This window comes from Electrophorus electricus, chromosome 2, assembly GCF_041902795.1.
Source record: "Electrophorus electricus isolate QZ-2024a chromosome 2, ASM4190279v1, whole genome shotgun sequence".
In the NCBI taxonomy this organism is placed as follows: Eukaryota; Metazoa; Chordata; class Actinopteri; order Gymnotiformes; family Gymnotidae; genus Electrophorus; species Electrophorus electricus.
In genome coordinates, this window is record NC_137498.1 from 10,449,339 (window position 1) to 10,521,427 (window position 72,089).

At 39.1% G+C, this 72,089-nt stretch overlaps 2 protein-coding genes across 2 annotated transcripts in view; one reads left to right on the top strand and one right to left on the bottom strand.

Moving 5' to 3' along the window:
• Positions 1 to 402, bottom strand: part of LOC145647619 (cell adhesion molecule CEACAM3-like) — a 13,312-nt gene extending 12,910 nt beyond the window's left edge. The window contains exon 1 of the mRNA XM_081695472.1: positions 183 to 402. The gene's annotated coding sequence lies outside the window, so the exon portion shown is untranslated. The remainder of the gene's footprint in view (positions 1 to 182) is intronic.
• A 24,983-nt stretch (positions 403 to 25,385) lies between these two features.
• On the top strand, positions 25,386 to 38,065 carry LOC118241876 (cell adhesion molecule CEACAM3-like). Its single transcript, XM_081695474.1, has 6 exons — positions 25,386 to 25,478; positions 29,449 to 29,766; positions 32,744 to 33,061; positions 33,960 to 34,262; positions 36,155 to 36,253; positions 36,384 to 38,065. Exons 1-6 carry the CDS (start codon positions 25,433 to 25,435, stop codon positions 36,446 to 36,448), a joined length of 1,149 nt encoding a protein of 382 aa, XP_081551600.1. The 5' UTR covers positions 25,386 to 25,432; the 3' UTR covers positions 36,449 to 38,065.
• The last annotated feature ends 34,024 nt before the right edge of the window (positions 38,066 to 72,089 follow it).

Genomic DNA, 72,089 nt, shown 5'->3' on the forward strand with positions numbered 1-72,089 from the left:
TCAGTGAGGACGGTCTCATTCTTAGTTAAGTGGCTCCGTCCTTTGTCACAGAGAAACGATGTAGAAGCTCAGGGGGTGAGACCCAACATAAGCTCCCTCACTGCTGTTTGGTGATTTCATTTCACTACGACACCCAAAGTACTTCAAAGGCTTATTAATGAAAATAGTGTAACGCTTCCTACCTGGAGTGAGGAACAGGTGCTACAGGGTAACCACGATGCGTGGAGTTAACATGGAGTGACACACACACTGGTGTGCGTAATACGAAAGACTTTTATTCTCTCCTGGACCACATCAAGCCAGGTCACACGGCTATCATCATTCTACTTATATGTAAAGGAAACAGTAAAAAGCACCGTACAGCGTTACCAAAGAAAAAGGAGTGTTGAGAGGGTGAGCAGAAAGGTGACGGTTCTCGTGTTCTCTCTCTCTCTCTCTCTCTCTCTCTCTCTCTCTCTCTCTCTCTCTGTTACTCAATCTACATAATAATAAAGCTCCCTCTTAAAGGCGCAGTACAACTGTGTCTGTTACAACAGCATGTGGAATTACAGCAGCCACAAAACTGGCTACCTGAGACTTTCAAAAAGTTTGAACAGATATTTAAAGGAGCATTTAATTTCAGAGCATTATTTTTACCCACAATGCAGTGCATGAAACATAAGTCAGGTTGAATTTTAATTGCACATTTTCATCTTGGTTCAGTTTCAAATTTGATGTGGAATTTGTTTGCAGAAGTAACGTGTTTGTTGGCCAAAAAACTGGTCCTCACTCTGTAAGAATGTCACTCCACCACTAGAGATGTGAACTCTACACACACCACAAATGTACTGTTGCTTTCAGCTTCTGCGTGTGGGTTTTATATATATATATATATATATATCCACCTGATAAAAAGAACTGCCAAATCTTTATCGAATTTATCAACTTTTACAATACATTTTCAGATCATATCTAAAGCTGCACTATGTAGAATGTATGTTGTCCACTACACTATCTGACAGAAACCTTGGCCTCACCATTAAGAAACAATGTCATTGTGAGGACTTACTGTGCCCTGGGCCTATGAGGCACTGTGTTTACCGTCCCCTCTGCCCTGGTGGCACAATGTTTACCATGCCCTGGGCCCTGGGTGGTGCTGTGTTAATGTGCACAAACTCAGGCATCTGAATGGTAATAAAGGTTTTCAGTGAGACCTGAATGGGTCTTCATTTGTTTTGACAAAACAATCATAGCAGTCTCTAACACATCAATCAGGGGCAGGGGAGTTATAATATCAGGGGTGTTGGTGATATTTGTCATTGTTTCATACACATATTACTTAAGTCATGGAAAATATGTAATTCTAAAACAGACATGGCAATGTGACAAATATACATTAACCTCCAAACTCTCTGACTGACCTGTGACTCATTTATAAATCAATTTGGAGTTCTTTCAAATCAAAGTTTATTTATATAATGCTTTTTTACAACAGATGCTGTCACAAAACAGCTTTACAAATGTCCAAGTCCAAGCTACCAGTGAGCAAGCGAAGGGCAACAATTGCTAGACAAATCTCCCAAGAGGAAGAAGTAAGAGGAAGAAACTTTGAGATGAACCAAGACTCAAAAGGGGGGCCCATCCTCCTTTGGCTGACAATGGTCACCACAATAATAACAATTTAAAAAGAAAAATGAATTTAATAAGTGAAAAAATAAGCAATTAATGTCTAGTCCAACTTTCTAGAGGTCCTGTTCTTGTCCCGATGTGTTGTCTTGTATGTTGATTCACTATGATGATCTGATCACAGCAGTTGGTGCAACATCCAGGCCCCTCTGAGTCTGTCAGGGTTCAAAATCAGATTTATCACCTCTGGTTTGGTGTCAGATAAAGTAATAAGAATTACAGTAACACTGCTTCTAAGGCAGTAACTAGAGGAGCCATAATTGTAAAAATACGTATACAGTTCTGCTTTGTCCGTTTGAGCAGTGACTGAGTCAGAAATCAGACTTCAGAATGCTATAGTGATATTTGTCATTGTTTCATACACATATTACTTAAGTCATGAGAACTATGTAATTCTAAAACAGACATGGCAATGTGACAAATGTACATTAACCTCCATACTCTCTGACTGACCTGTGACTCCATTTAAAGAATGTACAATGTATGGTAGCTAGGTCTGACATTGAGGATTTTAGAGGGGATCTAATGTTTTTTAATGTTGGTGCATTAGAGAGTAAGAATTTTAGTTCTTTTTTCAAATGTATTTGATCTTATATGACAATGTCTGTACTGGATCTGAAAATCCCCTTGTCCTGTAACAGATAACTTTATTATATATCTCTAGGATTAGGTAAAACCATGCATATTAAAAGTAATATGTTTTAAACCATTTTATTCTTAGATTTAGTGCTTAGATTTTTACCAAGGCCCAATCCCCTCTCATTTTTCCTCCTACTCCTTGTTTTCAAGTGTCATCTTGCCCCTTGGGACTGAGTTACAAAGGGTAGTGGTTGAAATCTTCCCCCTTGCTTCTGCATCCATTTATCAATGATTCACAAGGGATTCTGAGAAATTTCTCATAACACTCAATTTTGAGTGAGACTCTGAATCCCTCAGTTTGGAGGGCCATTTAGCCCTAAGACCTCACCCTAGCCCTCTATCAGACACCCAACCCCTACTCATGAACACCGCATATGGAGGGCCAGTGCTAAGTGGTAGGGTCAAGGGGTGAAATGTGATTGGGCCCAAGTGAAGGTGTATGAGGCTGTAAAGGAAATGCTACATGCTTCGGTGATTCACATACACACATACAATCAGTAGTATCATGTTCTCCAGGAAAAAATGCTAGAGGCACAGGAACATGGGAAATAATTATGTTTCTGTGGACCACAATGACTGGATTTAGAACCTCTGTGCTAGGTGAGCTGTTTTTTAAAAAGAAACAAGTGATCTGAGCGAGCTGTTAGTTGTGGTTTTGGTCCTTGTGGTTTTAACCAGCAATTTTTAGTATTAAGTGTAACGGCTCATAGCAAAGGCAGAGTCTAATTATAACTGATCACCCAGGCTCTGTTTAACTGGCTTGTCAAATATCTTTCAAATACATAATAAATAGAATAATACAAATATTTACACTTTATTACACTTTATATTTACACTTTATATTTACACTCTGTTGCTGATTTTATGTATTTATGCTGTGTGATGTTTGCTGTATTTATGTATTTTATGTTTATAAAGTGTCATGGCTACACTATAAGTAGCGTATGCAGATTTTGTCCATCAGTAGACTGGCTGTGTTACATGGCTGCTTTAACGGTAAGTTGTCAACAAGGAGGCTTTTTGAGCCTTCTGGTGGTTTCTCAAGCCTCCTCTTTCTTCCCCCCACACTGAAACCACAACATGCATGTCTAGTTCACAGAGGCCCTGTGGGCTCTGTGAAACTACACAATGAAAAAACAGACTTCAGGTGTACTCAGGACTCACAAGACACCACATTACTGTAGTGAAGTCCTTGTGGACTTCAGTGAAGTACTGCTGAGAGAATTATGGACTGATCTCTGGAGTCAGTGTGTGTCCACATTGGTAGTGGAGTTCTGGGTGTAGAGTTGTCAGTGTGTGCTGGTGTTTCCATAGTGACAATTGTGCTGAGTTTGTGTCTTCTCTTCACTGAAGGTGAGTGTGAAATTCTCTTTTAATGCTGAATTGCATGAAATTGTACATTTATTTGTTAATATAAAAATGTTATTTAAGCAAGCTGACTTTTTTCGGGTAGAACTGGAAAAATGTTTTACATAAATAATTATTAAATATTTCTGCATATCTTATGATTCCATCTTATGAAGTCTGTGTACTTTTTAATATAGTTAAAATATAATTGTCCTATATTTCCAGGTATACGTTTCTATAGGCTACACTGTAGTAAAGAGTAGAAGACAATTACATGTTATTGCTTTAGTACGTCTTTGTCTCCATGTGCTTTTGTATGTTTTAGTTTGCAGCTCCTCCCCTGCTCTGCCCCTTGACATGTGTCTCATGTGAGTTTTGTCTCTTACCCCTCCCAGTAATTGTTCCCAGATATTCCCTGTTTGTCTCCTGCTGTATAAATACACTAATGCTAATGTCTGCAGTCATGGTAGTGTATGACCCTACTTTCATGTAAATACTTGTGTCATGAAATAACTCAGCTCAGTGAATACATCAAATATAACATACAGGCTCCACTTTTACAGCAGTGTTCTTAATCTATTAGTGGTGTGAGAAAAATATGGTTTGTGGTAGAAAAGTATTAGATATGTGTATGCATTTTAATGTGGTCTGAGAGCTCAGGATGTCTGACGTCTGCTGCGGTTTCATTTCTCACAGTTCCAAGCAGTGGGCAGTGGGTACCAGATCAGAGTCTAAAGCCCATTTTAGACCAGAAGTGACAACCGTGTTGCTTCTGCCCCTCTGCAGCTGAACTGTGGTCACACACTCACAAGCTCAGTTTCCTTCTAGTCTATTTCTTGCCTTATGCCATGACAGGCTTATCAGTGGTTTCTAGCTAGAAATAGTACAAAATACTACTTTTATTCGGTAAAGTGTAGTTTAATAATCAAAACAGCACAACTCTGACTGCTGGGTCTATTCTAATGTGAAATTGGGATAAAGGATGATGTTTTAAACACAGACTAAAACTATAACTAGGCTCCAGTGTGTTCTCAATGGCAGGTCTAGTTTGAATTTAATTTAGTACAAAACAGGTTTAGTATGAGTAGGACTGGTATGGTTACTGATAATTTGGGTAATATTGTGTACTGTGAGGAGAGATGTCAGTAGTTCACTGAGAAAAGGGACTGCTCATATACTACCCAAACCATGTCCATGTTCAAAGGCTGATTAATAGAGTTTATCAAAGTTCAAATAGCTTCTTATTGTGAGTAATGCAGGTTTTTGTTGTTTATTTTTGACTCATTCAGTAAATCCAGAAATGCATATTACTCACAAAAAATCTTAAAGAACTTTTTTGCATAAGCAATGGTCCACAACAAATTATTGTGATGTGGAAACTGAAAAAGCAAACAAAAAGCAGGTCCTCTCACTATCTAGAAATTCTTGAATGTGTGTGTGTGTGTGTGTGTGTGTGTGTGTGTGTGTGTGTGTTTGCATGCTTATAGTCTCTGGAGACATAAAGCAGACAGCATTCTGTAGTGACAGTGCATAATAGTTCAAAGTATATTTACCAATAAAACAAATTTGATACAATGAATAAAATATTAAGTACACAGGACATCATAAGACAGTGCAAACCTAAAATATATCAAGCCCTGAAAAAATAATGCAAAAATTTGTATGAGCGCAAGCTTTGAGGTGATTAACTCTATAAACTGCATTTTAAAACTATAAACTTAGAAGGAGGAGTTTGAGAATAAGAGTGAGGGGATAATATGTCTGATAATATGTTTCTCTCCTCTACATCAGACTCCACCCCCTTTGCTTTATAATGAGCATGTGTGTCTCCTATATGGTTTCACAGATGCAGCATCCTGGTCAGTGTGGGGTTGTGGGATACATCACAAAGGAAGAAACAACCAGAGTCCTCACAGGTCAAAGGACATGATGGCACTGTGTGTGGGTTTGTATATCTCCGTAAAGCTGGTGATGTGAACTTGAAAAGAAACATAAGAGCTCTGGTCAAGTTCATTTGTTCCCAGTTCCTCTCTGCTGGGTGGACATTAGGGTCTGGAGTACTGAAGTAATGCTGTGAGAGTTCTGGAGTCAGTGTGTGTCCACAGTGGTAGTGGAGATCTGGGGTTAGAGTTGTCAGTGTGTGCTGGGAAGTCAGTGGTGTTTCCATAGAGACAAGGATGCTCAGTTTGTGTTTTCTCTTTACTGTACTTCCTCTCACTAAAGGTGAGTGACATGAAACTGTACATATATGTGCTAATCTAAAAATGTTATTAAAGTGAGTTGAATCATTCAAGATTTATTTGGCCAAATTAGAATCATAACCTGGCTGGTCTTAGAATGAAAAATATGATTAAAAGGTCCAGAATGCAAACAGACTATATCTTTGCATGAAGTAAAGTTTATTAATCAAAAATAAATCAAAAAGTCAAAAGATGTTATTTCAGAAAATGAAAAGACAGGTTGGGGAAATTGAAGGGAAAAAAGAAATACAAAATAAATTGGTAAAAAGAGCTGGGAAAAGTTAAAGGGTAGGGCTAATTTTGTTGGAGCGCCTGGCACATGACAAGGTGCTTTTTATAGCCTGCCATGCTCATCTGAAGAAGATGCGTACTCTCTTCAACTTCTTGCATTCTGAGCCTTTATATTTGAAATAAAAGTAGAATTTTTAAACTGGTGTCCATGGAATGAATGTATGTAAACACTGATTATTGATGTGGTGCTTTGATGCTACTCACCAGCTGGGGTGTTCTCCACTTTGACTGCCTCTGTAATAGATTCTGCTACTCCACCCAGATCCTCTCTTACATCTACAGATGTTTTTTTTTTTTTCCCAACAATCAATACAAATGCAATTACATAATAAAGTACAGGCACATATTTAAAGTGAACAAAGATCATATCCTACTGTGTGTTCTTAATGGAAAGCTAGATTTATGCAAGAAAGTACATCTGCACCTTCTACATGGGTGCTGTGGTCCAAAGAGCAAATCTCTCCCGTTGACTCTGTGATCGTAAAGTGTTCAGCAGTTCTGCTCCGGATGGTACGAACCTCCTTACAGTCCTCCCGTTTCTTGGGTGAGAAATGAGAAATAATCAGTGATGAATTGTAAAGGAAATGAATCATCCATTGACCCCACCTGGGCAGTGGAAACTCCACTAATGGACAGCATATTTTGGATTGCTATCTGTACAAGTCAGGAAAGTGTGAAGGCTAAATAAATAAAACTGTGGATACAGTCTATATAAATCATTAAAATTATAGTATAAAATGATCTAGACACTTACACTTTCTCCCAGAGTGGCCGAGTAATGCTGCTTAAACCCAGCAATGGTAGCAGGGTCTTTATGACTCTTGTATCTTCTGGTAATGATATTAGTAATGAAGTTGTCCCTTGGCATCTAGAAAGGACAGAAGAAAGCTCTATTGTATTGAACGATAATAAAGCCATTTTATTTCTTTTAAAAAGTGAACAGTTTGTATGTGTTTTTTGACAACTAAAAAAAAAAATTAAAATTAAAGATTTATTCCTAAGAAGTAATTGAATTTGAACTGAAAATTAGGCTTTGATTACATCACAATTTTCTATAAAACGACTTATTTTACATGCATTTGTGCACAGGATTACTTTTGTAGCCTAGTTTCATAACTCTGTGGAAAGGAGAAATCAAAGCCTATAGATTGTATTGTTTTATATAGTTATATAACAGAACAAATGGCCAACCTTAGCTCAATTTCTTCTACAAATGTTAAAAATGTGAATCAAAGTTTGCCTGTTGTCCAACAGTGCATAATGGCCACACTCGTGGTCTTACAGAGGCTTTTCTAAAACAAGCGCAGAAGTCACTTTCCCTTGTCTCAGTCAACGCATTTCATCTAATGGAGTTCAGTTACGCGAATATTTTCAGCTACTTCCCCTTTTATCCATCAACGTTTCCTTTTAGTTAGTTCATTCTTTACTCACTTATGCCGCATTTTAAAATATTTGTGCGGTCCGTTAAATTAAACAGCTGTGAGGGCCCGAGTGCCGCAGGTCCCACAAACTCGCTTGACGTAGACAGACGTTTATTAGACGAACACGAATAACGAACACAGTGGCGCTCACACGAAACAGGCAAGATGAACATGAGCAACGTTGAACACAGCTTACAAACATAAAGTGGACCACGTACGTGAACATTAGCGAACACAGACCGACAGGGATACACACACCAACCGGGGTTTAAACACACACAGACATTAGGAGAATAACCCGGTGCAGGTGTGCGTGACTACATAGTCGTGGTTTCACACAAGACCATGAACTCCCACTGCAGGCGGCGGGCCGTACCACGTGACTAGTGGGGCGGGGAGCTCACTATCAGCCCACTAATTAGTTCTCTATCATTAAAATTTATGTTCTCATTTTAAATTCGTATATTGGCTACTTGTTTATAATACGATTCCGTTATCAAATATTTAGTATCTACCTTTGTAGATAAAATTAAATTCTACGTACGTTTCGTTTTCGTTCCTCAGTACCTCTTATGCGTGAAGAATTGTTTGTAGTCTCTGTTGATGTTTTGTCTAAAATGATCGTCATCGGCAAATCCACTCAATAAACTGATCTGGGGTCAGAAATAGAATGACACACATTATGACATAATGGAGCGCTAAATTCTGTTCAGTGGCTGTTTAGAACAATGGCAGAAGTGCAGCTGAAATGACATTATAGTCTCATATTATAAATCACATTTTAAAATCATTTCTTTCTCTTTACGCTATCATTTTGTTACCAGGCTCAGATTAAAAAATCTAAATAAATAAAGTAAATATAACCTATACATGTAAACTATATATTAATTAATTAGTAATCATTCCACATAGGTACAATTCACTCGCTCTGTATTCGTTATAATCCAAAGTCATTTGAACACTCATTAAGGATCAAAATGCAACCTAAACAACAAGAACAACAATAATATATTCTTAAGAAATTATACAATTTTAACTGAAAATTAGGCTAATTGATCACAATACAATGTTCAACAAAACAAGGCTTATCTTTACTTGGGTGTTTCAGTACCAAGGCTACGCAGTTATGCAAACACTTTCTTGCATAATATATGCTTATATTATGAAATTGAGCAACTAGACAAACAGAATTAAATGCTCCGTTCATTACTGATTCAAATGGTTTATTATTTTTAAAAAATATATTTTTTAAAAGTGCAGGATGGTAGCCCCAAAATAACCTGCACATGGTTTTACAGGGGCTATTCCAACATGTGCTTTATCACACAACGTTTTGATCACATCTTCACAAAGGTTAATTACTGCTGAAAAGAAATAAGGTTAGCATACATTTTTTTATTTTCTTATAGCCTATAAAGAACACCCAACCAAACAACCTAGCTACAAAGAGACAAGGATAAAAACGTCATTACATGTATTATATAGGCATACAGATTTGAAATTAATGTGGTAAATGCAGACATACATAGACAAACATAATTAAATGTCCATTCATTACCGCTTCAAATGGTTTATTATTTTTTAAAAGTGCAGGATTGTAGCCCCAAAATATATCCTATATGAAGTGACCTGCATTAAGAAATTAATTGTTGATGTCACTAACTAGGTCCGGGGATTAGGCTGGCCACTCCGTAACTTTAATTTTGTTGGTCTGGCACCAAGATGCTGCTCGCTTACTGGTGTGTTTGGGGTCATTCTCTTGTTGAAACATCCATTTCAAGGGCATTTCCTCTTCAGCATAAGGCAACATGACCTCTTCAAGTATTTTGATATATGCAAACTGATCCATGATCCCTGGTATGCGATAAATAGGCCCGACACCATAATAAGAGAAACATCCCCATATCATGATGCGTGCACCACCATGCTTCACTGTCTTCAGAGTGTACTGTGGCTTGAATTCAGTGTTTGGGGGTCATCTGACAAACTGTCTGTGGCTCTTGGATCTAAAAAAAACAATCTTACTTTCATCAGTCCACAAAACGTTTCTTCATTTCTCTTTAGGCTAGTCCATGTGTTCTTTGGCAAATTGTAACCTCTTCAGCACATGTCTTTTTTTTAACAATGGGACTTTGTGGGGGCTTCTTGCTGATAGATTAGCTTCACACAGGCATCTTCTAATTGTCACAGTACTTACAGGTAACTTCAGACTGTCTTTGATCACCCTGGAGCTGATCATTGGCTGAATCTTTGACATTCTGGCTATTCTTCAATCCAATGGTAGTCTTCCGTTTTCTTCCACATCTCTCTGGTTTTGTTTTCTATTTTAAAGCATTGGGGATCATTTTAGCTGAGCAGCTTATCATTTTCTGCACTTCTTTATACGTTTTCCCCTCTCCAATAAAAGTTTTAATCAAAGTACACAGTTCTTCTGAACAATGTCTGGAACAACCCATTTTTCTCAGATTTTCAGAGAGAAATGCATGTACAACATGTGTTGGCTTCATCTTTAAATAAAGGCCACCTGATTGACATCTGTTTTTTCACAGAAGGAACAACCTCACTAATTGAACTCCACACTGTTATTATTTTGAACACGCCCGTTTCAATTAATTATTCAATTACACAAACTCAGGAGCATGCATATCATGAATGTTGGGTCTGATGGTTTTCTATGACTCTTATATACCATGCAGTAATATAATTTATATAAAAACAGTGATTGATCTGATTAGTCATGTTGGACTGCTATTATTTTGAACACAACTGTGTATATATATATATATATATATATATATATATATATATATATATATATATATATATATATATATATATATATATATATAATACCAAGTGTTGCTTGTTGACATTTATTTTGAATTTGTCTTATTTTCTGTTAAGTTGCCGTGTACTCATTTATAGTTTTATTAAAACTCCTCAGGAACTGCAGTGTCTCATTTATAGCTTTACAATGTAATATAACTGAATTTTAATTGAACCTAAATAAAAATTAATTGAACAGTTGTTCATCTATACAGTGCAGGCTATACAACTCTAGGTAGGAGGCTAGGCAGGACGCATGAACAAGCCGACAAAAGTTACGTTTATTAACACCAGACAACGTAGCACATAGGCTAATACATGGTCAATCACCGACAACATCCACTACTAAACAGGAAAGTTATATACAAGAGCAGGTGTGAAACATGGGGATGGCATGGCCATATGAATGAACACACACGCACACACACACACACACACACACACACACATGTCTGGGAGGAGGGGCCGTACTGTGAAAATTTACACATCATTTTTTATTTCATTAAAGCCAAAAGCACTACTACTAAATAAATTACATGCAAAAAAGCTAAGAATTCACAGAAGTATTCAAATTACCTTTCAGCAGATTAACCCCTAATGAGGCATTTACAGTGATGAAACAAATAAAATACTTGCTATTTACTGACTACCATACATGTTTTTGTATGTTTGTTTTTTGTCCATTTGCTTGATTGCATTTGTGTGTGTGTGTGTGTGTGTGTGTGTGTGTGTGTGTGCTTAACTTGAATTTAATTTGATGCTGGCATATTCTGTATAATCTGCATTATCCATTGGAGTGGACGCTGGTTTGGTTTTCTGACTGTGTACTACAGTGGAGTAAGTGACATCATCCTGTAGGAATAACACATTAACAATTGTTACATAACAAACATGTTTACAAAACACACATTCAGTATGATACACACCTGTTCTTTTGCTGTTTTGCATTTCAATTCTGGATTTACAGTTGCATATAGGACACTCGAATCTTCCTGTAGAAACACAAAAATGGAAAATTAGCAAACTTGTGTAAACACTAAAACACACTTTCACAAAAATACTGTATATAGGAGTCTATACATGCACACAAATGCACAAGTCAAATGCACCAAATACTTTTATGCACCTGTGACCATCATGCAAAAGGCAACAACAATATCCTATATATGGTCTGAAATCACTGGTACATGTCCAGAACATGTCTCCGTTTTCATATGAATGAAGTGATAAGAGCTGTGCTCCATAAGGACACAGGTGAAGTGAAACACAGGTAGAATTTAGTGGTAAATAATCCTTGTCCAAAGAAGGACAATATAACCAGCCTTAATACCTACAGGTCATAAGCTTTAACATCAGTAGTCATGAAATGCTTCAAGAAGTTGGTTCTATCTTACCTCTTACTTAAGTCTATCTTACTTAGACTTCAGCTCGGCTTTCAACACAATTGAGAGTGGAACCCTGTGTCTGTTCAGGGCATTTTCATCTACCTGTCAGATAGAAAGTAGCTTGTGTGCCTGGAACCTTATCTGTCAGAGCCCCTATCCATCAGCACTGGGGTTCCTCAAGGCTGGACACTCTCAGTCCTCCTCTTCTCCTGCTACACCAACAAGTGCATCTCCAGCTATCATCAAGCAAATGACCCTAACAGGACTCGTTAGCAACACTGACGGGACTGCTAGTGGAGTCAAGTGGCTCGTCTGGCTTTGTGGTGCACTGAAAACAACTTGGAGGTCAACATGCAAAAAGCAGTAGAGATGGAAGATTCATTTCTGAAATAAGACAACTGTCCATCTCCCTTTGTAACTCAGTACAATAAGTGATGTGGAGTCTGAGCTTTCTACACACCACCATCTCCACTGATTTCAAACTGGAGATCACAACAGCCATCATCAAAAACGTTCATCAGTGTATCAGGAGCTGCTTTGTATCAGAAACTCACCATGGACCCCACACAACTAGGGAACCCCACACACTATCTGTATAAAACCCCCTGCTCAGGTATTTGTTACTGCTTCAACAAAACTTGAATTTCAGAACCTGTGTTTTCCCAAAGATGGTTTTCCTTTAAAAAAACATGAAAATAGTGCTGTATATGATATATGTGATCCCTTATTTGAACTGTATTGTACTAATTGTATTATATCATCTGAACCCCCAGGATTCACATACAAAGTAGCACTCACTTGAACAGGTGAACAAAGCACAGCAGAACAATCCTGTAAAAACACACACACACACAGCATGGAAGATTTGACCTTGAAGGACATGTGCCAGTAATGATGTGGAGGTTGTTTTTCTTATGTTACAGTGGTGTGTGTGTGTGTATGTGTACCTTTGTATCTCCAGCACAAGACCCCCACGAGACCCAGCAGCAGGAGGAGGACAGCTCCCACAGCAGTAGTCATGAGGATATATAATAGATCACCAGCAGGGTTTTGGACATCTGAAGGCAAACGTTATACAAATGTTATGTGTATTTGTGTGCGTGTTAGTGTTTGTGTTTTTACACAGCATGCATTTTAATTGCTTTTTAAGATATTAGGAGACCATGTTGATATGCAGTAAATGCATGTTACCGTCAGTCAGAGTCTTTGCACTGTCAGTAGTGGAAGCGTCAGCTGGAGCCTTTGCATTTGTTTTGCCATCAAATCTTGATGTAAATTCTGTTGTTGAGATTCCTGGAGAGGAACATGTGTTTGTTAGCATAAGATGGTGTACTGCTTTAGTACTACTTGTGTTTGCAGGTTTGGCTACAGTACTGACCCATTATAAATGTGTATAGGAACATTCAGGGTGGTTTACATTCGTGACACTAGTAGACATGTGATTGTACCTGAGGGGGGGCAGGTGAACAAGCTCATCAGCGCATGTTTAAAAGTTTATTTAAAAACTAATTTTTATAATGAAGTGTTGACTTTCCAAGTAATGGTGTTATATTATAGAGTTAGCACTAATGCATTGGAATTATCCCTCTTGAGCGTTGTGATACGGCCACAAAACAAATCAAATTATGTCAAAATAAAATTCCCAATGAAGTATTAGAAGTATTTAAAATATATATTTTAAATTTGTTTTGTATGTTGACCAAAAAGCTGTCAATGTGGGTGTATAGCCTGTAATTAGACTTCTGTGGTTGGGAAATATAGTTTTGCACTGTCACTTTATTGACTGTCATAGTAAGGGCACATGAAGAAAAATGCCATTTTCAGGTAAAACATGTCTTTGGACAATTGGGAATACATCTAATTTTGGATGAGATGAGTCAAAAACAGATCACTTCTGTCATTTTGGATAAAGCCTTTAGTCAAACTACAAATATACATTTCATATTTACCCTGGACTTGTTTTAGCTGTCCTTTTGCAAACAAACACCTACCAAGTGTCACGTCGACCGAACTCCAAGCACACTACAACACCCAACATGCCATTTGTCGCAAGGTCAAGGACTCATCCAATCATACACATTCATTCAGATCCTCATCACCAGAATATTGACAGCACCTGTTTTCTACTTCCCACTTGTATATAAACCTCATTAGACCTCACCAGAATTCTGCGATATTGCCACTAGTTTCGACTGTGCATACCGAGAGTTATTTCCTTGATTGCTTTCCCGTGTTTCGATTGTGTTTTTTGTTCTCCAGACTACTGATTTTTTCCTACCCCTTTTGTATAGTTTGATTGGTTTGTTATTGCTCTTTGGTTGTTGGACTCGGACAGTTTACCTGTATGATTTGGATTACCCCTGCCTTGGCTTTCCTTGTTTTGACCCTGGCCTGTTCATCCATCAAAAGTTGAAACAAAATAAATCTCTCTCTACATCCGCGAGCATCTGGCCTTACCTGTCCCATCACACCAAGCCACATCAGTGAGAAAACACTACCCAAGTGACCTGTAGCATTCATACTATGTCCAGTATATCAGCCTTTGATGGTCTAAGAGTGCTCTTTAGGTGTAACAGGTGCTACAGGTATAATGTAACACTAGTTTGCTAAAGTTCAGTTTATTTATGAGATTATCAATGCACTAAGAATATGGATCTAAGTTACTTACCTTTAAAAGTGAGTTTGATGTATAGTTGTTCATATTCCTTATGTATACAATCGTAATCTCCCTCATCTTCAACTGTCAGGTGTAATATGAGTAGAGAGAGATTTCCTGGAGCGTGAGCAGTACCTAGCTGAACTCTGTTTCTGTACTGTTCACTCTCACTGGAGATCACATCCCATGTTCTTCTTTTTGGGTGGTATTTCTTCCAGGTGAAACTCTCAGGTTTGGCAAGCAAGTCTATGCAGCTGCAGGGTAGCAGTACTGAGTCTCCTGTGTGTGCAGTGATGTGTTTTGTCTCCCTGTTGTGTTCCAATACGCAACCTGTAGAAACACACCTTACTGTCAGACTCCTCCACATTTGCTTGTTAGATTAAATAAATATTTACTTTAAATATGATATGATTTTTAGCATTGTTCTAATGACATTCACTATCCTTATAACAATGATAGTTATAACTGAGCAATTTGGTTGCTCCATTTATGTAACAATTTGAGCTTTGTTTGTTAATGCAGTTCACTTCATATAGGATACTGTAAGGGTTGGCACCAGGCCAAGGCCCCTCCGGCCACCAGAGGGAGGCCTCAAGTCAACCACACCACTAATCAGGTTTAACACCCAACAGCTGGGTTAGACCTAATAAAAGCCCCATGACCCAGTCATTCAGAGCTGGTTGTTTGCTAAATATTTGAGCCAAGCTCCTAGCTGGTAACTTCCTGCTACACCTCACTTCTTATCTGTGAGGGTGTTTGTGTTTTTACACCTTCCCTCTCGAGTCTGTCTCTCTCCCAAGGCTTCCCTTAGCCATTCAAGTTGTTCCCTGTTTTCTGGTCTTGTTTGGGAAATTTTAGTTTGGTTTTCCTCAGTGCATCGGGGTTGCCATTTCTTCACGTTACGTCCTTTGTTCTCCCTTTTTCCATGCTCGGCATGGTGTTTAGTTTTTTTCCTTTTGTTTTACCTGATCCAAGATCTAACTGTTTTGGACAGGGGCTATCCCTTGTTAGAGGGTGGTTGCTCACCCAATAGGCTATTGGTGTCATCAGTTAGATGACCTGGGTTCAAGCCTGCCTTATATATATATATGTTCTTGAACTGTTTTACAGATAATCTTTCCTACAAAGGGCCATACTGATAGATACTTTGTTTCCCAGCATTCATATGTGACTCTACACTGGATCCTACTTTTCAAAGCCCTATTAATATGATCAGTTAATTATTCATGTTGTATTTATGACCTGATTATATATAATCTTGCATTCAGAATGTGATTGTGTTTATTTTTGATGAGGTGTGATGTTTGGTTGTTAGATTGTAGATTGTGTTGTGGTGTTTTTTCATGGTGCTTTTATTACCCAGTTTGATTTATTTATTTTTTTAACTACCCTTCAGGAATTTCTGCTCAAGCTTACTGTGGCCTGCACAGTGTTGTATTCCCAAAGCTTGAGGAGCTGAAGACAGACCTGGTAGCTGTGAAAGAAACACACCACCTAATGGTGGCAGGTTATGGTGAAACTGATGAAGACACTGAAGAGCCATATGAGGATGTCACCACAGATGCTTCAACATATGATGAATTCTAGACTCCATCCTGTCCACTGCATTTACCACATTAATTTCAAATCTGTATGCCTATATAATACATGTAATGACGTTTTTATCCTTGTCTCTTTGTAGCTAGGTTGTTTGGTTGGGTGTTCTTTATAGGCTATAAGAAAATAAAAAAATGTATGCTAACCTTATTTCTTTTCAGCAGTAATTAACCTTTGTGAAGATGTGATCAAAACATTGTGTGATAAAGCACATGCTGGAATAGCCCCTGTAAAACCATGTGCAGGTTATTTTGGGGCTACCATCCTGCACTTTTAAAAAATATATTTTTTAAAAATAATAAACCATTTGAATCAGTAATGAACGGAGCATTTAATTCTGTTTGTCTAGTTGCTCAATTTCATAATATAAGCATATATTATGCAAGAAAGTGTTTGCATAACTGCGTAGCCTTAGTACTGAAACACCAGAGTAAAGATAAGCCGTTTTGTTGAACATTGTATTGTGATTAATAAGCCTAATTTTCAGTTAAAATTGTATAATTTCTTAAGAATTTATTATTATAGTTGTTGTTTAGGTTGCATTTTGATCCTTAATGAGTGTTCAAATGACTTTGGATTATAACGAATACAGAGTGAGTGAACTGTACCTATGTGGAATGATTACTAATTAATTAATATTAATATAATTAATTAAATTAGTTTACATGTATAGGTTATATTTACTTTATTTATTTAGATTTTTTAATCTGAACCTGATAACAAAATGATGGCATAAAGAGGGGGAAATGATTTTAAAATGTGATAGTGTGATTTCTGATATGAGACTATAATGTCATTTCAGCTGCACTTTTTTCATTGTTCTAAACAACCACTGAACAGAATTTAGCGCTCGATTATGTCAGAATTTGTGTCATTCTATTTCTGACCCCAGATCAGTTTACTGAGTGGATTTGCCGATGACGATCAATTTAGACAAAACATCAACGGAGACTACAAACAATTCTTCACGCATAAGAGGTACTGAGAAACGAAAACAAAACGTAAGTAGAATTTAGTTTTATCTACAAAGGCAGATACTAAATATTTGATAACGGAATCGTATTATAAACAAGTAGCCAATATGCGAATTTAAAAAGAGAACACACATTTTAATGATAGAGTACTTTTGACTGAACGGAGAACTAATTAGTGGGCTGATAGTGAGCTCCCCGCCCCACTAGTCACGTGGTACGGCCCGCCGCCTGCAGTGGGAGTTCATGGTCTTGTGTGAAACCACGACTATGTAGTCACGCACACCTGCACCGGGTTATTCTCCTAATGTCTGTGTGTGTTTAAACCCCGGTTGGTGTGTGTATCCCTGTCGGTTTGTGTTCGCTAATGTTCACGTACGTGGTGCACTTTATGTTTGTAAGCTGTGTTCAACGTTGCTCATGTTCATCTTGCCTGTTTCGTGTGAGCGCCACTGTGTTCGTTATTCGTGTTCGTCTAATAAACGTCTGTCTACGTCAAGCGAGTTTGTGGGACCTGCGGCACTCGGGCCCTCACAGCTGTTTAATTTAACGGACCGCACAAATATTTTAAAATGTGGCATAAGTGAGTAAAGAATGAACTAACTAAAAGGAAACGTTGATGGATAAAAGGGGAAGTAGCTGAAAATATTCGCGTAACTGAACTCCATTAGATGAAATGCGTTGACTGAGACAAGGGAAAGTGACTTCTGCGCTTGTTTTAGAAAAGCCTCTGTAAGACCACGAGTGTGGCCATTATGCACTGTCGGACAACAGGCAAACTTTGATTCACGTTTTTAACATTTGTAGAAGAAATTGAGCTAAGGTTGGCCATTTGTTCTGTTATATAACTATATAAAACAATACAATCTATAGGCTTTGATTTCTCCTTTCCACAGAGTTATGAAACTAGGCTACAAAAGTAATCCTGTGCACAAATGCATGTAAAATAAGTCGTTTTATAGAAAATTGTGATGTAATCAAAGCCTAATTTTCAGTTCAAATTCAATTACTTCTTAGGAATAAATCTTTAATTTTTAAAAATGTATTTTTTTTAGTTGTCCAAAAACACATACAAAGTGTTGACTTTTTAAAAGAAATAAAATGGCTTTATCATTCAATACAATAGATCTTTCTTCTGTCTTTTCTAGATGCCAAGGTACAAGTTCATTAATATCATTACCAGAAGACACAAGAGTCATAGAGACCCTGCTACCATTGCTGGGTTTAAGCAGCATTACTCGGCCAATCTGGGAGAAAGTGTAAGTATCTACATCATTTTATACTATAATTTTAATGATATATATAGACTGTATCCACAGTTTTATTTATTTAGCCTTCACACTTTCCTGACTTGTACAGATAGCAATCCAAAATATGCTGTCCATTAGTGGAGTTTCCACTGCCCAGGTGGGGTCAATGGATGATTCATTTCCTTTACAATTCATCACTGATTATTTCTCATTTCTCACCCAAGAAACAGGAGGACTGTAAGGAGGTTCGTACCATCCGGAGCAGAACTGCTGAACACTTTATGATCACAGAGTCAACGGGAGAGAGTTGCTCTTTGGACCACAGCACCCATGTAGAAGGTGCAGATCTACTTTCTTGCAAAAATCTAGCTTTCCATTAAGAACACACAGTAGGACATGATGTTTGTTCACTTTAAATATGTGCCTGTACTTTATTATGTAATTGCATTTTTATTGATTTTTGGGGGAAAAAAAACATCTGTAGATGTAAGAGAGGATCTGGGTGGAGTAGCAGAATCTATTACAGAGGCAGTTAAAGTGGAGAACACCCCAGCTGGTGAGTAGCATCAAAGCACCACATCAATAATCAGTGTTTACATACATTCATTCCATGGACACCAGTTTAAAAATTCTACTTTTATTTAAAATATAAAGGCTCAGAATGCAAGAAGTTGAAGAGAGTATGCATCTTCTTCAGACAAGCATGGCAGGCTATAAAAAGCACCTTGTCCTGTGCCAAGCGTGCCAACAAAATTAGCCCTATTCTTTAACTTTTCCCAGCTCTTTTTAGCAATTTATTTTGTATTTCTTTTTTCCCTTCAATTTCCCCAACCTGTCTTTTCATTTTCTGAAATAACATCTTTTGACTTTTTGATTTATTTTTGATTAATAAACTTTACTTCATGCAAAGATATAGTCTGTTTGCATTCTGGACCTTTTAATCATATTTTTCATTCTAAGACCAGCCAGGTTATGATTCTAATTTGGCCAAATAAATCTTGAATGATTCAACTCACTTTAATAACATTTTTAGATTAGCACATATATGTACAGTTTCATGTCACTCACCTTTAGTGAGAGGAAGTACAGTAAAGAGAAAACACAAACTGAGCATCCTTGTCTCTATGGAAACACCATTGACCTCCCAGCACACACTGACAACTCTACACCCAGATCTCCACTACCACTGTGGACACACACTGACTCCAGAACTCTCACAGCATTACTTCAGTACTCCAGACCCTAATGTCCACCCAGCAGAGAGGAACTGGGAACAAATTAACTTGGCCAGAGCTCTTATGTTTCTTTTCAAGTTCACATCACCAGCTTTACGGAGACATACTAAACCACACTCAGTGCCATCATGTCCTTTGACCTGTGAGGACTCTGGTTGTTTCTTCCTTTGTGATGTATCCCACAACCCCACATTGACCATGATGCTGCATCTGTGAAACCATATAGGAGACACACATGCTCATTATAAAGCAAAGGGGGTAGAGTCTGATGTAGAGGAGAGAAACAAACAGACATATTATCCCCTCACTCTTATTCTCAAACTCCTCCTTCTAAGTTTATAGTTTTAAAATGCAGTTTATAGAGTTAATCACTTCAAAGCTTGTGCACATACAAATTTTTGCATTATTTTTTCATGGCTTGATATATTTTAGGTTTGCACTGTCTTATGATGTCCTGTGTACTTAATATTTTATTCATTGTATCAAATTTGTTTTATTGGTAAATATACTTTGAACTATTATGCACTGTCACTACAGAATGCTGTCTCCAGAGACTATAAGCATGCAAACACACACACACACACACACACACACATTCAAGAATTTCTAGATAGTGAGAGGACCTGCTTTTTGTTTGCTTTTTCAGTTTCCACATCACAATAATTTGTTGTGGACCATTTCTTATGCAAAAAAGTTCTTTAAGATTTTTTGTGAGTAATATGCATTTCTGGATTTACTGAATGAGTCAAAAATAAACAACAAAAACCTGCATTACTCACAATAAGAAGCTATTTGAACTTTGATAAACTCTATTAATCAGCCTTTGAACATAGACATGGTTTGGGTAGTACATGAGCAGTCCCTTTCTCAGTGAAGTACTGACATCTCTCCTCACAGTACACAATATTACCCAAATTATCAGTAACCATACCAGTCCTACTCATACTAAACCTGTTTTGTACTAAATTAAATTCAAACTAGACCTGCCATTGAGAACACACTGGAGCCTAGTTATAGTTTTAGTCTGTGTTTAAAACATCATCCTTTATCCCAATTTCACATTAGAATAGACCCAGCAGTCAGAGTTGTGCTGTTTTGATTATTAAACTACACTTTACCGAATAAAAATAGTATTTTGTACTATTTCTAGCTAGAAACCACTGATAAGCCTGTCATGGCATAAGGCAAGAAATAGACTAGAAGGAAACTGAGCTTGTGAGTGTGTGACCACAGTTCAGCTGCAGAGGGGCAGAAGCAACACGGTTGTCACTTCTGGTCTAAAATGGGCTTTAGACTCTGATCTGGTACCCACTGCCCACTGCTTGGAACTGTGAGAAATGAAACCGCAGCAGACGTCAGACATCCTGAGCTCTCAGACCACATTAAAATGCATACACATATCTAATACTTTTCTACCACAAACCATATTTTTCTCACACCACTAATAGATTAAGAACACTGCTGTAAAAGTGGAGCCTGTATGTTATATTTGATGTATTCACTGAGCTGAGTTATTTCATGACACAAGTATTTACATGAAAGTAGGGTCATACACTACCATGACTGCAGACATTAGCATTAGTGTATTTATACAGCAGGAGACAAACAGGGAATATCTGGGAACAATTACTGGGAGGGGTAAGAGACAAAACTCACATGAGACACATGTCAAGGGGCAGAGCAGGGGAGGAGCTGCAAACTAAAACATACAAAAGCACATGGAGACAAAGACGTACTAAAGCAATAACATGTAATTGTCTTCTACTCTTTACTACAGTGTAGCCTATAGAAACGTATACCTGGAAATATAGGACAATTATATTTTAACTATATTAAAAAGTACACAGACTTCATAAGATGGAATCATAAGATATGCAGAAATATTTAATAATTATTTATGTAAAACATTTTTCCAGTTCTACCCGAAAAAAGTCAGCTTGCTTAAATAACATTTTTATATTAACAAATAAATGTACAATTTCATGCAATTCAGCATTAAAAGAGAATTTCACACTCACCTTCAGTGAAGAGAAGACACAAACTCAGCACAATTGTCACTATGGAAACACCAGCACACACTGACAACTCTACACCCAGAACTCCACTACCAATGTGGACACACACTGACTCCAGAGATCAGTCCATAATTCTCTCAGCAGTACTTCACTGAAGTCCACAAGGACTTCACTACAGTAATGTGGTGTCTTGTGAGTCCTGAGTACACCTGAAGTCTGTTTTTTCATTGTGTAGTTTCACAGAGCCCACAGGGCCTCTGTGAACTAGACATGCATGTTGTGGTTTCAGTGTGGGGGGAAGAAAGAGGAGGCTTGAGAAACCACCAGAAGGCTCAAAAAGCCTCCTTGTTGACAACTTACCGTTAAAGCAGCCATGTAACACAGCCAGTCTACTGATGGACAAAATCTGCATACGCTACTTATAGTGTAGCCATGACACTTTATAAACATAAAATACATAAATACAGCAAACATCACACAGCATAAATACATAAAATCAGCAACAGAGTGTAAATATAAAGTGTAAATATAAAGTGTAATAAAGTGTAAATATTTGTATTATTCTATTTATTATGTATTTGAAAGATATTTGACAAGCCAGTTAAACAGAGCCTGGGTGATCAGTTATAATTAGACTCTGCCTTTGCTATGAGCCGTTACACTTAATACTAAAAATTGCTGGTTAAAACCACAAGGACCAAAACCACAACTAACAGCTCGCTCAGATCACTTGTTTCTTTTTAAAAAACAGCTCACCTAGCACAGAGGTTCTAAATCCAGTCATTGTGGTCCACAGAAACATAATTATTTCCCATGTTCCTGTGCCTCTAGCATTTTTTCCTGGAGAACATGATACTACTGATTGTATGTGTGTATGTGAATCACCGAAGCATGTAGCATTTCCTTTACAGCCTCATACACCTTCACTTGGGCCCAATCACATTTCACCCCTTGACCCTACCACTTAGCACTGGCCCTCCATATGCAGTGTTCATGAGTAGGGGTTGGGTGTCTGATAGAGGGCTAGGGTGAGGTCTTAGGGCTAAATGGCCCTCCAAACTGAGGGATTCAGAGTCTCACTCAAAATTGAGTGTTATGAGAAATTTCTCAGAATCTCTTGTGATTCATTGATAAATGGATGCAGAAGCAAGGGGGAAGATTTCAACCACTACCCTTTGTAACTCAGTCCCAAGGGGCAAGATGACACTTGAAAACAAGGAGTAGGAGGAAAAATGAGAGGGGATTGGGCCTTGGCAAAAATCTAAGCACTAAATCTAAGAATAAAATGGTTTAAAACATATTACATTTAATACGCATGGTTTTACCTAATCCTAGAGATATATAATAAAGTTATCTGTTACAGGACAAGGGGGTTTTCAGATCCAGTACAGACATTAAATCCTATAAGATCAAATACATTTGAAAAAAGAACTAAAATTCTTACTCTCTAATGCACCAACATTAAAAAACATTAGATCCCCTCTAAAATCCTCAATGTCAGACCTAGCTACCATACATTGTACATTCTTTAAATGGAGTCACAGGTCAGTCAGAGAGTATGGAGGTTAATGTACATTTGTCACATTGCCATGTCTGTTTTAGAATTACATAGTTCTCATGACTTAAGTAATATGTGTATGAAACAATGACAAATATCACTATAGCATTCTGAAGTCTGATTTCTGACTCAGTCACTGCTCAAACGGACAAAGCAGAACTGTATACGTATTTTTACAATTATGGCTCCTCTAGTTACTGCCTTAGAAGCAGTGTTACTGTAATTCTTATTACTTTATCTGACACCAAACCAGAGGTGATAAATCTGATTTTGAACCCTGACAGACTCAGAGGGGCCTGGATGTTGCACCAACTGCTGTGATCAGATCATCATAGTGAATCAACATACAAGACAACACATCGGGACAAGAACAGGACCTCTAGAAAGTTGGACTAGACATTAATTGCTTATTTTTTCACTTATTAAATTCATTTTTCTTTTTAAATTGTTATTATTGTGGTGACCATTGTCAGCCAAAGGAGGATGGGCCCCCCTTTTGAGTCTTGGTTCATCTCAAAGTTTCTTCCTCTTACTTCTTCCTCTTGGGAGATTTGTCTAGCAATTGTTGCCCTTCGCTTGCTCACTGGTAGCTTGGACTTGGACATTTGTAAAGCTGTTTTGTGACAGCATCTGTTGTAAAAAAGCATTATATAAATAAACTTTGATTTGAAAGAACTCCAAATTGATTTATAAATGAGTCACAGGTCAGTCAGAGAGTTTGGAGGTTAATGTATATTTGTCACATTGCCATGTCTGTTTTAGAATTACATATTTTCCATGACTTAAGTAATATGTGTATGAAACAATGACAAATATCACCAACACCCCTGATATTATAACTCCCCTGCCCCTGATTGATGTGTTAGAGACTGCTATGATTGTTTTGTCAAAACAAATGAAGACCCATTCAGGTCTCACTGAAAACCTTTATTACCATTCAGATGCCTGAGTTTGTGCACATTAACACAGCACCACCCAGGGCCCAGGGCATGGTAAACATTGTGCCACCAGGGCAGAGGGGACGGTAAACACAGTGCCTCATAGGCCCAGGGCACAGTAAGTCCTCACAATGACATTGTTTCTTAATGGTGAGGCCAAGGTTTCTGTCAGATAGTGTAGTGGACAACATACATTCTACATAGTGCAGCTTTAGATATGATCTGAAAATGTATTGTAAAAGTTGATAAATTCGATAAAGATTTGGCAGTTCTTTTTATCAGGTGGATATATATATATATATATAAAACCCACACGCAGAAGCTGAAAGCAACAGTACATTTGTGGTGTGTGTAGAGTTCACATCTCTAGTGGTGGAGTGACATTCTTACAGAGTGAGGACCAGTTTTTTGGCCAACAAACACGTTACTTCTGCAAACAAATTCCACATCAAATTTGAAACTGAACCAAGATGAAAATGTGCAATTAAAATTCAACCTGACTTATGTTTCATGCACTGCATTGTGGGTAAAAATAATGCTCTGAAATTAAATGCTCCTTTAAATATCTGTTCAAACTTTTTGAAAGTCTCAGGTAGCCAGTTTTGTGGCTGCTGTAATTCCACATGCTGTTGTAACAGACACAGTTGTACTGCGCCTTTAAGAGGGAGCTTTATTATTATGTAGATTGAGTAACAGAGAGAGAGAGAGAGAGAGAGAGAGAGAGGACCGTCACCTTTCTGCTCACCCTCTCAACACTCCTTTTTCTTTGGTAACGCTGTACGGTGCTTTTTACTGTTTCCTTTACATATAAGTAGAATGATGATAGCCGTGTGACCTGGCTTGATGTGGTCCAGGAGAGAATAAAAGTCTTTCGTATTACGCACACCAGTGTGTGTGTCACTCCATGTTAACTCCACGCATCGTGGTTACCCTGTAGCACCTGTTCCTCACTCCAGGTAGGAAGCGTTACACTATTTTCATTAATAAGCCTTTGAAGTACTTTGGGTGTCGTAGTGAAATGAAATCACCAAACAGCAGTGAGGGAGCTTATGTTGGGTCTCACCCCCTGAGCTTCTACATCGTTTCTCTGTGACAAAGGACGGAGCCACTTAACTAAGAATGAGACCGTCCTCACTGACAATGTGAGAATATCTGATAGATCACTGAATGATAAGGAAGAAAGAGGACATACCACATGACAACTTACAAAACCTACCGCATCTCTATATTTGGTGTGTGTGTTGTGTTGAGGTTATTTGGTCAAAGTTTCATCTGAATACACTTCCTCTCCACTATAAGTGTTCTTGTGAAGTCATTCAGTAGACCGTATTGAAGAGTGTGTACGGTGTGTATCAGCAGTCCTGCTTTAGCTGTGTATAGTGTGTGTAACACAGTAAGAATGCAGGTGTGTGTTTATCTGCTCCTTGTGCTCCACGCTGCTGATGGTGAGTGTTACCTTCTCTCTACAGGTGTTGTCATCCTTATACATTCATTTGCACAAAGGTATTTATATCTGGGATCAGCAGAGAGCAGCAGCTAACCACTTACCCCAGATTCGGTCTATTGACCAATAAATTTTGCCTCTAGTTTAGAACAAAAGATGATAAATGCTAACGTTGCTAACAAACACTGGAAGTTAACAGCAACTAAAATATTGTTTTCGTAAATACATGTCCACAAACTTCTCTCAAGCCGGTCAAACAGCATCCAAGTGTTAATAAATATCTCCCAGACTAGTGGGTGTGTCGTATAACTCACTGTGAACTAGACAAGTGAAGAAACACGTCACCGGGAAGCGACCTGGATGAGGTTTGAGGACATGTAGCTCGCTATCTGACTTATTTACAAATCCTATTAGCTATCATTGCTGTTGGCTTCCAGTGTTTGTTAGCAATGTTAGCAGCTTTTGTTCTAAAGGAGCAAAATACGGACTCCAAACATGTCTTGTCCACCCGGGTTAAGGGAGAGTAAAGTAAATTTGTTTCTTCGCCGACTTGTCCCGTTAAGTGGCACTGAAATCTGTGCTGTTGAATGATGTGTCCAATATAGAGAATTGTGTTTAATGTATTGAAAAAATGTGTTTTAGAAATACAAAATGAGTGTAAATAAGGAAAGGTGCTTTTGGTTTAGTATAACAGGTCAGGAGATGGGCTACATGAGTTAGTGGTTTCAATTATTGTGTCACATGTCCCTGTTTTTGTGTCTTGCAAAAAACTGTAATATCACAAAGACAGTCCAGTTTCCCAGCAAGCACCTCTTCCTCCTAGCAAACCTGTAGCACTGTTTAACAATTTAACAATACATAACTAACACACTCTCTCTCATGCGCACAAACGCGCGCGCACACACACACACACACACACAAAAACATGCACAGCTGCTGCAGGATGGCCAGACCCACATCTGAAGGACTTGGAGAAAGACAATTTTACACACACAGTAAATGTACATTCAAAGTGATACTTGTAGATGCAAAAACACCCCCTCCCCCGCCCTGCTCTCTCTCTCTCTCTCTCTCTCTCTCTCCTTGTTTGGTGTTTGGGCTTCAAGTTCTCCTATGTTTTTCCTCTTATCTTATAGAGGCTTAGAAAAAATTACAAATAAAAAATGAACAAATAAGAAAAAAATAAAACCATAAAGACAGTACAGTTTCCTAGCATGCACTTCTTCCTCCTTGGTGCAGTTTAGCAATACATAAATAACACACACACACACACACACACACACACACACACACACAGACATGCATATGCGATTGCTTCCTTTTTGGGTCCGTGAGCTTAAAATTCTGCTGTGCTGTTCCTCTTAGTGTTGTGTGAACGACATGTTTACTTCTTTCACTCACCCATGAAGATTGTCAAACAGTCTCCAAATCCTCATCAGTGACAGAGATTCAGCTCTGAACTTAATGGTTTAATCAGTCAATCATTAACTGACTCTGGCAGCATAAATTCCAATGACTCCAGTTTAAAGACTGTTTTCTTATTTATTCCTACGTTATTCTGATGTCACCATAGTCATGGCTACCAGTTTACAGATGTGAGAATTCCCAGCATGCACCGCTTCCTCCTCACATATGTATTGCTAATCTGGGTGCACTGGGTGCTACGTGTGACATGTGCTCACTTGTTTATTTCTGTTTGTGTTATTTATTCCTCATTTGTTCATCAATTGGTCAGGAGGCTTGGACAGCCCATGCTGCTGCACACACACACACACACACACTCTCTCTCTCTCTCTTCTTGTTGGGTGTTTGGGCTTCAAGTTCTCCTATGTTGTTCCTCTTATCTTAGAGGCTTAGAAAAATTACAAATAAAAAAATGAACAAATAAGAAAAAACTAAAACCATAAAGACAGTACAGTTTCCCAGTATGCACATCTTCCTTCTCACATATGTATTGCTAATCTGGTTGCACTCGGTGCTACGTGTGAAATGTGCTCACTTGTTTATTTCTGTTTGAGTTATTTATTCCTCATTTGTTCATCGATTGGCCAGGAGGCTTAGACAGCCCATGCTGGGGGTTTTGTCTTTTTACAGTTTTTATTTTATTTTGTTGTTGTTGTTGTTACAGCGCAGTGCACACTAGCCTACAGCCTCAATTAGTTACTTTATAGATATCCACCATCATCAAACAGTTGTTAAACAGCTTTTGACAGCTTTAACAACAAAAAGAACAAAGTAACAGAGAAAAGGTGAGAAAATGTTTCTACCTCCTGTGATAACTGTTGGGTTGTGATGACATTGTACTATCTACAGCCAAAGTGGTCTTTACTTTGGTGACTCCTTTAGTGGTTCTGTGTCAGTTTGTGGATTTCACAGCTTCTCTTAAGTAGTTTTTTCTTAATAGTATGAAAACTACAACATGATCATAGACTGCTGCAGTCCACCTGTACTTTATGAATAATATGAATGTTATCAGACCATCCTCATGTTTACCTGATTAAATGATCAAAGTTTATTTTGATCAGCATGAATTCTAGAGCTCTTCCTGTCTGATCTCTCTAATATTTGCTAAGCTAACATTCAGTTTGGTCCTCTGATCACTTTATGTGCAGGAGTGAAATGATGTGACCAAACAGTGCTGAGGGGGATCACTCTGTAGCACTACTTCTTACTGCAGGATCACTTTACTGAGGATGGGGACTGAACACTGGGAAGCTCAGGAGGAAGTGATGACACTAGAAAGACACTGTTTCACTGTTAGATTTAGTCTGTATGTGAGAGAGAAAGAAGTGGAGGAATAATTTATTTTGCACTTGAACACACTTCCCCTCTACTGTGGATATTAGTGGGTGGTGAATTTCAGTGGAGTTCTACTGAGAGAGTTGTAGAGTTCCAGGTCATAGTTGTGTGGTGGTTTCACTAGACAGACTGTAGTCTGGGCTACAGTTTTCAGTGTTCAGTACACTGTAGTTTTGTAGAGTGTATAAGATGTGTAGCAGTGTTACTGCTGTAGCTGTGTGTAGTGTGTTGTGGAATGCAGGTGTGTTTTCATCTGCAGATGTGTTTTTACTTCCTTTTTGGTAATGATGTGCAGACGAAGTCCTGTGAAGCGTTTGAGGTTCTTCCTTATTGTACTGCTGAAGGATTCGAAGCTTTGGAGCATTGAAAGCTGGTGACAAAACAGCGACACCTGGTGGTTTTCAGAAATTATAGCAGCCATAGATTCAAAACTGCACAATACAACACTCCACCGCCTTCATATTTCATTAAAAAAATGATGATCAGTAATGATGTTTAGTAATTAAATTTTGCAATAATTTGTTTAAAATCATTGTTTACCTTTTTATGTGAAAACGCACTACAAAACTATACTGTCAGACAACAGGGTGACGTTATGAAACATTTACTCTCCCTTTTGGCTTCTATAATTTGCACATTTCCAATTTTTTAGTAAAAAGATAAAGCTTCCAAGTTATAGGACAGTGCCAAACTTATGAAGCAGTCTCAACCTCATCCTGTCTATCTGTGATGTTTGAAGATTCAAACAAGATTAGTCACGTTATGAGTAACTTTAGTGGGAGGGGAGAGGGAGAGAAGGAGGGAGGGAGTGGAGAGAGATGGAGGGAGGGGAGGGAGGGAGGGAGACAATCTATAATCAGTATAATCAGACATTTACATCTTATAACTTGATGGTCATGCATCCATCATACCAACATCTATTGGGAAATATCTTAGTGATTTCCAGTACCATCATCAGTTGGCTGGTACCATCAGTACCATCAGGTGACTGGACCTGCAGCAATTAAGTATGTCATATATAATAGTTAAGTATGTCATATATAATAATAATGGAGTATGTCATATATAATAATAATAATAATTAATTATGCCATATGTAATAATAACCATTTTACATGTACATGTGCAGCCATGTTTAATAGTGAAGGCCTTTATCTCGTGTGTTTCTGCAGGCTGCAGTTTGGCAGAGAATCAGAAGACAGACGACGTCACTGCATACACAGGAGACTCAGTACTGCTGCCCTGCTCCTGTACTGACCCACACGCCAAACCTGAGAGTTTCACCTGGAGGAAACACAACACAAGAAGACAAACATGGGATGTGATCACCAGTGAGAGTGAACAGTACAGAAATAGAGTTCAGATGGGTACTGCTCACTCTCCAGGAAATCTCTCTCTACTCATATCACACCTGACTGAAGAGGATGAGGGAGACTACAGCTGTTATCTTACAAAGAAGAAATATAAATACATCAGACTCACCATTAAAGGTAAAACATTGTTTTTGATCCAAATCCAACTGCAAATGATAAATCCAGCTTTAAGGTTTTCTTATGTATCCACACTAGCAAAGTCTTGGTTGTCTGAGTTACTTGTAGTCTTTCTGCTGTTATATTTGTTGTTGTGCTGTCATCTGTGCACATTACCAGTAACGTTTAGTTCAGTGATGGTCAAATACTCCTTTAATTGTAACAAATGTCTTGTGTAGTTCAAGTAAGAATGTCTCAGGTTTTAACACACATGGCCTGTAAATCGTCACCTATGCAGGTTTCAGCTCATCTTTCACCGTCACCTCCTCCCTGACGTCACGCTTTCCCGCGTGCTTTGTTTAGGTTTTCTTCCTGGTTCTGTTCGCTCGTGTCCGGTGCTTCTTTGTTTTGGTTTTTCTGTTTCGACCCCTCGTTTGGTTTTTCTGTCACTGTTTTCATCTTTGTCTAGTTTGCATTCGTTAGTCTTTGTATAAATATCCTTTGTTTTATCTTCTTGGTTGTGGGTATCTGAATGTGCGCTCTCTCGTCCTCCCATGAGTTTATTGTTGTTTGGTAACGTTATTAGCCTGCTCGTTATTCTAGTGTTTACTGTTTAACTTTCTTCTTGGTAATGATGTGCAGACGAAGTCCTGTGAAGCGTTTGAGGTTCTTCCTTATTGTACTGCTGAAGGATTCGAATCATTGTAGCGTTGAAAGCTGGTGACAAAACAGCGACACCTGGTGGTTTTCAGAAATTATAGCAGCCATAGATTAAAAACTGCGCAGCACTATGAATAATACAACACTCCACCGCCTTCATATGTCATTAAAAAAATGGATGATCAGTAATGATGTTTAGTAATTAAATTCTGCAATAATTTGTTTAAAATCATTGTTTCCCTTTTATGTAAAAACAACAGGTTGGCGTTATGAAATGTTTATTCTCCCTTTTGACTTCCAAGTTATAGGACAGTACCAAACTTATGAAACAGTCTCATCCTCATCCTGTGCTTCAGTGATGTTTGAAGCTTCCAGCATCAGTAGTCACATGTTATTAGTAACTTTAGTGGTAATATTAGTGGTAATAGTACCTTTAGTGGTAATATTAGTGGTAATAGTAACTGATAAAAGCTTCGGTACACTGATATGAGCTTTGGTGCCTTAGTATCAAAGGTTCCATCAGAAAAAAAATAAAAATAAAAAAAAAATAAAATATATATATATATATATATATATATATAATCTGCACAGTTCTTATGAAGCATGTTCATCTCCAAATGTACCAAATGTATCCAAATTTCTCCAAATGTACCTCCTCAGTCCACCAGCTCTGCCCCAGCATTTTTAATTTTTTTTTGCTTAATCTTGTAGCTGGTTGACATGAGGCTTTAAATTTATTGTTTTAGAATTTTCTGGAATGTCTATGGAAGCCATAACTAATATGTTTCTAAATCCTAGACTGTTGATTAAGTGTGGTCACTGTTCACCCCCTGAAATATGCTGCCTGCTAAGGCATCTTATTTAGGCTAAATTTGAAGGTGGCATCGGACTCTGAATCTGCGGTAAAAAAGCAGCGGTCACACCGAATGCAAGTAAAATCTGCCTGGCAAATAAACCCTTTGACTTGAATGAGCATGGATGAAAATGCGAAAACTGCGGGAATTTGCTTGCGGTAGTGAGTAAGTTCATGTTGCACCCACTAATCTATAATATATGGATCTATGATTTAGATCAATGTTTGTGTCAAGTTAATCTAGTTTAAATTTACTAGAGGAAAACTAGAGGACTGGGCTTTACTTGCTTCTTTCTGAAAGAAAAAAATAGCTGTTATCTTTATACTCATTATTAACACAATGTCTCAAAAACCAGACTAACAAGTCAGATAGTGATAGTTGTTTTCTGAATGACTGTTTCCTCCAAATTTCCCTCCAAGAACACTATCAAGGCACATAGTCACCTGATTTTGCTCCACCCATGTGAAAACATTAGCAAGGTGGCAGTTAGATGTGACCGACGCTTAAGTCTTAATAGGAATGTGATGGGAATGTAATTAGAATGGGAATCTAACTGGATCATCTCTATAAGGTCCCATTTCTGTTAGAATGGTTCCTACTCAGACCTTTGCCTGTATAGACACAACTAGACACACACACATACCAAGTGAGATGAGGTGGAAAACTGAACACACACGAGCACTTGAAGAATGTGATCAGTATCGTGTTGTATGTGGCAGTGGATGGCTGGCTTGATATAAAGAATTGTAGTGAAGGCTTCACAGTTATACATGTTGTCTCTGACCTTTCCCTGTCTATTAATGTTATGCCGTTACCTTAGACATACATAAACATCTTATGAAGAGCAAAATTGAACAGTTTTTTAAGGACCAGGGCAAAATAGGCAACATATCACTTTGAGTACAGAGTAATTTACAAAAGAGTCATATGGGAGTTTCATTTCAGCCTCACCACCAAGTCTCAATATTAATATCACATGATGGACCTGTCTGAGTTACAAATGTGCAAACCTTATTACTACAGTAGTTATAAAGGTTTGTTATCTTAACATATGTTATTTTAACTCACCTGACTGAGGTGTTATATAAATTAATCAACCGATAGTATTATGTTACCAAGAGAAGCCTATATAACAGTTAATGTCTGTCAGAATCAGCCTTTATAAAGTCATATGTAGGTTTGCATGAGCTGTTACGAAGGATTTATGAAGACCAGTTTTAAGGAAAGTGTTAGTAAAATTGAAATGCAGATTTTGATCAAATATTAAAAATGTGTTATATTTCTGCTTACCAACAAACAAACATACCTCAAATTGTTACCTAAATGGAGAAACTGAATTATTCAGTTACGCCTTCTAACTATCAGGGTTATAAGGATAAAAATGTCATTAGGACAATGCCAAAAATCATATAATATTAAAGTAAATATGTATTAATCTAACAAGCAAATGTGGTGGAGTCTGACAGTAGGGTGTGTTTCTACAGGTTGTGTACTGGAACACAACAGGGAGCTAAAACTCATCACTGCACACACAGGAGACTCAGTACTGCTACCCTGCAGCTGCATCGAACTACACAACGAACCTGAGAGTTTCACCTGGAAGAAATACAACCCAAACAGAAACACATGGGATGTGATCTCCAGTGAGAGTGAACAGTACAGAAACAGAGTTCAGCTGAATACTGCTCACTCTCCAGGAAATCTCTCTCTACTCATATCACACCTGACTGAAGAGGATGAGGGAGACTACAGGTGTCAAACTAAAGGGAATAAACACAAAGACATCAAACTTTATGTTTCAGGTAAAATATTATTAGTAAACACAGTCCTAATGCAAAGAAAATCACATAAGTAGATTTAGCTTGGTTCATTTTCCAGAATGAACTTTTCTTTTTAAACATACAATTAAATGTAATATAAATACATTCACCACTTATGACTGAAATTCAAAAACAGCACATTTAAAAATAGAGAAACACCATTACATATTTATGTATCTATCATGTGGACCACATTATCCTCAGATATTAGTCACCAGACACCCTCTGTCACCAGTCTAGAAGAGTTAAACACAACTGACATACATTTCACCTGCCCTCACTGAACACTTTCAGTACCTCTAATAAGTGAATGTGTAGGTATAATTACAGGCTGTGTCCACCTGGTGTCTTACACAGTTTGTGTGTCACCCTGCACCCAGGATATCACTGGTCAGTTTCTGACCACAGATGTCCCAGTATATGTGGATACTGAACCATTCTCCACACGTCAGTCCCACTACAGTGCTGGAGGCTTGGTATTGGGTGCTGTACTGGTATGAGTGGTTCAGGTACAGCAGTGTTACTGGATTCAGTGCTACTGGTAGGTTGAGAGTGTTCTGACAGTGAAAGATATCCAGCCAACAGTGGTTCAGTGGTCAGACACTGACCATGACTGGAGTTGGAGGATGGTTAACACTAACTGTGTGTTACACCAGATGGGCTAGAACCACTGACTCTACAAGATTTTTCTAATCCATTTATATTTTAATGCATGTGACAGAGAGCATAAACTTGCATCAATTCTGTAACAAAAGGATGTTAAACATTTCACAAATGGATTTGTTTTGTCTTCATATGATGGGTCACAGATGAATGTCACTGGTTGTACAGGTTACTTCATAACAGTAGTGTAACATGTCAGTGTTTCTGCTCTATCTAGTCTGTAAGGATGTTGTGAAGCCTCCCACAGTGCTGAGTGGATACGTGGGAGGGTCTGTCCTGCTGCCCTGTTACTGCACCGAACTGCTGGCCGAGCCAAAAACCGTCAGATGGAGTTTTATAAATGAATCTGATGTCATCTACCCAATTGACCAGACAAACCGTTACACTGATAGAATTCAGCTAGTTCCTGCTCCAAGAAATTTCTCTCTATTCATATCTGGTCTGACTAAAGAGGACTGGGGACAGTACAGGTGTAGCATCAGCAGTTATCATCTTATAGATGTGCAACTTCAAGTAACAGGTAAACCAACCTCTTGTGTATTTAATGTATGAAATGTTGTTGACTGCATATAGTGACTGATCTGTACCAATAACTAACTACTGTACTACATAAAACAAAAAATCTATCCAGCGGCAGGATCTGCAGTTCTACTTCTGTCTGTTTCTAGTTACATCTTCTGTTTGTATTTGTATTTCATGCCTGTAGTTAATGCCTCTTGTCTTCTGTCCTGTTTAGGTTCTAGTCAGTTATATACCCATATTACACACGACTTGTTTAGTTTCCTTATTTAGTTACTACTGTTCTCATTTGCTCTAGAGAGAGGGGGAGAAAGAGGGAGAGAGAGAAAAAGAGAGGGAGGGAGAGGGAGAGGGAGAGAAGGAAAAAAGAGCAGAGGGAAGAGTCTCCTCTCACAGCTGGTGCTGTTCATTAACACACACTAACACTAACACATCAGGACCAGTCTGAAGTACAATCAGACCAAATCAAATTATTACACTTCACAAACTAAACTACATCACCCACTGGAACACAAACACAAGCACAAAGCAAAATGCAGCGTTATCTGGCCCTAAAACATCAGTACACGGTAGCAGACGACCTGTACACAGTGACTGACATTAAACACAGAACCACGTTGACAAAGTCCAGACTCAGAGAACACAGCCTGGCCGTCCAGACCAGCCGATATAAATGTCATGGCTGCCCAGAGAACAGAGACTCTGTCAGCAATGTAAATATGACACTGTAGAGACAGAGCTGCACTTCCTCACTGAATGTGAAAAATTCATCCAAATACGGCAAATTTACTATACAAAATCTGAGACGGTCCACCCCAACTTTAAGTGTCTGTCTAACACTGACAAACTGCCCATCCTACTGGGCGAAAAGAAGGAAAGCAGCGCTTTAGCTGGGTGATACATATCTGCCTGCCATAAGATGAGGGACAGTGATTAACCCACCCAAACACACACACACACACACACACACACACACACACACACACACACACAAACAGACTATATTACCCAGTTTATAAAAGTTACCTAACTATTTATTATTATTAACTATTTATTATTTTCCATTCTTATAATTTATTTATTTCCCTTTCTTTTCACTTCTTCCCTTTTACTTCTTCCAATTATTATTATTTCAGACCAATTACAGTTTCTCTTCAAGTTCTTTATCATAACAGAATTCTTAATTTCCATAATTGCAAAGGTTGTAATGTTGTGTAATGTTCATGTTGTAATTCTGCTTTGGCAATACTATAGTTGTATATGGTCATGCCAGTAAAGCTTACTGAACTGAAATGAACTGAGAGAGAGAGAGAGAGAGAGAGAGAGAGAGAGAGAGAGAGAGAGAGAGAGAGAGAGAGACTCGACTCGACTCGACTCGACTTGACTCAGGAGCCCCTTATTCATTCACTCACAGAAAATGACTGAAGGACACACTGCACCTATAGAACCTGTAACCTCACACTTAGCCATCCTATTAACCACCAGTAACACAGCGAACCGAAGACTTTTGCTTTTACAAACTGTACATTTATCAGTTCTGTAGTACAAAATATAAATGTAAACATGTAAAATGCATGAAAGCACAGAACCTTCAGTACTTTCAACTCATCATACTTTCTATTCTTGTAGAGGCCCCACATTCATTCTGTTCATCAACTACCACTGAATTTAAGATGCTTTTGTTTAATAATATTCTCCAGTTAACCCACTATATACTGCTACTACGAATACTACTACTAATGATAATAATAATAGTAGTAAATGACATGTAGTATAGTTTAACATTTAGTTTAAGAGGGAGTGTTTAGAAGAGGAAACAGTTCACAGCTGTGTTAAATAAATATATTCTGCTGCTGTGTAAGACTGGGGTCAGTGTTTGTTGTGTTGTTACAGTCTCTCCTCAGACTCTGCCCTACATCCTCTTTGCTTTGGTCGCTGTGATCTTCCTCCACATTATCGTGGCTGTGGTTTATTACACCAAGAGAAACAAAGGTAAAAATCTCATTAGCAAGCTGTTATAATCAGATTGTTTTCTCATTGTGTCTATTAACATCCATTTTACCATGTGCAGAGTCAGATCCTGAATGAACTGAGTTGTTCTTGTTCATGTGACCTGCTTCAGTGTCAGAAATGAGCAGAGTTCACTATAACACTGCTGGTGGAGATGGAACAGCTAGTCTGCAGTAGAGAAGAAAACCAAGAGAAATCAACAGACCAGCTTCAGACCTACACACCTGTTTAACAGACCTGCCACACACATCTGATCAGCTGTACCCACTGACCTGACCAAGTTTGTGCGTTAGAGATTTATCAGAATATCTTCATTTGAATACAGTTCCTCTCCACTGTAAGTGTAGCTGTCAGGTTATTCACTAGACTGTAGTTTTGAAGAGTATGTACGGTGTGTAGCAGCAGTCCTGCTATGTGTGTGTGTGTGTGTGTGTGTGTGTGTGTGTGTGTGTGTGTGTGTGTGTGTGTGTGTGTGTGTGTGTGAAACTCAGTAAGAATGCAGCTGTGTGTTTATCTCCTCCTTGTGCTCCACGCTGCTGATGGTGAGTGTTACCTTCTCTCTACAGGTGTTGTCATCCTCATACATTCATTTACACAAAGGTATTTATATCTGGGATCAATAGAGAGTAGCGGCACCCAGCCATCAGAAATCACAACACCTAAAATACATGTTTGGTGTTTAACTCATTTTTTATGACAGTACAGTGTGGTCACATATTCTTACAACAGCTGTCAGAAATGGTGATCTGTGTGTTGAGGCTCTATAGTGACAGAATTCGGTGCTCACAGATTTTGTCGTACCACTGACATTTAACCATCGGAAGGCTCAGAGCAATGTCTGTTCTGCTGATTTTCTTAAATTCACCTTAAAGGTACTTACATGTTTGATATCACGGTGTTCAGAACAATCTCAGCTATCTTCCTGTTGAGGTAGAATTTGATGTGGATCACTGCATAAAGCAATGTATGGAATATGGAAATTTTTCATCTCATGAGAAAAAATACCTTTACTCTTGTGAACCTGTTTTGGTGATTGAAATAGGTTTACCACAATAGTGAAATAAATGAATAAAGTAATATTAAAATGTCTAATAAATGTCTAAAATCACATTGTGTACATTTATTGAGTAAAAGCATGGTCTGTTAGCAACATTAGCATCTTTTGTTCTAAATTAAAGGATCAAAATGTGCTCCTTTAATTTACTCCAACCATGTCTTGTCTACCCGGGTTAAGGGAAAATAAAGTAAATATGATTCTTCACCGACCTGTCCCATTAAGTGGCACTGAAATAATGTGCTGTAGTTCGGTCCGGTAGAGAGGAACCGGTGCTAATTACTTGCCAATTGCTAATTAGATACTAGCATAAAGTAGGACTTGTAGGGGCAGGACTAAGACTGACAAAATATAGAACCAGAGAACTTGTGGGGTTTTTGTTTGTTTGTTTTTGGTACACTTGAGGAGGCTAACTGCTAAATCAACATGTTAAATGCTGTAAATGTCAATTTAAATATTGTCAATCTAGAACTAAATTCTGACTCCTACAAGCATCATTTTGCTCTATGAGTCTGTAAAAAATGTATTGCGTTTTATTATTACATTATGGTATTTTTTCCAAGGAATAATTTTTCTGCATTTTATGTTTTTATCTCTATTGAAGGATTTTTTTTATATTTGACCTTTAAATAGCAGCATATTTTTTCTGTTATTAATCATACCTTTTAAAGTCAAATGCCATCCACTGTCTGTATGCAGTGAGTCTATTGCTGTTTCATAAATAAAGAGCCAAAGCAGGACAGAGTTGTAGTTTCTGTTTACATCCACTGATAAACAACTACATCATGAAAGTGTGTGTGGTGCAGTTTGACAGCAGAATGTGTGTAGAGTGCAGTTCACTGACAGCAGTTGGACATGCCACTATCTGTTGGACGTCACTGTCTGTGATGTGTCTAGCTGGGGGGGAATTGGCATGCACACATACATGTAAACACACACATACATACACACACATAAAAACATATGCACCCACATCCATGCACATTCATACAAACAAAAACATACACACACACACACACACACACACACACACACGGCTGCTTCAGGATGGCCAGACCCACATTTGAAGGACCTGGAGAAAAATACATAATTTTTCACACACATTAAATGTACAAAGTGATACACACCTACTACCAGCCCACACACACACCCACACTCACAAATATATGCCTGCTCCCGTATATGTGTATATAGCCACCAGTTTACAGATGTGAGAATTGTACTCACTTCTTTATTTCTGTTTGTGTTATTTATTCCTCACTTTTATTGTTTGTGATGCAGCTCTTTGGTCACTACACACTTGGTCAAGAAGACTGGACAGCCAGTGCTGATGCACACAAACACATACACACATTCATGCCTACACTAACACATTCATGCATGCTTGCACGCGTGCGCACACACACACACACACACACACACACACACACACACACACACACACACACAGACACAGACACAGACACACATGTCCATGCTTCTTTTTTGGTTTTGTGGGCTTTAGGTTCTGCTGTGATCCAGATATCGACTTCATGTTTTAATCATTCAATCAACTAACTGACTCTGGCAGCATGGATTCTGTCACATTCACTCCAGTGACTCCAGTTTAAAGACAGTTTTCTTAATTAGTCTTTTTTTTTGTCTCTGTGGTCAAAGCAATGAGTTTACAAATGTGAAAATTCCCAGCATACATATATTTCACCTCCCATACATATTGCCACAGCAATTGGTCAACAACTCTGAACATGTTCTACTAAAGTCCATTCTTATTCAGTCCTTTTACTGATATCTACATCTCAAGGTGAAAACTTCATGATTAAACCCCTATGTCATCTCTTGGAAAGACTGAAACAAAAACACTGAATGACTGATGGAAATAAAAAAAAAAAAAGTTATTCTCTATACATCTGTCCCGGCCAAAAAGTCATCTGCACAGAATATCACACAAGGAAGTAGTAATTAGGCATGTTGAGACTGTACAGTATAGTAGGGTTTGTGGACAAGCATCATCCATCTCGGTTCTCCAAGTCAGTTTCTCCCACAGGATGGCAGTGCCGTCCTGGAGTGATAAAGGCAAAAGGTATCAAATACAAACAGAGAAGATTGACTCTGCTTATTGGTTTTGCCAAAGTCAAATCTGGTTTCATATCCTTAAAGGGCCCCTATCATGGAAAACTGAATTTCACTCACTATATTAAAATGAAAAATGTAAGTAATATGTAAATATTGTTAAATTTTCAAAACACATTGTTTATTCTCCCATTCCTTACAGTCCATATATGAAATCTAATCTGTAAAAATAGCCTGTTTTGAAATCACTGTTTCTCTGATGTCATGAGAACCAGCTCATTTACTTATCTCTGCCTCTTTGGCCTACAGCAGTTTAACCCCCAACACCTACATTGCAGTTCTCAGACATATTTCAGCTCTTAGTGCTTTTTAAATGAAGCACAATACAGGGCAGCCAATCAGAACAGAGCTCATTTATCTTACATCTTAAAAGCACAGCAACAGAAATGGCCTGTTTAATTCCAGGGGATAAATAGAGGTTAGAAAATAGCTGTGTAAAACTGAATTATTAACTGACTTTTGCTGAAGATTAAGCCACACAAACATTCTAAGAGTACACCAAAGCAAACTATAAAACAAAGGAAAACTGTAGGATATGCGCCCCCTCTAAAGACCATTTGGTGTATTTGGTGAGGTGGGAAAGTGAGTGGCTACAGCTGAGGAAGCACCAGGGGCTTCTGTCTGGGTCTCACTGGGCAGCCATATGCAGGGCAGCTGTGTACAGCACAGGTTCTGAACCTGGCTGAAGGGTGCAGTTTCAGCACCTTGGACAGCAGTCAGGCTGCCTTGGAGATGAAAGATGTTTGGTCTGTGGTACTGGTCTACAACTCTGAACACATTTTACTAAAGTCCGTCCTTATTTGGTCCTTTTAATGAAATCTACATCTCTCTGTACAAACCCCATCTCTAAATAAACCTCTATATAATCTCTTGGAAACATTGAAATAAAAAATGAAAAAAAAAACAACTAGCGAAGCATTAGCCATTAGATTAGAACATATTATTCCATCACTGATCAAACTGGTTTCATCAAAGGAGACACTCAACCATTAACATGGTAGACTACTTAACCTAATACTGTGACGGTGGCAGTTCAGAGGAAGGGAGAGGCAAGGTTGCACCAAAGTGCTCTTTATTTTCCATTGTCAATATGTGACGATACCACTACTAACGACAAACACTACTCTGTTCCAATAGTCCTTGTAGCGATGTACACGTTCGGAGTGAGCAGTCGGACTGGCCAATAATGTTCAGTTTTTTCCTCACATTGCGTAAAATCTTTAACACCACACCTAAGGCCACAGTCAGTACTAATGTAATAACATCATAAAATGTGTATAGAGGTACTAGGCAAGGAAGCCCACTCTCTCTATTGCTGTTCTTAGTTCTTATATTTATATATTTATTTATTACTATTTTTGCTTTTTGTGGCTTTTTGTCTTTTTAGTTTTTATTTTATTTTGTTGTTGTTGTTGTTGTGACAGTGCAGTGCACACTAGCCTACAGCCTCAGTTAGTTACTTTATAGATATTCACCATCATCAAACAGTTGTTAAACAGATTTTGACAGCTTTAAAAACAAAAAGAACAAAGTAACAAAGAGAAAATGTAAAAAAAAATGTTTCTACTTCCTATGATAACTGTTGGGTTGTGATGACATTGTACTGTCTACATCCAAAGTGGTCTTTACTTTGATGACTCCTTTAGTGGTTCTGTGTCAGTGGGTGGATTTCACAGCTTCAATTAAGTAGTTTTTTCATAATAATATGACAAACTACAACATGATCATAGACTGCTGCATTCCACCTGTCCTTTATGAATAATATGAATGTTATCAGACCTCATGTTTAAATGATTAAATGATCAATGTTTATTTTTGATCAGCATGTAGTCTAAAGCTCTTCCTGTCTGATCTGTCTAATATTTGCTAAGATACATATTCAGTTTGGCCCTCTGATCACTAAGTGCAGGAGTGAAATGATGTGACCAAACAGTGCTGAGGGGGATCACTGTGTAGCACTACTTCTTACTGCAGGATCACTTTACTGAGGATGGGGACTGAACACTGGCAGCTCAGGAGGAAGTGATGACACTAGAAAGACACTGTTTCACTGTTAGATTTAGTCTGTATGTGAGAGAGAAAGAAGTGGAGGAATAATTTATTTTGCACTTGAACACACTTCCTCTCTACTGTGGATATTAGTGGGTGGAGAATTTCAGTGGAGTTCTACTGAGAGAGTTGTAGAGTTCCAGGTCATAGTTGTGTGGTGATTCCCACAGACAGACTGTAGTCTAGGGTGCAGTTTTCAGTGTTCAGTACACTGTAGTTTTGTAGAGTGTATAAGATGTGTAGCAGCGTTACTGCTGTAGCTGTGTGTAGTGTGTTGTGGAATGCAGGTGTGTTTTTACTTCCTTTTTGGAAATGATGTGCAGACGAAGTCCTGTGAAGCGTTTGAGGTGCTTCATTATTGTACTGCTAAAGGATTGGAAGCTTTGGAGCATTGAAAGCTGGTGACAAAACAGCGACACCTGGTGGTTTTCAGAAATTATAGCAGCCATAGATTCAAAACTGCACAATACAACACTCCACCGCTTTCATATTTCATTAAAAAAAAAATGATGATCAGTAATGATGTTTAGTAATTCAATTCTGCAATAATTTGTTTAAAATCATTGTTTCCCTTTTTATGTGAAAACATAGTACAAAACTATACTGGGAGACAACAGGGTTTTAGTAAAAAGATAAAGCTTCTAAGTTATAGGAGAGTGCCAAACCTATGAAACAGTCTCAACCTCATCCTGTGTATCTGTGATGTTTGAAGCTTCAAACAAGATTAGTCACATGTTATTAGTAACTTTAGTGGGAATGTTAGTGGTAGTAACTTTAGTGGGAAGGGAGAGGGAGAGAAGGAAGGAGGGAGGGAGTGGAGAGGGAGAATGAGTGAGAGGGAGGCAAAGACAATCTATAATCAATATAATCAGACATTTACATCTTATAACTTGATGGTCATGCATCCATCATACCAACATCTATTGGGAAATCTCTTAGTGATTTCCAGTACCATCATCAATTGGCTGGTACCATCAGTACCATCAGGTGACTGGACCTGGAGTAATTAAGTATGTCATATATAATAATAATAACGGAGTATGTCATATTAAATAATAATTAGGCCTTTATCCTGTGTGTTTCTGCAGGCTGCAGTTTGGCAGAGAATCAGAAGACAGACGACATCACTGCATACACAGGAGACTCAGTACTGCTGCCCTGCTCCTGTACTGACCCACACGCCAAACCTGAGAGTTTCACCTGGAAGAAACACAACACAAACAATAAAACATGGGACGTGATCACCAGTGAGAGTGAACAGTACAGAAACAGAGTTCAGATGGGTACTGTTCACTCTCCAGGAAATCTCTTTCTACTCATATCACACCTGACTGAAGAGGATGAGGGAGTCTACAGCTGTTATCTTAACCAGTACTATAAATACATCAAACTCACCATTAAAGGTAAAACACTGTATTTGATCCAAATCCAACTGCAAATGATAAATCCAGGTTTAAGGTTTTCTTATGTATCCACACTAGCAAAGTCTTGGTTGTCTGAGTTACTTGTAGACTTTCTGCTGTCATATTTGTTGTTGTGCTGTCATCTGTGCACATTACCAGTAACGTTTAGTTCAGTGATGGTCAAATACTCCTTTAATTGTAACAAATATCTTGTGCAGTTCAAGTAAGAATTTCTCAGGTTTTTAACACACATGCTTCTTTGTTTTGGTTTTTCTGTTCCGACCCCTCGTTTGTTTTTTCTGTCACTGTTTTCATCTTTGTCTAGTTTGCATTCGTTAACCTTTGTATAAATATCCCTTGTTTTATCGTCTTGGTTGTGGGTATCTGAATGTGCGCTCTCTCGTCCTCCCGTGAGTTTATTGTTGTTTGGTAACGTTATTAGCCTGCTCGTTATTCTAGCGTTTACTGTTTAACTTCCTTCTTGGTAATGATGTGCAGACGAAGTCCTGTGAAGCGTTTGAGGTTCTTCCTTATTGTACTGCTAAATGATTCGAAGCGTTGGAGCATTGAAAGCTGGTGACAAAACAGCGACACCTAGTGGTGTTCAGAAATTATAGCAGCAAAAGATTCAAAACTGCGCAGCATTATAAACAATACAACACTGCACCGCCTTCATATGTCATTAAAAAAAAATGGATGATCAGTAATGATGTTTAGTAATTAAATTCTGAAATAATTTGTGTAAAATCATTGTTTCCCTTTTATGTAAAAACAACAGGTTGGCGTTATGAAATGTTTACTCTCACTTTTGACTTCTATAATTAGCACATTTCCAATTTTTTTTAGTAAAAAGATAAAGCTTCCAAGTTATAGGACACTGCCAAACTTATGAAACAGTCTCACCCTCATCCTGTGCTTCAGTGACGTCTGAAGCGCCGACCATCATTAGTCACGTGTTGTTAGTAACTTTAGTGGTAATATTAATGGTAATATTAACTTTAGTGGTAATAGTAACTGATACAAGCTTCGGTACATTGTGTGATATGAACTTCGATGACTTAGTATTAAATGTTACATCACAATTTTATTGTTTCTGCACAGTTCCTGTATCGTTTTTCTCCCTTTTTGGTGTTCCATTTAGTCAGTGTTTAGTTTGCATCATTTTGTTAATTTTGCCATTGTGTCCACCTGTTTTGCAAATGAAGAACTTTCATTTACATGCGTCAAGTCCTGTCTGCCTCTGCCTCTGCGTTACATTATTGTGTTGAAAACTGCACAGTGTGCAAATCAGTAATGTTGGTGGACCAGCTGGATCAAAATCACTAATGTGTTCTTATTTTAGATTTTTGATTTAAAACATCTAAAATAAGAAGCAAGGCTTTGCTATGACAAGTTGCAAATGGGCGTAAACAAACAGTCATAAAAGTTGATTTAGTCAATGTTGATGTTAGCTTGACATTACAAGTGACATATTTGGAGCTTGTTACTGTAATTATTTACCCCTGTCCCACTTACCTACAACCAAAGGCAGAGGTGCAGGCAAAGGTTTAATGCACATAAAACTACAAAATGTATCTGATTCCAAATTATTCCTGTAATTACAATTTATATTCTGAAGAGAATGCTCTACTGCATTGTCTAACGTGTTATGACAATATACATAACCACCTTTCTAAAATTCCTGTCTTAATACATCCTGCTTTGTCAGTGGTTCTGTCAACCTAACATAGGATTTGACCTACTAAACTTATAGTGCAGAGATTGGATACTTTACAGGAAACTGGTGTCAGCACTCTACATATATAGAAAAATATAGCTGGCTCTTCACTCGGCCTCAATCCACCAGTGCAGAGAATTTTGACTACACCTTTGGATTTCCTCTCTCTTAATAAATTATCAGTGATTAACATCATCTGCGAGTGTCTGGACTCCATCAGTCTCATTACAAATACTACACGGAGAGCCGAGCTTCATGAGTTCAATGTAGCAAGGGGTTAATTACCATAATAGAAGAGAAGTAGATACACAATAGAATAGAATAGATATTATAATGAAACCAATTAGAATAAAATAGATATTATAATGAAACTCTGTAAATAAGTTACAGAAATGTGGCACAGAAAATACTTTCTAAATGTTACCTAAGTGCCAGATTGAGAGAAAGAAAACATGGATATTAAAGAAGGTGAAGTGGGTGGCCAGGCCAGGAACAGTAGAACATGTCTGCTGGGGCATCCAAGCAGAAAAAAGAGAGAGAGAAGGAGAGACAGAAAGAGAATGTGACTGAGAGAGAGCATGACAGAGAGAGAGAGGGAGAGAGAGAGAGAGCACAAGCCCAAGGGAGAGATTTCTCCAAATGTACGTCTTCAGTCCACCAACTCTGCTCCAGCTCCACTCTCAGCTCTGCTCCAGCATTAACTCCATATGGTTCAGAATTTCTTTAGTCTTATCTTGATTGATCAATAGCAGAGTTTGTACAACACTGACTAATCAAAGAGTGACCACATACGAGCAGCATCCCTGTCATAGCACATCCGAGAGGAACCCACAGCTGGTAGAGTGATTTACTGTCCTGAATAACAATTGATGAATAACAATATCTCTGCAAGAGACCACAGATGACCACAGCAGTTGGGGCAAACAAGAACAAGACTTCATAATCGAGAGTTTGGCGTACACATATCAATATGTTATGATTTTCTTGGTTGAAATGACATAATATGCCATGACAAATGACGTTGAAGCTCAGTCTCTCATATAGCTCACATATCTCAGCTACCTGTATGAGGGCATTATGGAATTTGTAGTTCATGAAGCATTTATGTCCAAAATCTTGTAATTTTGCTCTTTTTTTATATTAATTTTGTAGCTGGTTGGGTTGAGGCTTTAAATTAGAATTTTCTGGAATGTCTATGGAAATACTGACCAATATGCTTCCAGATCCAAGACTGTTGAATAAATGTGTGATCACTGTTCTCCCTCTGACATATCCTGCCTGCTAAGGCATCTTATTTAGGTTCAATTTAAAGGCAGCATCAGACACTAAATCTGCAGTATAAATAATCTTTCACACCGAACACGAGAAAAATCTGCCTGGTGAAAAACCTCATTCACTTGAAGAGGCAAGAGCTTTACTTGCTTCTTTCTGAAAGAAAAGCAGCTGCTATTCTTATACTAATTATTAGAACAATGTCACAAGTAGTGTTAGCTGTTTTCTGAAGGACTATGTTCCCCAAAATTACACAATACCAAGACCGCCCATAATCCCCTCATGATGGGATTGGAAATCTAATTAGAATGGGAATCTAACTGGATCATTTCTGTTACTCAGACCTTTGCCTGTACAGACAACACCAGACATCTCACTAGACACACAGACAAACTCAGTGAGATCAGGTGGAAAACTGAACAAACATCAGCACTTCAAGAATCTGTAGCATTTGTTGTATGTGACACTTGATTGCTGTAACAGCTGGAGTGCCGCAGGGCGCGGAGCAGGACGCACAGACTCCCTCGACGTTGACACACATTTATTGATACTTAACGCTTACGACGACGGCACTCACACAACATAAACGGATAACACGAATACACGTAACACTGCAGGAACACTAACGACGGCAACACAAACATATACATTTAACATGAATACACGTAGGACTAGCAACACAAACAATGACCAACACTAATGCACGCACCAACAGGGGTTTAAATACACACACACACAACATTAAACCAGGGGCAGGTGTGTGCCATCATGGGGGCGTGGTTACAAAACAAAAAATCACTTCAACTGCACGCAGTGATTCAGTGCTACTGGTAGGCTGAGAGTGTTCTGACAGTGAAAGATATCCAGCCAGCAGTGTTTCAGTGGTCACACACTGACCATGACTGGAGTTGCAGGATGGTTAACACTAACTGTGTAATAGACCAGATGGGCTAGAACCACTGACTCTACAAATACAAGATTTTTCTCAACCTTTCATATTTATCAAATGTGATGGAGCATAAACTATTGCATAAAGAGAGAGAGAAGGAGGGAAGCAGAGAGAGAGAGAAGGAGGGAGGCAGAGAGGGAGAGAGAGAAAGAAAAAAAAAAAAGAAGAGCAGAGAAAAGAGTCTCCTCTCACAGCTGGTGCTGACACTGAGTTCATTAACACACACTAACACTAACACATCAGGACCAGTCTGAAGTACAAACAATCAGACCAAAACAAATTATTACACTTCACAAACTAAACTACATCACCCACTGGAACACAAACACAAGCACAAAGCAAAATGCAACGTTATCTGGCCCTAAAACGTCATTACACTGTAGCAGACGACCTGTACACAGTGACTGACATTAAACACAGAACCACGTTGACAAAGTCCAGACCAGCCGATATAAATGTCATGGCTGCCCAGAGAACAGAAACTCTGTCAGCAATGTAAATATGATACTCTAGAGACAGAGCTGCACTTCCTCACTGAATGTGAAAAATTCATCCAAATATGGCAAATTTATTTTACAAAATCTGAGACGGTCCACCCCAACTTTAAGTGTCTGTCTAACACTGAAACTGCCCATCCTACTGGGCGAAAAGAAGGAAAGCAGCGCTTTAGCTGGGTGATACATATCTGCCTCCCATAAGATGAGGGACAGTGATTAACCCACCCAAACACACACACACACACACACACACACACAAACAGACTATATTACCCAGTTTATAAAAGTTACCTAACTATTTATTATTATTAACTATTTATTATTATTAACTATTTATTATTTTCCATCCTTATTATTTATTTCTCTTTCTTTTCACTTCTTCCCTTTTACTTCTTCCAATTATTATTATTTCAGACCAATTACAGTTTCTCTTCAAGTTCTTTATCATAACAGAATTCTTAATTTCCATAATTGCAAAGGTTGTAATGTTGTGTAATGTTCATGTTATAATGCTGCTTTGGCAATACTACAATACTATAGTGGTATATGGTCACGCCAGTAAAGCTTACTGAACTGAAATGCACTGAGAGAGAGAGAGAGAGAGAGAGAGAGAGCCCTGCAGCTTCAGACGTCACCAAATGGTTATAAGACATTCAGTCCATCGACTACCAATGGCGGTAACACGCATTGGTTTAACGAGTGTGGGGCAGGATGCAAGCATGAGTTAGCCTGGTGTGATGTGTTTTTTTTTTTTTTGTTGTTGTTTTTTTTTTAATGAAAATGAAAGCACACATGAACGTACTGTGCTAATGTTGCATACACAATGTCATACAAGCGATTAAGGCAAAATAACATTAGTGGTTGTACAGGATTGGGCTTTATAGGGTAAATAATGAGGGTGAGACTAGACCCAGGTGACGGGGGTAAGTGAAAGGGGACACACAGGACCCCTGTGTGAGGGCATGAACAACACAAAGCATGTGGAGGAACAAAAACAAACAAAGGAGCACATGGGGAGGAGGATGGTGGTGAGGGGTGTTACAGTAGCACCCACACCCTCCTTAACACGGGGCTCCTGTGTGATGGTGGTGAGGGGTGTTACAGTAGCACCCACACCCCCCTTAACACGGGGCTCCTGTGTGATGGTGGTGAGGGGTGTTACAGTAGCACCCACTCCCTCCTTAACACGGGGCTCCTGTGTGATGGTGGTGAGGGGTGTTACAGTAGCACCCACACCCCCCTTAACACGGGGCTCCTGTGTGATGGTGGTGAGGGGTGTTACAGTAGCACCCACACCCTCCTTAACACGAGGCTCCTGTGTGATGGTGGTGAGGGGTGTTACAGTAGCACCCACACCCTCCTTAACACGGGGCTCCTGACGTGCATAACAGTTGACAAGGGAGCCCGAGCCCGGCGTCACACAGCAGGGTCTGGAGAACCTGGACAAGGACAGGTGGGAAAGGAGGAAAAAAAGGGGGAAGTCCATCGGGTGAGGGGTGGAAACAGGACTTTGTACCACAACCAGAGACCTGACAGCAGGCTGGACAGGAGACGACTGGGTTCCAGCTTGGGCAGCGGGATGGACGGGAGCCCGGCTGAGAGTAGGAGCACGGGATATGGGATAACAGGAACCCAAACCACAGCTGGGATTGGGACAGTTACAAAGACAGGAATGGGGACAGACAAAGGCAGACACTGGGATTGGTAGAATAACAATGAAAGATTGTCAGTTCCAGTACAACAGAGATGTTACAGGAGGTGAAGTGGGCGGCTATGCCGGGAGAGAGAGAGAGAGAGAGAGAGAGAGAGAGAGAGAGAGAGAGAGAGAGAGAGAGAGAGACTAACAAATGCCTGGAACTCCAGTGCACACACTGACAAAACAAGTCCAACAGCTTCATTCTAAACCTACTACTACAATAACATCTGAAAATGGTTAAAGGACTACAAATGTAGTCTTAATGACATTGACAATGTCAACTTTTATTAATTACTAATAATATTATCAATATTAATCAATATCAATATTGTCAGCTCTCAATCAAGTATAATGCCAAAATTTGTAATTTCAGATTGTAGAGATACACAGACTCATTCATGCTCCATCCTCTTTGTTTTTGTGCCAAAAAAAAATGTATATTGAATGCTTGTTATAAAAATCATACAATATAATATTAAAAGTGACAAATAATACATCACATTTTAATTCTGCTTCCTACATTCCCACATGCAGGAAATGCAGACAATTCTCCAGTATACACACGTCATGTCATCTTAGCTGGTGCGGGGGGTTTACTGCTGTTGATGGGAGGAGGAGTCATCTGCTGGATACAGAGGTACACACACACACACACACACACGCACACACACACACAAACACACGCCTATTCAAGTTCACAGACAATTATAACAGGTCTCAGTGTGAAGTTCTCTGTACAATATTATCCAGTAATACAGACCTCTGCTCACCTGGTAGACAGGTAGTGCACAGTGCTGATAACACACTATCATGGGTTTGCTTCCCAGAGAGCACACATACTGATAAACATGTGAGATGCTCTTGATAATATAATCTGTATATAAATAAATACATACATATCTGTCCATCTCACACTGAGTTAATTTTGTAGTTCAGAGACGTGAACAGACGGTGAACAGAGAGGGACAAACAGGACAGAGGAGAGATCAGCAGACACGGGTGGGTGTCACACATCCATGTTATAATATCAGTGAACTCTGATTCAGTGCACAGATCTGTTCTACAGTGTCAGAGCTTGGATTAGTGATTAGTTTCTGCACGTTAAGACCCAGTGAAAGTCATGCAGGTACTGGTGAGAGGTCATGTGTTTCTGAAAGTATGGAAAAACTTTAAGGACCTTATTCTTGTGTGCACAGAGAACTTCACTACAGTCTTTACTGCAGTGCACACAGTCGATTCTGATTGCTAAATTATGACAGACAGTATGACATCATCTAATATGCTGTAGTTTAGCAGAGCAGTTAATTGTTTAATATTCTGTAGTTTCACAGAGTAGTTTTATTTGCCTAATGTGCTGTAGTTTACCAGTGGCTTTTCAGCAGTCATTCACTTATGACTGTTGCAGCTAGAGATATTAAGCATTGTGTGTGTGTGTGTGTGTGTGTGTGTGTGTGTGTGTGTGTGTGTGTGTGTGTGTGTGTGTGTGTGTGTGTGTGTGTGTGTGTGTGTTTGTGTGTGTACGCTATATGCTTGATGATAACTTTATTATGATCACCTGCTCTATAGCAGTACCTTTATGCTACTGGGCCTTTTTAGACACCTCACTGCACTCAGACGTAACTTCTGAATCAACCAAAGTAGCAGAAAAGTGCCAGAAAGGTGAGAGGGATGAGAGGGACAGGAGATAAACATCCTAACAGGTCATATCAGCGTCATGCAAAATGGTTTATCAAAAAGGTGTCATTTTATTAGAATCCATGAACAACATGCACAGAAGAAACAGCCATGCAGATACACGTCTCTGTGACATACCATATAAAAAGGTGTGAACAAACAGTCTGGAAAATGAATCTGCTGACTGATAAACGGCATATGTCACGTTTCATACTTTCTGCAAGTAGGATTGTGTATAATTTGGATTTTTTTCTGATGTCATTGCTAAAACAATACTTTTAAAATTGAGCAAGTACCTAAATGGTGCCTGAATCAGTGCTAAAAAACTAAAGTCGACTAAAGTTTTTTTATTGTATTTCTTTTTTATTTGACTATTCACTACCTACTAGCTAACAGTAGTTGTCTGCTGGCCTTTAACTAGTGATGACCACGTGACATGCAGTAACGCTTCTGTTACCTGTAGTGTCTGTTTCAGAGCACCAGGGGGGAAATATTTTAATAGACAGCTCAGGCATTTAAAGGAGTATTTAGGTGAAAAGTCTAATTTACATTATTTTTCCGCAATTCTGTTTTTTTGCTAACAAACATTGGAGCTCATCAGCAACCCAAATCCAACCTTCATAAATACATGCCCACAGATGACTCTCAACCAGCTCAAACTGCATCCAGGTCTTAATAAAGGTCTCACAGACTAGTCAATGTGCAGTATGACTCACTGTGAACTACAAAAGTGAATAAACTCATCACTACAATCTGGATGAGGTTTGAGCAGGTTAAGAAAGCTTTGTGGACATGTAGTGATCTAACTTATGTATGAAGACCATTATGTACAAAGGTTATACTTGGGTTGCTGTTGACCTCCAGTGTCCAACTTAATTACAACGACTGTTACCTGCTGTTGCTGTTGGCTTCCAGAGTTTGTTAGTAACATTAGCAGCTTTTGTTTTAAACTAAAGGAGCAAAACATGTCTCGGCCATCCGGGGAAAAGGAAAATAATGCAATTGCTGGCCAATCCCTTCATGTAACACCTACATGAGGCAAGAAACCTTTGGGCTATATACAAAATAGCTTACTACATACTGTATGCTGCATACTGGACTCATTATATACTGTATACTGTTTACTGTTCCCTGTAGTAGTATGATGCATAATATCCAGTGTGTAAAAAACACAAACCATACTAAGAGGTCACGCGAACGTATGAAGTTCTACCCACTTGTGATTTACCACCACCGTTGCATGATGAGATGCAGTACACCACGGAGACAGGCCTGGTCACGTACTGGATTATTTGGCCGTAGCAGTACGTCATCTGGGTATATTTTGCGTACTGGAAAAATTAATTTTGGTCAGATTAGTTTTCAAGATCTCTTCAGTAAGCACTCATTAACTAAAGAAAAATTGATCAACACACATTTATCATTTGTATTAAAAAGGGCAGGTGATGTATGTATGTGGTTACTCTCCTCAGCCACTTTATTAGGATCACCTTTACACTACATCGTTATCTGCTAGCTGCATTATATACCTGTGTGCAGTTCCACAGGCTTGTGTATAAACATCAGACACACTGCTTTTCTTGTTACACACTCATACATGCCCTAAAGACACTACCACTGCAGATACACTTGTTTGTTGAGAGTGGTCTACCATCCAGGTAGGATCCATTCAGCAGTGCTCCTGTGGTCACACACTAAACAGTGGTGCACACCTGTAAGACATGTGCACATATTAAATTACAGACTGCAGGTCTTTATTAAAGTGGCTGGTGAGTGTTTAAATGTTTGTAAATGCATAAAACAGATTACACACATGCTTGCATAAATTATATTTACATGTGCATTTATGGATTAAATGTATATTAAAATTAACACCTCTGCAATACAATACATTTATTATAATAACACTTGTATTAATCCACTCAAGAGTATGTGCATTATTCTCTATGTATGTGTGCTAATATTTTGTAATTGTGATATTTTCTGCAGGATGATGTGATGTATTCTACTCTAGCCCATATAAACACCACCAGACCAGCACCCAGAGCAATGGATAATGGAGATAATACAGAATATGTCAATATCAAACTAAATTAACAAACCTGAACACACACACACACACACACACACACACACACACACACACACACACACACACACACACACACACACACACACACACAGACTTTTATTGTATGGTATCTAGCCAGTGAAGTGTAGTTATGTTCTTCTGTCTTGGCTTCAGTGCTGTCTTTGTATAATTTGCTGTATCTATTGGTAATTGCTAATTAACTGCTAATTAGTTATTTCAGGTGTGGTTTCAGACTGGCATAAGTTAGGAATTGTAGGGGGAGGACTAACAGTGACAGGGGCAGGACTAAGACTGATAACATTACAGTGTAGCCACTCCAAAAACCAGAGTACTTGGGTTTTATTCCTCTTGATTTCATCTTCTACTTGGGAAAGGAGGCTAACTGCTAAATCTATATGTTAAACGCTGTAAACGTCAATTAAAATTTTCTCAGTCTGCAACTATAATTGTGACTCCTACAAGTATCATTTCCTACAAGTATCATATGTCTGTACAATAATAAAAACAATTTATTATGTTTTATTACATTATGGATTTTTTCAGCAGAATGGTTTTTCTTCATTTTGTGAATCTCTGTTGAAGCATTTTTGGATATTTAATCTTTAAATTGTAGCACATTTTTATGTTAAGCAGGTCATTTTATAGTCAAATGCCATCCACTGTCTGTACGCATCACTTCCACTGTGAGAGTTTATTGCTGTTTCATAAATAAAGAGCCAAAGCAGGACAGAGAGTTGTGGTTTCTGTTTATACCCACTGATAACCACATACATCATGAAGGTGTGTGTGGTGCAGTTCACTGACAGCAGTTGGATGTCACTGTCTGTTACTTTCTCTTTAGGACCGGGGTTGAACTCCAAAGTAGAGCAGATGGTTCTGCAGAATTATACCCAGTGTGAAACCAGATCAGTGACATGGAAACAGTCTCACTCAGACTCGAGCAAAAACACCAAATGTGAAAATCACCTTTTATTCCAAACAGGCGACTCTGGTCCAGTTCTTGGGGGGAAGGGTTCATATGTAGGCTGGTCATAGGAGGTGGTTGCTTAGGGCAGTAGAGCTGCGTTGAAAAGGTTCTGCAAAGTGAATTTATTTTGCTGTTGTAGCTGAGGCAGTTGGCTTGCTACAGCTTTATATGACATTATTACCTATATAGTTATACTAAAATATAAATATTAGGAGTGTAATGGTATGTGTTTTCATCCCAAATCACCCCATACACATTACAGTTCACTGTACGCAGTCATACGGAGAGTACACGGTAGCCTAAGTGTGAAGGCTGATGAACATAATGTGGAATCAAACTTCACATCTGCGATTTCCACTCCAAACCTTAAGCTGTAATCTATTAGCAAGTTAGCAACATGCGAGGGTAAATGTAGCTCAAACTCGTTAGCGACATTTACTGAATTGTTAACACTATGACCTGTTTCTTTCAAATCACCTGTGTGGGAAAGTTTCCCAGCGACCTGAGTGGTGGATGAGGACAGTGTGTTGGTGTTGTAGGGTGTGTGTGCTAAAACACATGAACATGCACATTCAACAGCATCACCCAGATGTGCCAGTTGTGTTTGTTGCTTTTGTCCTGTTGTACCAAACAGTGATGCCTAAATGGACTGTGAAGATCTCTTAAAAGTAAGGTGCTTTTCAGGATGTGGAACTTGGAATCTTCTTCATATATGTATAAATAATATCTGAAGAAGTTATATTTATTTCTCAGGTGGTTATTAGTAATGATTGGAAATGTGTTCACTTGTTTATTTCTGTTTATTTATTCTTCACTTGGTTAGTCTGTGTATGATTCAGCTCTTGGTCACTACACACTTGATCAGGAAGGCTGGACAGCACACACACACACACACACACACACACACGACCATGCTACTTTTTGAGATTCATGGGCTTTAAGTTCTGCTGTGATCCAGCTCTGAACTTCATGGTTTAATCAGTCAATCACTGATTGACTCAGCAGGGATTCTGAGGAACAATGTCACATTCACTCCAGTGCACACTGACAAAACAAGTCCAACAGCTTCATTCTAAACCTACTACTACAATAACATCTGAAAATGGTTAAAGGACTACAAATGTAGTCTTAATGACATTGACAATATCACCTTTTATTAATTACTAATAATATTATCAATAATAATCAATATTAATATTATCAACTCTCAATCAAGTATAATGCCAAAATTTGTAATTTCAGATTGTAGAGATACAGAGACTCATTCATGCTCCATCCTCTTTGTTTTTGTGCCAAAAAAACATTTATATTGAATGCTTGTTATAAAAATCATACAATATAATATTAAAAGTGACAAATAATACATCATATTTTAATTCTGCTTCCTACATTCCCACATGCAGGAAATGCAGACAATTCTCCAGTATACACACGTCATGTCATCTTAGCTGGTGTGGGGGGTTTACTGCTGTTGATGGGATTAGGAGGAGTCATCTGCTGGAGATACAGATGTATACACACACACACACACACACACACACACACACACGACCATGCTACTTTTTGAGATTCATGGGCTTTAAGTTCTGCTGTGATCCAGCTCTGAACTTCATGGTTTAATCAGTCAATCACTGATTGACTCAGCAGGGATTCTGAGGAACAATGTCACATTCACTCCAGTGACACTGATGTTTCAGAGAAAGCTAGATGCTAGATTTTTGTACTTTGACAATATTGACAATATTTGTATTTGGAAATTTGGGAAAAATGTGTGAACCCCTAGCAAATCATGTTTATGAACTACCAGCGAAAGCCTGTGTGTGCTTTCTAGTCTGTCAGTCTAAACAGAGAAAACACAGTGTGAGTAGGAAACAGGTTTGTGCAGGAAACAGCCCCACCCTGTGGCCACACCATGCATGTGCATTTCACAGGGACAGCAGCTGGGTCAGAGTGGGTGTGTGCGCTGTGAAGTGAAGTTATAACAGAGTAACAGCAAGTCTTCTCAGGACCCACGTAGCAAGTTCAAGAGGTTTTATTGTCATTTCAGCTATATACAAGTACACAACAAAAACGAGACAATGTTCCTCCAGGACCATGGTGCAACATAAAAACAACAGTGCAACAGACAACATGCTACACAAGTGCAAACAGTCCAATATAGTGCAAAATGTCATTAAATAAACATTAAATAAACAATAATGTGTTTGGTTTTGTGAAATTGCTGATGAGAACATTAAAGAACAGAAGAGGTCTGGCCAAGCTCATTTGTTCCCAGTTCCTCTCTGCTGGGTGGACATTAGGGTCTGTTGGACTGAAGTACTGCTGAGAGAGTTCTGGAGTCAGTGTGTGTCCACAGTGGTGGTGGAGTTCTGGGTGTAGAGTTGTCAGTGTGTGCTGGGAGGTCAGTGGTGTTTTCAGTTTGTGTTTTCTCTTCACTGTGCTTCATCTCACTGAAGGTGAGTGTGAAATTCTCTCTTAATGCTGAGTGATATGAAACTACATTTTATATGAAACTGTACATTTATGTGTGAGTCGGTGAGTCTTTCTCGTCTTTCCTCTCAACAAAATTTGATTCAATGTTTGCTTCACAAATAATCATTGGTCACTCCTGCATTTTGTGACTTAATTTTAAATACACAATAAAGCTTCAAAAGGATTATCCTGATTACCTTAATTTACTGTTTAATTTATATGTTTCTGCAGGCTGCACTCTGGTAAAGAGTAGAAGAACATTACATATCCGAGCACATGTAGGAGACTCAGTACAGCTGCCCTTTTCCTGCATTGAACCACACAGCAGACCTAAGAGTTGTTTTGTGAAATTCATAGAATGGTGAATGATTAGTTTTCTTTGAGCTGTTAGTCACAGTTTCAGTTCACACTGCTTCAACAAGTGATGGCTGCAGAGCTCCATTTTTTAAAGCCTGCTTTTGTGATGCGAGGAGGTAAAGCAGGATGCGAGGAAGAGTCACGTTACACACAACAAACATTTATTGTGATACACAAAAGACATCTAAGTGGTTAGCAGGCTAACCGGGTTTAAACATCGACAACACTTATACTCAGACACAAGACTTATATACATGCATACTAATGACACACAATAAGGAGCAGGTGTGAAACACAGGGAGGGCATAGCCATATGGATAAACACACACACACACGTTTGGGGGGAGGGGCCGTACCATGACAGCTTTCCTAACAAAGGTTCACCAACCCCAGGAAGGAGGCAGGACGCAGGAAGTGTTTATCTGGGCAAACCAAGAATTAGAGTTATAACATTAGTGTAGTTCAAATCACTTGCAGATTTACAATGAACCCACTTACACAAATATGGTAGTCAGAAAATGTAAACTGTGCACAAAAACTGTAAACTGTAAACTTGTACAGCACTTTCTTAAACCCAGTTTATAAAGAGCTTTACAGGGAATAGAATGAATAATAAAGCTTATTACATCCTGAGATCTCTCATCTTATTTGCAAAAAATAAAAAGAAATATAAATGAAAGTTGAACAATTTAAATAATACAATGCAAAATTAAAAGAAACATTAAAGGAATTAATAATTTAAAGTAAAAGGCAATTTACATGATTAAGTGATTATAAATAGACATAGCAAATTATAAATAAGAAAAGAGAAGACCTTTCATACAAAGCACTTAACGCATTATGAATGTTCAGAACATTTTGCATCCATCAAGTCTTTATGGGCACTTGTAATACCTTATAGCATTATTTAAAAAATATTTTGTAGTCTACTTTGAGTAAAATTATTTAAAGGATTAAAAGGTTAAAGGTTCTGATTTGAAGCGTCAGTGTCTCACTCTGTCTGGGTCAGAGCTGCTCTTTAAGGTTAAACCCTGCATGAGTTCACATGCCAGCGTTTCTCCAGGATCGCTCTGATGTGCTGCACTCGTCTGTAATATTAAAACCCAGTGACAGAGCAGTGCAAGAACAGGTGACTCGAGCACTAGATAATGCTTCATATCAAAAAGTCAAAGATGAATGCTCATTGGTAGTGTGATTTTGTGCAGTAATACATTTAATATTTTGTGAAAATAAGATAAGGCATTAAAAAACAAAAGTAATAAATCAGCGAAGGTTTAACAAGGATACACATTGTCACTGATGCAAAATGCCACCGTCACAGTATCCCTACTGTATTTCTTTCTCAGTAGCACCACCTAGTGGAGGATTTAGTGCTGGGTAACCTTGAATGATTATGTGCAAATACAAATACAAGATTTTTATAATCCATTCATATTTTAATAAAACTGATGAAGATCTTAAACTGAACTGCTGGCCGAGCCAAAGACTGTCAGATGGAGTTTTTTTATTATTTTTTTTTATAAAGAATCTAAAGTCATCTAGTCAACTGACCAGACAAACCGTTACACTGATAGAATTCAGCTGGTTACTGCTCCAGGAAATTTCTCTCTATTCATATCTGGTCTGACTAAAGAGGACGGGGGACAGTACAGGTGTAGCATCAGCAGTCATCATCTTATAGAGGTCAAACTCCAAGTAACAGGTAAACCAACCTCTTGTATATTTATAGAATGCATGAAATGTTGACTACCCTTAGTGACTGGTCTGTACCAATAACTATTGTACTATGAATAAAAATACAATCAACTAGACAAATATGGAATGCTATTCTCATCTAAAATATGAATCTGAACCCACTGATGCAACACTAATAGATCACAGACCTGAAACACTCAGAAATAAAATATGATGTTCTGTTTGTGCTTTATTTTAATCTCCCCATATTTAGTCCAAGGTGCCTGGGTCATGTGGTCAGAAACTGACCAGTGATAAAATAGTGGATCTCTAACACAAAATATTCATGGCAACAGATAGGCTGTACTTTCTAACTGTACTAGGTGTTTCTATTAGAGTATAAACACCCTGGAATTGTGGCTGACATGAGGCATATAAAGACATTTAGATTTCAGCTCTGGTTGTTTGAGCACCAAGTTTCAAGAATCATTGAGAAAATACACTGCCTGAACAAAAAAAAGGTCACACACTCTAATATTTCATTGGGCCACCTTTAGCTTTGATTACGGCATGTGTAAGCTTTATTATTCATTCTATTCCCTGTAAAGCTCTTTATAAACTGGGTTTAAGAAAGTGCTGTACAAGTTTACAGTTTACAGTTTTTGTGCACAGTTTACATTTTCTGACTACCATATTTGTGTAAGTGGGTTCATTGTAAATCTGCAAGTGATTTGAACTACACTAATGTTAGTTAGCTAATTCTTGGTTTGCCCAGATAAACACTTCCTGCGTCCTGCCTCCTTCCTGGGGTTGGTGAACCTTTGTTAGGAAAGCTGTCATGGTACGGCCCCTCCCCCCAAACGTGTGTGTGTGTTTATCCATATGGCTATGCCCTCCCTGTGTTTCACACCTGCTACTTATTGCGTATCATTAGTATGCATGTATATGCATGTAAGTCTTGTGTCTGAGTATAAGTGTTGTCGATGTTTAAACCCGGTTAGCCTGCTAACCACTTAGATGTCTTTTGTGTATCACAATAAATGTTTGTTGTGTGTAACGTGACTCTTCCTCGCATCCTGCTTTACCTCCTCGCATCACAAAAGCAGGCCTTAAAAAATGGAGCTCTGCAGCCATCACTTGTTGAAGCAGTGTGAACTGAAACTGTGACTAACAGCTCAAAGAAAACTAATCATTCACCATTCTATGAATTTCACAAAACAACTCTCAGGTCTGCTGTGTGGTTCAGTGCAGGAAAAGGGCAGCTGTACTGAGTCTCCTACATGTGCTCGGATATGTAATGTTCTTCTACTCTTTACCAGAGTGCAGCCTGCAGAAACATATAAATTAAACAGTAAATTAAGGTAATCAGGATAATCCTTTTGAAACTTTATTGTGTATTTAAAATTAAGTCACAAAATGCAGGAGTGACCAATGATTATTTGTGAAGCAAACATTGAATCAAATTCTAATGAGAAAGACTCACCGACTCACACATAAATGTACAGTTTCATATAAAATGTAGTTTCGTATCACTCAGCATTAAGAGAGAATTTCACACTCACCTTCAGTGAGATGAAGCACAGTGAAGAGAAAACACAAACTGAAAACACCACTGACCTCCCAGCACACACTGACAACTCTACACCCAGAACTCCACCACCACTGTGGACATTCACCATTCTATGAATTTCACAAAACAAACGTACATAAAGTTAGCTATAAACTTATGGAGTTTCTAACTGAGACTCCAGCATCTGCCATACCTACATAATCTCCATGTTAAACAGACATAAGCAGTGTGCAGATAATACATTAGCATTTATCAAACTCCGCCCACCAATGACATCACCTCTCCACACTGCATCCACTACCTTCATCGGCCCATGCTGTGTCCTACACCATCATCATAGACATGTGCGAAGCCTCTTCTTGTGCTAAACTACACCGTGTGCTTGGATTGGTCGTTAAACACTTTGAAGCCGTGTGTAAGAAAATTGCCAGGAAACTATCAGTAACCAAAAAAACACACTGAGTTCATTCAGATCTTTTGTTTATTTGTTTATTTGAAATTTAAATGAATAACAAAGGAAAACTATGTAGAATTAATGACACTGTGTGTGTGTGTGTGTGTATTAGTTAAGTTTGATGGTGGTATATTCTCTTTTATCTGCAGTGTCTTCGACCTTTGCTGTTCTGGTTGTGTTACTGTGCACTAGAGTGGAGTACATTACATCATCCTGCAGAGAAAATATAAACATTAATACACACACACACACACACACACACACACACACACACACACACACACACACACACATATATTTCTATACAAGTTCACAATTATAACAGGTCTCAGTGTGAAGTTCTCTGTACGATATCCAGTAATCCATCTCCTGCTTATCTGCTCACCTGGTAGACAGGTAGTGCACGGTGCTGGTAACACGAGAGTCACGGGTTTGATTGAGAACACACATACTGTCATACTGATAAACATGTGAGATGATATTGATAACAACATCTGCCTTATACTGTACATGTAAACATGGACTGTGGGTGTGATAAATTGAAAGTCTGACAGAATAGACCATTTGTGCCTTCAGAATGAAGGAAGAAAGCTGAAAAGACCCTTTAAAATGGGACAGTGTTCAGTGATGTAACAGCTGAGAAAAGCATGCTACCCTGCCTGTGTCCTGCATTTTGAGGTGGCTTTTGTGTGCAAGCATGTTAATGAGCCATATGGGTTCAGCTAGAATAGAGCGAACACAGCGTGCTGTCAGTCTTAAGGGGGAGTGTGTACTCACCTGTGTCCTCACGTCTCTGCTCTCCCTCTGCCCACATCTCTGAACTACAGAATGAAACCAGACAGAATGAGGCACAGTAAGCACAACGTGTGTGTGTGTGTGTGTGTGTGTGTGTGTGTGTGTGTGTGTGTGTACCTCTGTATCTCCAGTAGATAACTCCAATTCCTAACAGCAGCAGCAGAACAGGATAAAGGATGAAGTGATACATGCTGGCAGAATCTGAATCTGTAAGTGGGAAAATATAAATAAGGATGGAAAGTGTGTGTGTGTGTGTGTGTGTGTGTGTGTGTGTGTGTGTGTGAGAGAGAGAGAGAGAGAGAGAGAGAGAGAGAGAGAGAGAGAGAGAGAATGTGTGCAATGTAACAAATAAAATGGGAATAAATGTTACTATTTCACTAAAGACACAGCCGAGGTTTCACATTGTATCTTCACATCTTATCAAAACGCATCAGAACTATGACCTCTTACCTTTATCTGGGGTCTCTGTATTGTGTGTTCCAGTAGGTCTTTGATATGATGTTGTAGTTGAAGGTATTGGTCTAGTCTGGACTTTGGTCATTGGAGTAGAGTTTGTAGTGAAAGTGGGGGGGGGGGGGGGGGAGAGAGAGAGAGAGAGAGAGAGAGAGAGAGAGAGAGAGAGAGAGAGAGAGAGAGAGAGAAAGAGAGAGAGAGAAAGAGAGAGAACATTAAATCTCTGTTCATCTCAAAACTGCATATGGACTAAATGAAAACAGCAGCAGGTTCATTTACCTGTAATATCAAGTAACACTCTCCTGACAACCTTAGTGTTCAGGGAACACACATACACTCCTTTATCCTCCTCAGTCAGCTGTGATATGAGTAGAAAGACATTTCCTGGAGAATAACTGAGCTGCTGAACTCTGCCTGTGTAACGCTGAGTCTGGTCAGTGGGGTAGATTTCTTTGTCTCTGAAGGTCCATTTAAGAGTGTGTGGTTTGGTGTGTAGTCCAGTCCAGGAGCAGGGCAGTAGAACAGACCCTCCCACATGACCTTGTAGATTCTGTCCAGCTGTGGATGTATAACTGGAGTTTTGGTGTTTATATCAGGTAAAACTCTCAGGTCTGCTGTGTGGTTCAGTGCAGGAAAAGGGCAGCTGTACTGAGTCTCCTACATGTGCTCGGATATGTAATGTTCTTCTACTCTTTACCAGAGTGCAGCCTGCAGAAACATATAAATTAAACAGTAAATTAAGGTAATCAGGATAATCCTTTTGAAGCTTTATTGTGTATTTAAAATTAAGTCACAAAATGCAGGAGTGATCAATGATTATTTGTGAAGCAAACATTGAATCAAATTTTGATGAAAGATGAGAAAGACTCACCGACTCATACATAAATGTACAGTTTCATATAAAATGTAGTTTCATATCACTCAGCATTAAGAGAGAATTTCACACTCACCTTCAGTGAGATGAAGCACAGTGAAGAGAAAACACAAACTGAAAACACCACTGACCTCCCAGCACACACTGACAACTCTACACCCAGAACTCCACCACCACTGTGGACACACACTGACTCCAGAACTCTCTCAGCAGTACTTCAGTCCAACAGACCCTAATGTCCACCCAGCAGAGAGGAACTGGGAACAAATGAGCTTGGCCAGACCTCTTCTGTTCTTTAATGTTCTCATCAGCAATTTCACAAAACCAAACACATTATTGTATATTTAATGACATTTTGCACTATATTGGACTGTTTGCACTTGTGTAGCATGTTGTCTGTTGCACTGTTGTTTTTATGTTGCACCATGGTCCTGGAGGAACATTGTCTCGTTTTTGTTGTGTACTTGTATATAGCTGAAATGACAATAAAACCTCTTGAACTTGCTACGTACACACTCTCGTACCTGGACATGCCTAATAATTTAGTCTCTCTTTCTGCCGAGGCTCACCTATCCCTGATGTCATGATGTTATTGAGCCTACACCCGTCTCAGCTGCCATGGCTCCTCCCTCCACCCACTGATGTCCCTTGCTGTAGCCCACCACACCTCCACCCCAGTCAACTACTTGATGGACGTTGATGGACGTTCTCTTGCGGATGGGTTTCGGACACGTGCACTCCATCGGGACAAGACTAGGACATCTAGAAAACTGGACTAGACATTAATTGCTTATTTTTTAAATTGTATTATTAGTTTTTTACTTTTCTCTTAAAATTGTTATTATTGTGGTGACTGTTGTCGGCCAGAGGAGGATGGGCCCCACCTTTGAGTCAAGGTTTCTTCTTCATGCTCTAGGGAGTTTTTCCTTGCCACTGGGGGCTTGGACTCGGACATTTGTAACACTGCTTTGTGACAATTTCTGTTTTAAAAAGCGCTACATAAATAAATTTGATTTTATTTATTATGATACACCATTCAAAAATGTCATATTCATGTGACACTCTGTTTAGGAAGTTACAGATATATGGACTTAATCCCCCTGTGCTGCTGAACGGATGGCTTTAATGCAGCTAGTGAGTCATTAATATGTCAACAAAAGAATAAATAAATAAATTGAACATTTAATATCAGTCTGTTCAGAGTATGACACACCTGAGTGTGTGCTGCGTTCCCAATGCCTTTACAGATTACAGCGGAGTATCTCATTTCTTGATAATCCTGCGGAAACCCAAACGCTTGGTTAAATGAAGAAAGCTGCTGAGGTCATTAGAGTGGAATTAATGTCTGTGCATATGGAGTGATATGCAGTGTTAGCTCAGTGGTTAAGGTACTCAGCTAGTAATTAGAAAGCTGCCAGTTGCCACTGTTGGGCCTCTGTGCAAGGCCCTTAATCCTCAATCGCTTAAATTGTATTCAGTTATAACTGTAAGTTGCTTTGGATAAAAGTGTGAGTTAAATGTTGTAAATGTTATATATTGGCTTTCTGTATTTCTGAACTATTTCTGATTGCTTACTTCTGTTTTGTGCCCCTCCTGGATTTGTCTGCCTAGATATTTTGTCTCTCTGGATTTCAACCTGTACTTTAGTTCCTCTCTGTGATGCTCCCTGGCTCTGTTTATCCTATAGTACTGGTTCTGATCCTTGCCTGAGTTTGACTGTGATGGATTATCCTTTTCTGATTAAAATCACATTTCATTTTATCCTCGAGCATCTAGCTTTCTCTGAAACATCAGTGTCACTGGAGTGAATGTGACATTGTTCCTCAGAATCCCTGCTGAGTCAATTAGTGATTGACTGATTAAACCATGAAGTTCAGAGCTGGATCACAGCAGAACGTAAAGCCCATGAATCTCAACAAGTAGCATGGTCATGTGTGTGTGTGGGGGGGGGGGCTGTCCAGCCTTCCTGATCAAGTGTGTAGTGACCAAGAGCTGAATCATACACAGAATGAACAAGTGAGGAATAAATAAACAGAAATAAACAAGTGAGCACATTTCCACTCATTACTAATAACCACCTGAGAAATAAATATAACTTCTTCAGATATTATATATACATATATGAAGAAGATTCCAAGTTCCACATCCTGAAAAGCACCTTACTTGTAAGAGATCTTCTTCACACTCCATTTAGGCATCACTGTTTGGTGCAACAGGACAAAAGCAACAAACACATCTGGCACATCTGGGTGATGCTGTTGAATGTGCATGTTCATGTGTTTTAGCACACACACCCTACAACACCAACACACTGTCCTCGTCCACCACTCAGGTCACTGGGAAACTTTCCCACACAGGTGATTTGAAAGAAACAGGTCATAGTGTTAATGATTCAGTAAATGTCACTAACGTGCTTGAGCTACATTTAGCCTAGCATGTTGCTAACTTGCTAATAGATTACATCTTAAGGTTTGGAGTGGAAATCGCAGATGTGAAGTTTGATTCCACATTATGTTCATCAGCCTTCACACTTAGGCTACCGTGTACTCTCCGTATGACTGCATACAGTGAACTGTAATGTGTATGGGGTGATTTGGGATGAAAACCATTACACTCCTAATATTTATATTTTAGCATAACTATATAGGTAATAATGTCATATAAAGCTGTAGGAAGCCAACTGCCTCAGCTACAACAGCAAAATAAATTCACTTTGCAGAACCTTTTCAACGCAGCTTTACTGCGCTAAGCAACCACCTCCTATGACCAGCCTACATATGAACCCTTTCACACCAAGAACTGGACCAGAGTCACCTGTTTGGGATAAAAGGTGATTTTCACATTTGGTGTTTTTGCTCGAGTCTGAGTGAGACTGTTTCCATGTCACTGATCTGGTTTCACACTGTGTACAATTCTGCAGAACCATCTGCTCTACTTTGGAGTTCAACCCCGGTCCTAAAGAGAAAGTAACAGACAGTGACATCCAACTGCTGTCAGTGAACTGCACCACACACACCTTCATGATGTATGTGGTCATCAGTGGGTATAAACAGAAACCACAACTCTCTGTCCTGCTTTGGCTCTTTATTTATGAAACAGCAATAGACTCTCACAGTGGAAGTGATGCGTACAGACAAGGGACGGCATTTGACTATAAAATGACCTGCTTAACATAAAAATGTGCTACAATTTAAAGATTAAATATCCAAAAATGCTTCAACAGAGATACACAAATAAAATGAAGAAAAAACATTCTGCTGAAAAAATCCATAATATAATAAAACATAATAAATTGTTTTTATTATTGTACAGACATATGATACTTGTAGGAAATGATACTTGTAGGAGTCACAATTATAGTTGCAGACTGAGAAAATTTTAATTGACGTTTACAGCGTTTAACATTTAGATTTAGCAGTTAGCCTCCTTTCCCAAGTAGAAGATGAAATCAAGAGGAATAAAACCCGAGTACTCTGGTTCTTGGAGTGGCTACACTGTAATGTTATCAGTCTTAGTCCTGCCCCTGTCACTGTTAGTCCTCCCCCTACAATTCCTAACTTATGCCAGTCTGAAACCACACCTGAAATAACTAATTAGCAGTTAATTAGCAATTACCAATAGATACAGCAAATTATACAAAGACAGCACTGAAACCAAGACAGAAGAACATAACAGTTCATTGGCTCCCATACAATAAAAGAGTGTGTGTGTGTGTGTGTGTGTGTGTGTGTGTGTGTGTGTGTGTGTGTGTGTTCAGGTTTGTTAATTTAGTTTGATATTGACATATTCTGTATTATCTCCATTATCCATTGCTCTGGGTGCTGGTCTGGTGGTGTTTATATGGGCTACAGTAGAATATATCACATCATCCTGCAGAAAATATCACAATTACAAAATATTAGCACACATACATATAGAATAATGCACACACTGTTGAGTGGATTAATACAAGTGTTAATACAATAAATGTATTGTATTGCAGAGGTGTTAATTGTAATATACATTTAATCCATAAATGCACATGTAAATATAATTTATGCAAGCGTGTGTGTAATCTGTTTTATACATTCACAAACATTTAAACACTCACCAGCCACTTTAATAAAGACCTGCAGTCTGTAATTTAATATGTGCACATGTCTTACAGGTGTGCACCACTGTTTAGTGTGTGACCACAGGAGCACTGCTGAATGGATCCTACCTGGATGGTAGACCACTCTCAACAAACAAGTGTCTCTGCAGTGGTAGTGTCTTTAGGGCATGGATGAGTGTGTAACAAGAAAAGCAGTGTGTCTGAAGTTTATACACAAGCCTGAGGAACTGCACACAGGTATATAATGCAGCTAGCAGATAACGATGTAGTGTAAAGGTGATCCTAATAAAGTGGCTGAGGAGAGTAACCACATACATACATCACCTGCCCTTTTTAATACAAATGATAAATGTGTGTTGATCAATTTTTCTTTAGTTAATGAGTGCTTACTGAAAAGATCTTGAAAACTAGTCAGACCAAAATGAATTTTTCCAGTACGCAAAATATACCCAGATGACGTACTGCTATGGCGAAATAATCCAGTACGTGACCAGGCCTGTCTCCGTGGTGTACTGCATCTCATCATGCAACGGTGGTGGTAAATCACAAGTGGGTAGAACTTCATACGTTCGCGTGACCTCTTAGTATGGTTTGTGTTTTTTTACACACTGGATATTATGCATTATACTACTACAGGGAACAGTAAACAGTATACCGTATATAATGAGTCCAGTATGCAGCATACAGTATGTAGTAAGCTATTTTGTATATAGCCCAAAGGTTTCTTGCCTCATGTCGGTGTTACATGAAGGGATTGGCCAGCAATTACATTATTTTCCTTTTCCCCGGATGGCCAAGACATGTTTTGCTCCTTTAGTTTAAAACAAAAGCTGCTAATGTTACTAACAAACTCTGGAAGCCAACAGCAACAGCAGGTAACAGTCGTTGTAATTAAGTTGGACACTGGAGGTCAACAGCAACCCAAGTATAACCTTAGTACATAATGGTCTTCATACATAAGTTAGATCACTACATGTCCACAAAGCTTTCTTAACCTGCTCAAACCTCATCCCGATTGTAGTGACGAGTTTATTCACTTTTCTAGTTCACAGTGAGTCATACTGCACATTGACTAGTCTGTGAGACCTTTATTAAGATCTGGATGCAGTTTGAGCTGGTTGAGAGTCATCTGTGGGCATGTATTTATGAAGGTTAGATTTGGGTTGCTGATGACCTCCAATGTTTGTTAGCAAACTTAAACAGAATTGCACTCAAAATAATTTTGTCTAAGGGGAAAAATAATGTAAATTAGACTTTTCACCTAAATACTCCTTTAAATGCCTGAGCTGTCTATTAAAATATTTCCCCTCTGGTGCTCTGAAACAGACACTACAGGTAACAAAAGCGTTACTGCATGTCACGTGGTCATCACTAGTTAAAGGCCAGCAGACAACTACTGTTAGCTAGTAGGTAGTGAATAGTCAAATAAAAAAGAAATACAATTAAAAAACTTTAGTCGACTTTAGTTTTTTAGCACTGATTCAGGCACAATTTAGGTACTTGCTCAATTTTAAAAGTATTGTTTTAGCAATGACATCAGAAAAAAATCCAAATGATACACAATCCTACTTGCAGAAACTACGAAACCTGACATATGCCGTTTATCAGTCAGCAGATTCATTTTCCAGACTGTTTGTTCACACCTTTTTATATGGTATGTCACAGAGACGTGTATCTACATGGCTGTTTCTTCTGTGCATGTTGTTCATGGATTCTAATAAAATGACACCTTTTTGATAAACCATTTTGCATGACGCTGATATGACCTGTTAAGATGTTTATCTCCTGTCCCTCTCATCCCTCTAACCTTTCTGGCACTTTTCTACTACTTTGGTTGATTCAGAAGTTACTTCTGAGTGCAGTGAGGTGTCTAAAAAGGCCCAGTAGCATAAAGGTACTGCTATAGAGCAGGTGATCATAATAAAGTCATCATCAAGCATATAGCGTACACACACACACACACACACACACACACACACACACACACACACACACACACACACAAACACACACACACATGCAATGCTTAATATCTCTAGCTGCAACAGTCATAAGTGAATGACTGCTGAAAAGCCACTGGTAAACTACAGCACATTAGGCAAATAAAACTACTCTGTGAAACTACAGAATATTAAACAATTAACTGCTCTGCTAAACTACAGCATATTAGATGATGTCATACTGTCTGTCATAATTTAGCAATCAGAATCGACTGTGTGCACTGCAGTAAAGACTGTAGTGAAGTTCTCTGTGCACACAAGAATAAGGCCCTTAAAGTTTTTCCATACTTTCAGAAACACATGACCTCTCACCAGTACCTGCATAACTTTCACTGGGTCTTAACGTGCAGAAACTAATCACTAATCCAAGCTCTGACACTGTAGAACAGATCTGTGCACTGAATCAGAGTTCACTGATATTATAACATGGATGTGTGATACCCACCTGTGTCTGCTGATCTCTCCTCTGTCCTGTTTGTCCCTCTCTGTTCACTGTCTGTTCACGTCTCTGAACTACAAAATTAACTCAGTGTGAGATGGACAGATATGTATGTATTTATTTATATATAGGTTTTATCATCAAGAGCATCTCACATGTTTATCAGTATGTGTGCTCTCTGGGAAGCAAACCCATGACGGTGTGTTATCAGCACTGTGCACTACCTGTCTACCAGGTGAGCAGAGGTCTCTATTACTGGATAATATTGTGCAGAGAACTTCACACTGAGACCTGTTATAATTGTCTGTGAACTTGAATAGGAGTGTGTTTGTGTGTGTGTGTGTGTGTGTGTGTGTGTGTGTGTGTGTGTACCTCTGTATCTCCAGCAGATGACTCCTCCTAATCCCATCAACAGCAGTAAACCCCCCGCACCAGATAAAATGACATGACGTGTGTATACTGGAGAATTGTCTGCATTTCCTGCATGTGGGAATGTAGGAAGCAGAATTAAAATTTGATGTATTATTTGTCACTTTTAATATTATATTGTATGATTTTTATAACAAGCATTCAATATAAATTTTTTTTGGGCACAAAAACAAAGAGGATGGAGCATGAATGAGTCTCTGTATCTCTACAATCTAAAATTACAAATTTTGGCATTATACTTGATTGAGAGTTGACAATATTGATATTGATTAATATTGATAATATTATTAGTAATTAATAAAAGTTGACATTGTCAATGTCATTAAGACTACATTTGTAGTCTTTTAACCATTTTCAGATGTTATTGTAGTAGTAGGTTTAGAATGAAGCTGTTGGACTTGTTTTGTCAGTGTGCACTGGAGTTCCAGGCATTTGTTAGTCTCTCTCTCTCTCTCTCTCTCTCTCTCTCTCTCTCCCGGCATAGCCGCCCACTTCACCTCCTGTAACATCTCTGTTGTACTGGAACTGACAATCTTTCATTGTTATTCTACCAATCCCAGTGTCTGCCTTTGTCTGTCCCCATTCCTGTCTTTGTAACTGTCCCAATCCCAGCTGTGGTTTGGGTTCCTGTTATCCCATATCCCGTGCTCCTACTCTCAGCCGGGCTCCCGTCCATCCCGCTGCCCAAGCTGGAACCCAGTCGTCTCCTGTCCAGCCTGCTGTCAGGTCTCTGGTTGTGGTACAAAGTCCTGTTTCCACCCCTCACCCGATGGACTTGCCCCTTTTTTTCCTCCTTTCCCACCTGTCCTTGTCCAGGTTCTCCAGACCCTGCTGTGTGACGCCGGGCTCGGGCTCCCTTGTCAACTGTTATGCACGTCAGGAGCCCCGTGTTAAGGAGGGTGTGGGTGCTACTGTAACACCCCTCACCACCATCACACAGGAGCCCCGTGTTAAGGGGGGTGTGGGTGCTACTGTAACACCTCTCACCACCATCACACAGGAGCTCCGTGTTAAGGGGGGTGTGGGTGCTACTGTAACACCCCTCACCACCATCACACAGGAGCCCCGTGTTAAGGGGGGTGTGGATGCTACTGTAACACCCCTCACCACCATCACACAGGAGCCCCGTGTTAAGGGGGGTGTGGGTGCTACTGTAACACCTCTCACCACCATCACACAGGAGCCCCGTGTTAAGGGGGGTGTGGGTGCGACTGTAACACCCCTCACCACCATCACACAGGAGCCCCGTGTTAAGGGGGGTGTGGGTGCTACTGTAACACCCCTCACCACCATCACACAGGAGCCCCGTGTTAAGGGGGGTGTGGGTGCTACTGTAACACCCCTCACCACCATCACACAGGAGCCCCGTGTTAAGTGGGGTGTGGGTGCTACTGTAACACCCCTCACCACCATCACACAGGAGCCCCGTGTTAAGGGGGGTGTGGGTGCTACTGTAACACCCCTCACCACCATCACACAGGAGCCCCGTGTTAAGGAGGGTGTGGGTGCTACTGTAACACCCCTCACCACCATCACACAGGAGCCCCGTGTTAAGGGGGGTGTGGGTGCTACTGTAACACCCCTCACCACCATCACACAGGAGCCCCGTGTTAAGGGGGGTGTGGGTGCTACTGTAACACCTCTCACCACCATCACACAGGAGCCCCGTGTTAATGGGGGTGTGGGTGCTACTGTAACACCCCTCACCACCATCACACAGGAGCCCCGTGTTAAGGGGGGTGTGGGTGCTACTGTAACACCCCTCACCACCATCACACAGGAGCCCCGTGTTAAGGGGGGTGTGGGTGCTACTGTAACACCCCTCACCACCATCACACAGGAGCCCCGTGTTAAGTGGGGTGTGGGTGCTACTGTAACACCCCTCACCACCATCACACAGGAGCCCCGTGTTAAGGGGGGTGTGGGTGCTACTGTAACACCCCTCACCACCATCACACAGGAGCCCCGTGTTAAGGAGGGTGTGGGTGCTACTGTAACACCTCTCACCACCATCACACAGGAGCCCCGTGTTAAGGGGGGTGTGGGTGCTACTGTAACACCCCTCACCACCATCACACAGGAGCCCCGTGTTAAGGGGGGTGTGGGTGCTACTGTAACACCCCTCACCACCATCACACAGGAGCCCCGTGTTAAGGAGGGTGTGGGTGCTACTGTAACACCTCTCACCACCATCACACAGGAGCCCCGTGTTAAGGGGGGTGTGGGTGCTACTGTAACACCTCTCAACACCATCCTCCTCCCCATTTGCTCCTTTGTTTGTTTTTGTTCCTCCACATGCTTTGTGTTGTTCATGCCCTCACACAGGGGTCCTGTGTTTCCCCTTTCACTTACCCCCGTCGCCTGGGTCTAGTCTCACCCTCATTATTTACCCTATAAAGCCCAATCCTGTACAACCCCTAATGTCAGTTATTTTGCCTTAATCGCTTGTATGACATTGTGTATGCAACATTAGCACAGTATGTTCATGTGTGCTTTCATTTTCATTAAAAAAAAAAAAAAAACACATCACACCAGGCTAAGTCACGCTTGCATCCTGCCCCACACTCTTTAATTTAAACCAATGCGTGTTACCGCCATTGGTAGTCGATGGACTGAATGTCTTATAACCATTTGGTGACGTCTGAAGCTGCAGGGCTCGCTCTCTCTCTCTCTCTCTCAGTGCATTTCAGTTCAGTAAGCTTTACTGG

Coding starts and splice junctions, on each gene's coding strand:
- LOC118241876 (XM_081695474.1), top strand. CDS start 25,433: ATGCAGGTGTGTGTTTATCTGCTCCTTGTGCTCCACGCTGCTGATG. Junction 29,767..32,743: donor CATCAGACTCACCATTAAAG/GTAAAACATTGT, acceptor GTGTTTCTACAG/GTTGTGTACTGGAACACAAC. Junction 34,263..36,154: donor TGTGCAACTTCAAGTAACAG/GTAAACCAACCT, acceptor GTGTTGTTACAG/TCTCTCCTCAGACTCTGCCC.